Genomic DNA, 71489 nt, shown 5'->3' on the forward strand with positions numbered 1-71489 from the left:
ATAAATGTCCCTCCAACTGAATTGCATCAGTTATCTGAGCCGTGGCCATTTTCAATGTGGGGCATTGATGTGATTGGACCAATCAATCCAAAGGCATCAAATGGGCACCGGTTCATTTTGGTCGCAATCGACTATTTCTCAAAATGGATCGAGGCTGCATCCTATGCAAGCGTAACTGCACGAAACGTTATGAAATTCATCAGACGTGACATAATCGCCCGTTATGGCGTACCGGAAGCTATCGTCACTGACAATGGGTCAAACCTAAACAACAAGTTGATTGATCAATTGTTTTTCGAGTTCAAAATCCAACATCGAACTCGTCCCCTTATCGTCCACAAATGAATGGAGCCGTGGAAGCCGCCAACAAGAACATCAAGAGAATCCTATCCAAGACAGCTGAAAACTACCGCGACTGGCATGAGAGGCTACCCTTCGCACTAACAGCGTATCGAACTTCGATTCGAACTTCCACTGGGGCAACGCCTTTTTCCTTGGTTTACGGCATGGAGGCGGTTTTGCTGTAGAAGTAGAAATCCCTTCCTTGCGAATTTTATCCCAAGGGATTGTCCAAGGAAGAATGGACACAACAAAGGCTTGAGCAACTAAATATGATCGACGAAAAACGACCGAAAGCCCTCTGTCATGGTCGGTGTTACCAACAAAGGGTAGCTCGATCGTTCAATCAAAGGTGCGACCCAAGCACTTCGAGGTAAATGAGCTAGTCTTGAGGAAGACGCGCCAATCTTCCTAGAGCCCGGAGGCAAGTTCGCCCCTAATTACAAGGGTCCTTATGTAATAAAGAAGATACTCCTGGAGGAGCCTTGATTCGCGAAATGGACGAGCGGGAATTCTCCAAACCAGTTAATTCCGATGTTGTAAAAAAGTACTACCCTTGAAAGATGTTTATTATGCGGCATTGCCAAGCACTTCTCTATCGAATGAAAATGCTTATGCACCTTTATATATGAGTGATGTATTTACACCATCATGAAAAATGTGTATTTGACTCAATGGAGAAAAATGAATGGTGATGACCAGTCTTTAAGGAAGTGTCATAAATCAAGAAGCAAACTCGATGGCATAACTTGAACAAATCAACATTACCCAGGCAAACGCATAAGAGTAATCCCTGTCAATTTTGTCCAGCTCGGTGTAAAGGATGCGTCATTCAGGAACCAGTCTGGTTAAAAGAAACCTTCTGTCCCAGTCAACAATCTTAGAATCTGGAAGCCTCACTTCTTGTTCCAGACACATGCTCTTGCAAGAAGTAATTGCCATTAGAGAATTGGAGGTTTTGATTGTCCATCTCAAATTCCATAGAAGCTTGAGGTACATGACTTTGCCTGATCAAAGGCGGAAGGAAAAATTCCACGAAGGAATGCGTTGAAGATAAATCAACAACCATCAATCATGCATACATGGTCACAAGTGAGGAAGGCCAATCGAAAGAAATGTCAAACTATGCTAAGACGAAAAGGCTGTCATCGACATTCAAACATCATCAGGAGTCAGCAAATACAAACTTTAGAGAAGAGTAATTTGGTATCGTTTCCAATACTCCCCCTTCTTTGAATTCACTTTTGACATATTCCCCCTATTGACAGGGAGCATCACAACTCAAGAACCAAACTCAATGGTTAGGCAAATCAATATTGGCCAAGCTAGTACGTGGAAATGACCCACATTAAATTCACTGGCCGTGTAAAAAGACATGTCATCCAGGGAGCTAATTCGAGAGAATAATTGACCTAATGAAGCAAGGGACATAGGACTTCGAGTCCCCCTCTCACCTTAGGTTCACCCAATCATCTGCAAACCAGTGAAGGGTAAAGTTGTATCGCTTCCAGTTATTCGACTCTTGAAAGAGTTCATGACTAACACAATCCCTCTTGTTTGTTGCAGGATCACCTGACTATCAAAAGCAAGGATAAAGAATCAATGAGAGGCATGCAGGATTAACTGACTGTCAAAAACAAAGATAACAAATCAATGAGAGGCATGACAAACTCTCCCAAGCAAAATGGCATCTCAAGTATTGCCAAAGCAAATGACAGAAAACCTTCAGGCCTCAACTCACATTTAATTTTGGCCAAACTAATTGATCTACTTGTACAACTTCTCTTCTACAGGGGCAAAAGCAGAGATGCCCGATCAGATTCCCAACCCCGACTGATCATTCATGTGTCATATTCCTAATCAATAGGGACAACCATCGGCGTCCATTTGCGAATAACCCTTTTGATGTTCAAAATCTAATATATTTGGAAACACCATTATGTTAGCCCCTAAAGTTGTCAATAGGGTCTTTTGCGAGTCAAAACCATTCACTTGTTTTGAAGAGTTCAAACTCCATCATATTCAAAATGTTGCATGTCATTTCCAGATGAATTATGCATGATGATTTTCTTGTCTAAGTCACTGATTCCACTGAGGATTATCAGAATAGACAGCTAAATGAAGAATACAAGATTAATTGAGCATGCTGGATGAGGCGTGTCAGAATGATGACAGGCAAGCCATATCCTACACACAGTCCCCCCATCCATACACTTGTGAGATGAGTGCAGAAGATTCCATGGCTGCAGGGTAAAGAGTTCTCTCGCGAATGGTACGATAACCAAAATAGTGAGAGGCATTCCATCGCTCACCCCATTGAGCCCCATACATTGGTGAAGCTTCTCTCATACCCCTGTCAAGAACAACCCCTACAAGGGCGGATTAGAGGCGCGGCATCACAAGGTGAGAAGAGAGATAGAAATTTTCTTGCTCGCACTTGCATCAATCTTCGGGTGTCTTTATTGCATATGAACACTTGCGTTAATTTAAGTGCCATAGAATGACGAAGAGCAATTCTTTCTCTACGCACTTGTATTCATTGTACAGCCCAAGTGAGTCTGTAATTTTACCCTCACATTGAGATAAAACAGAAGTTACTACCATTTAAACAGCATAGCTCGGAGCGCTAGCTGAAGACGAAGACTCAAGAGTTCAACAACAGTGTCGTGATTGAACTTGCCTAGGCTAGTTCCTCTAACGACAAAGAATGAAAAAACAGGGGCATAAAAAAGCAGTGTACCTGGTAAAAGCAAGGTCAATGCCCATAAAAGAAGAACTGGAATAAAAATAGGGGCATGAAAAAAAAAAGTGTGCTGGTAAAAGCAAGGCCAATGCCCCCCAGTCAAAAATGCAGCCAAGAAAATATTGCTGTTGTGGTCCATAGAACCTCCATTTGACAGTGAGAAGAAAGACTGGTGACAAATGCCAATGCAATCACTAGCACTACCTTTCTACACATGAATCAAGCCTATGTTGCATCCCATTGTAAAAGTCTCTTTAGACTAGGGGCACTTCAATTAACGTAGGATTTCATATGTCTATAAGCATCGCTCGAAGAAGTACGAGCAAGACTATTCTATCTCTTTTCGCAAGACTCTTGACTTGCAAACCCGGAGATGATCGTGCGGCACTTTGTTTATAAGCCTTGACCTCGACGGTCCCCTTCGATGAGCCACTGGCCAAGACTTCATCATAGTTTCAACAAAGACCTCTCACATTGGTAAAGTAAATCTTTGTTTGCGAGAATACTCGGACCCCGCGACATGATGACGGTGAGAAGTGTGGTCCTTATGAATCCTGCATCAATGGTCGGGATAGCATTTTCCATGAGTGAGCGGAAAGTCCTTTCGGGCGAAAGTCCCTCATCTGGCATGCTCAAGACATCTACATTCTAAATGAAAGTTGTCTTTCAAAATCTTCCCAAATGGAAATCAAAAGATGTAGAACTGACAAAATTATCATGCATGAATCTCATTTGAACTCATGAATTTATAGCATATGCAATCATGTGTGCATATTGTGCAAATAGCAGATATACTCTCAGAGATTAGAGATATTGCTAGGTAAGCATATTCCTATTCGTCTTAAGGTGCCTATCACTGTCCAGGTACTCTCCCCTTGACACTCGACCTATTCGAGTTGTCTCTTGAGTTTCGATGCTTGCTGTCTTAGCATCCCATTGTCTTCGAGTACCGGCCATCGTCCGGATACTCCTTTTTCCTGACACTCGACCTATTCGAGTTGTCCCCGGAGTATTGATACTTGTGATTGACCAAGTATCCATTTATCGTTGAATACCTACTGCTGTCTAGGTATCCCTATTGTCTTTGAGTACCGGTCACCGTTCGGATACTCCCTTTCGACACTCGACACTGTTCGAGTTGTCCCCAGTATTGATACTTGTGGTGACCAAGTATCTCTTGGAATACCTACTCTTGTCTAGGTATCCCCATATCATCAAGTGCCCACCCTTGTCTAGGTACTTCCTTTTCATGACACTCGGCTTGCCCGAGTTGTCCCCAAATAATTAGCAGCTATTCAAGCATTCCATTGCTTTGTGTGCTTGCGCCTACCAGTATGCTTTCTTACCCTTGGACCAACTGAGTGGTCCCAGGTTGTATCATTAAGTACTTGTGTTCATCCAAGTATCCCAGTACTTTGTTCACCTGTGGCAATCTAGGTGTTCCACTCTTTTTAAGTGCCTGTGGCAATCCAGGTAAGCCTCGTGCTACATTCAATTCCCCAATTACCCGGAGGTGAGAGACCTTCATGGATATTCAAGGTACGTCCTCAATATTCCCAATTACCAGGAGGTACCCCTTCGATACTTGTGATCATCCAAGTATCCCCCAAAGAGTTTGTGCCTGTGATCGTCCAGGTACCCCTTCGATACTTGTGATCATCCAAGTATCCCCAAAGAGTTTGTGCCTGTGATCATCCAGGTACCCCTTCGATACTTGTGATCATCCAGGTATCCCCCAAAGAGTTAGTACCTGTGATTGTCCAGGTACCCCTTCGATACTTGTGATCATCCAGGTGTCCCCAAAGAGTTTGTACCTGTGATTGTCCAGGTACCCCTCCGATGCTTGTGATCATCCAGGTATCGCCCCAGAACAGATGCCCTGAGAAAGGTCGGCGCATCCTCCCGAGAAAGGTCGGGTTCAAGCGGGTGTCTTTGACAAAGTCGGACGCCCCACAAATCGATGCCCCTGAAAAGGTCGGCGCATCCTCCCGAGAAAAGTCGGGTTCCAATTGGTGTCTTTGACGAAGTGGACACCCCAACAAAACAGATGCCTTTTTTGAGAAAGGTCGGCGCATCCTCCCAGAAAGGTCGGGTTCCAGCGGGTGTCTTCGACGGAAGTCGACGCCCCACAAAATAGATGCTCGAGAAGGTCGGCGCATCTCCAGGAAGGTCGGGTACCAGGCGGGTGTCCTCGATACAAATCAGGCACCCACAAATGAGATGCCCTGAGAAAGGTCGGTGCATCTCTCGTCAAGGCGACCGAAGAAAGGTTCGGGTCCTAGACAAATCATGGATTGTTTTAACGGGCGACCGAAGAATGGTTCGGGTCTGGAGAAGCAACTTCCCGTCATGGCGACCGAAGAGTGGTTGGGTCGAGACAAACCACGATTACTCCAACGGGCGACCGAAGAATGGTTCGGGTCTGGAAGAGCGATCTCCGTCAAGGCGACCAAAGAAAGGTTCAGGTCCTAGACAAATCATTGATTGTTTTAACGGTGGCGAAGAATGGTTCAAGCCACGGAAAAGCAACCTCCTCATATCACCAGGTAAGATGACGCCTTGATACTTGCCAAAACTCGGGGTTCACACCCTATCTCACTCACTCCGGTAAGTAACTACGGTATCTTCTTATCTGTCTTAGTATATGTAAAGTTATATTGCTCTTTTCTGCATAGAATAATAAGTTCCAAATAAAATATAATCTAATACGCATACATGGATAAAATTGAGGCATCGGTTTGTCTTTGAATGCAACCTCTGCTGTGAACTCACCTTCAAAGAGGGGGCATTTGTTGACACCTCAATTTTATTTAGGTCTTTTTATTAATTAAGTTTTTATTTTATTTTGTCTTTTTCGGAATAATGAACAAAAACCAAATAAGTAGCAAAAACAACAAAAAAATAGTAAAAACAAAAGAAAAAGAAAAACAAACGCAACCCCCCCATTTTCTTCACGTGGGCTTGTGTGGCTTGGCCCCACCCTCCTTCTCTCTCCTTCTTCCCTCTTCTTCTTCCTCGCTCCATCTTTCTCCGCCTCGTAGTTCACGCGCGGTGGCCGGCGACGCGCGAAGGACGGCCTACGGCCGAGGGGAGTAGGCCGACGTCGGCCGGAGAGGATAAGATCGGGCGCCATTAATGCCGAGCGAGCCGCTGGAAAGCTCGATGGGACACCGGTTCGGCGAGCGAAACCGGTGGGTAAGCCGGAGGCCGGCGACCGAACCCCTCCGTCGACCGGAGTTCCTTCGCCTATAAATAGGTGGCCGCAAGCATCGTCGGAGGGCGTGGCGAGCTCGGAAATCCTTCACTGAGAGACATCGGGAAGGATCGAAGGGCGAGCGCAAGAGAGAGCTCGAGTCGCAAGCTCAGCCCACCCTCCAGAGACTTCGGGAGGGCGGGCGGCGAGTGACTTCGAGAAGGTCAGATCCGGCCGGTGGAGGCTCGGATCTGGCCTGAGTGAGGAGAAATTAAGGCCGAGGAGGGTCCGGTCGAGTTTTTTGCTGTTGTTGTTGCCGCCGGACGCCGTGCCGTAGCCATTCGCCTCAATCCACGCCGTTGCTTCGACGGCTTGTGTCGTGCCCCCCCGCGAAGCCGTGATCGATCCGTCGACGCCGCGCCGGATCGGGAAACCGAGTTGCCCGGCCACCACCATCCGGACGCCATCGCCACGAGCAGGTAGTGCTACCGCCACCGCCGCCGTTGTCGTCGCCATAGTTTCCCCACTCCGCAGTCCAACTCTCGTCACTACCGTCCGCTTCGTCGCCGCCACCGTCGCCGTTGCCGCCGCGTCGCCGTCGCCGTTGTCCGTTGCTGTCGTGCCTCGGCGCCGCGATTCGGGAACCCTAGGGTTCCCGATTTTTGGGTCGCGACCCGGGTTGTCGGGTCGGACCGGATCGGAACCGGGTAGGGATTCCACGAATTGCGGGCGCGGCGGAAGACCGGGTCGCGACGCGGATCCGAGTCGGGTAGGGTTCGTAGGGAGCCGGGTTGCGGAACGGGTCGTGGACCCGGGTCGTCGGGCCGGGCCGGGCGTCCCCAAACGCCCTGGCCACGGCGTCGTTTTGATTAAAAAAAAAAAAGAAAAGAAAAAGCCGAAAAATCCGAGTTGGGCCCCGCAACGCGGCCCGTTTGATTGGGTCGCCGGCCGGGTCGGACCCAACCCGCGGATCCGACCGGGTCGGTTTTTATTTTATTATTTTAATATAAAATAAAAAAATATTTTATCAAAAAAGTGTTTTATTTTCAAAAAATATTAAAAAAATGTTTTAATTTCCAAAAAATCGAAAAAATATTAAAAAATGCCGAAAGATGTTTTATTTTCTAAAAAAATCGAGAAAAATCAAAAAATAATTTATTTTCCAAAAATATCAAAAAATATTAAAAAATATTTTATTTTCGAAAAATAAAAAATATCAAAAATATTCCATATTTTCCAAAAAATGCCAAAAATCCAAAAAAATCCAAAATTTCATGAAAAATCCGAAAAATTCAGAAAAAGCCAAAAAGACTTGTATTTTTTCCAAAAATACCAAAAAACCCCAAAAATCCCTTTTGTGTCCAAAAATTAGAAAATGACTCAAAAAATGTTTTTCCTCCCAAAAATGCATGGAAAATCTCTCAAACATCCAAAAAGCCTTAGGGTTTAAACAAGATTAGGTACCGAAAGGGCATTAGTGATTAACTAGTGTAATCAAGTCCCCGATCCTAATTTCTCTGGTTGCGTAGGAGCGAGTATTTCTCCCGATACTTCGCTTGGGTTTCTAATCGACCTGCTCCAAATCGATTAGTGGCGACTCCGTTTTAAAATTAATTTACAGGTTAAAAACTCAAACTATTAAGTCGTGAATTGGCGGACTTGGGAGAGTACGGGCTTAATAAATTCAGCCGAGCCATTAGCCTCCTTAGGCGTTCGTACCCGATTGCGGGCGCCGGAAAAAAAGAGGTCGCGACAACTGTCATTGCTAATTGACTCACAATCCCCCCAGCAAGCCACTACCATCACCTCATTGGCGCATGTGGAATCAGGTCGTTACACTCTCTCCCTCCTTAAACCCTCAAACTCCACAACTGTCATTGCTAATTGACTCACAATCCCCACCAGCAAGCCACTACCATCACACCTCTCTCTCTCTCTCTCTCTCACACACACACACACACACACACACACACAATAGTGGTGATGAGCTACTATTGAAATGGATGCATGAGTTGTTTTCGAAAGCTCTCACATCAAAGAAGGTGTTATGTGAAACAATTAATATATTATAATTGATTCATAACTTATTATGTAAGCTTTTGAGTGAATGTGGGTCTAACTGAATATGTTCATGGGCTTGGATTTAAGCTTCCCTTTGGTGATCTCCCCATGTGAAGGGTATTGAACTTCTATTGCATGCTACCAAATAAATGATACTAGAAATCGATAGAAATTTGGTAGGACTCTAATCTTTTTCGTGTTTGGTAAATATCTCAAGTAAGTAATGTGGGGACCAATGTGGCTTCCGAGCAATCTTGATGGTTCGGTCCAACGAAAGAAACTTGGTGACCATGTGGTGTAGTAACACGGTCTCAATGGCACTCTTCTTTTTTGGACTGGAGAAAGAAATCGGGGATGAAACATTAGGGATTCAAATTGAGACGGAAAATGATACCTTAATTAAGAGGAAGTAGTGAGCTCGCATGTAAGAGGGAAATTGTTGAGATACACGTTAGAATTTGGCACTCAAAAACAACAAATTAGAGACTATTAGCGTGAAAGAGAAATCGTGATCAAAATTTATTATAGTTCACCATCAAACTAGAGCTACGTGATATCCTGAAATTTGACTCATATTTCGAAATATATGAAATGATTATTTCATCCATGCACTTATGGTTATTTTACTATGAATTGATCACTCGCAAGTTAACTAATTTATTGAGTGAGATCGTAAAGGGGTAAAATGTGAAAGACTAGAGAATTCAATTAGGGATTGACCGCTCGATCATAAGGATCGACATGGATCAATACTACACTATTATAAGTCAATTAGCAAACGGATATAAATCGATTTGACGGAAGTACGTAGTCAACTCGCGGGTGATTCCACACGATTACGATACTTGCATCGAACGACGATAAACCGATCTACTAATCTTATATTCATGGTACGTAATTAAACTCTCGTGATTATATGACAACCGAGGGTCATCTATGATTCGAAGATGCACAAAAGTGGATAAAAAATAATCGGTCATGGGTCAACCAAGCGAAAACCTCTAAAAGCCGCTCGATAGTTTAGGTCGTACTAAAATTGCATTTGATCGATTTCAATCATGAAATTTAATTCAATTTCAAGTATCGAACTTTTGAGGATTTCAAAACTAATCCTTTGGACGTCGTGTCACGTCCCGACCCCCCGGACCTGTGCCCATCCTTGCTTGGTCGATATAATAGCGACATCCCAGGACGCATCGCCGACCCATTCAATTTTAAATACGCATGCGGAAGCATATAAATAATCCCCAGACAATAAAACAATGAAATAGGAAAGCAGGGCCATAAAATTTCAAACCACACCAACCACGCTTATATACATATATACATAGCAAACCATGTCATATATTATACAAGTTAGTCTAGGTATATAAAAACATATGCACCACAATAGGTTCTCGAACAGGGGGGTGGGGGTCTAACAACCACGGCTACTCATCATCGCTAAATTTTTCTTGCTCCACATCCTTGTCCTCATTAGAGCCATCTGCCGAGTACACCAGGGAGTCAGAATCACCTTCGAGCTGGGGATACTTAGCATCCACCACTGATCCATCTTTGCGGTCTGTTGTACCCTTCCCGAACACTACCTCCAAAATGTACAGAGATATATCAGACTCCGGTACAGGACCCTCCATTCTCCCGTCGTGGTAGTGACAATACCATGACTGGTACTTATGGGGCACCTTTTCGGGTTCACCCACATCAACCTAGACGGTGGACTTTAACAGCACATACTCGAGTCCCTCGGGATGGGGGTGTATCAAAATATAATAACCTATCTCAGTAATTTCTTCAGGTATATCAAAATGCACGGGAGAAGGTGGAGGCACTGCCATCTAGGGACTTGAAATGTTGTCCCACAACGGGGTGAGATTACGTTTTAGCAAGTTCTACCCCTAAGACCCAATTAGGAAGCCAATACGCCGTAAGGGCTGCCTAAGCACAACACGGGTCAGAGGACTTACTTTGGCCTTAGTTCCTTCCTGCAAGTCAGTATATATCAAATATACAAGAACCACATCAATTCACCCAATCAAATCGAATTATTGATCAATCGATTCAGTCGATTACATGTCATCACGACCTTTCCCCGATCGATATATTTAATACTTTCTATAAAGTCCTATTATTTCAGGACTGCTCACTCAAAGCTGAAAATAGATAGTATAGCTCGCCCAAAGCTGATAGTATAGTATAATGTATATATGCTCGCCCAAAGCTAATATATTAGGGCCCCCAGGCGATCATAGTATAATAAGGTATACTGCTCACCCAAAGCTGACATATCGCCTATAGGCTGATATAGTATATCGGTATACTGCTCACCCAAAGCTGACATATCGTCTGTAAGCCGATATAGTATACCACTCCAACCATATAATCAATTCATCATTTTTATCATACCCGATAAAAATAGCTGTGTGTGGATACATGGTCGGCCTTAACCAAAATACTATAATTTCACTTCCACAATTCCCACCATTTTATATAGTCCACCAAAATATTTTTGGCGTTGTAAACCGACGCTTGGTTATTTTCCAATCAATTACCAAAATTGATTAATTTATAAATAAAATCCTAAAATTACAATTAAATCAATTCAGCACAAATTAGAACTCAAATAAATAAATAGATTGCACCACAATAACCAGCATAAAATTCCGGTTGTCGACTATCCCATCCTAATTTCCGGAAAATAAATAATCAATTAAATAATTACGGAAAATATTAAATAAATGCCAATAAATCCAATTTAGGCCCGTAATGCCTAATTGGACGCCAAAACGGACCCAGAAAATTTCCGAAGTTCATTAAATAAATACTAAGACGTGTCTACTCGCTAATTGCACTAACTAACCACCTAACATGCATTGACAGATAATTAAATTAACTAATCTAATCTAATCTATCCACCTAAACTATGATTAATTAATCTAATCAACCCCTAAACATAATTAACCGACTAAGCGAGGATTAGTGAGTTCAACTCACTTGTTCGGCGAGCCGGACGGTTCAAAACGTCGGGAACGCAACGAGGAATGATACTCTCCAAAGCGGGCCTAGCTTTCGGGGCCCGGAACCACCTCAAAGCAGGCCTAACAGCTGCCTCAAGACCCACTTCTTCAGCTTCTGGTTGCTGCTGAACAAGGCCGAGAGAAGGGGCTGCTCGGTGCTGGTTGAGGCAGGGACCGGCGATGACGGAGAAACGAGGCTAGGTGGGGCTGTGCGACGGCTCACGGCGGCGCACGACAGTCTGAGTTGACTAGAGAAGCTCCTAGACGCACGGCTAGGCAATGGTGAGGCGCGAGCAGTGGCCGAACGGCGAGGGGCACGCGTGGCGTAGGCGGAGCAGTGAACGGCGATCCGGCGGAGGCGATAGCGTTATCTCCAGTTATTTTTATCCATTCTACATGAACGTGCATGTTTGCGTGCACCATACGTGTATATTTATATCTGTAGACCAGAAACACACAGTTTTTGCGAGAAGAGTGGTGTATGCAGTAGCAACAGATGGCATGCAGTTTCGGACACATTTCACGTTTTGAGACAAAGCCTCCTTCCCATATAATACAGAGATTCCGTGAACTCTCTCTCTCTCTCTCTCATCGGAGCACATCGTTTGCAAGCCTTCTACTACTACTTTCTCTCTCTCTCTCTCTCTCTCTCTCTCTCTCTCTCTGTGATTGCACTCCCAGCTCGAGATGCTGATAATGCTGAGGACGAAGAGAAGGTCCAGCTCCAGCAATGTCGTCGCGACGGCCATTATCGCAGTTCTCGTCCCCCTCGTCATGCATGTTATGGGCTTGTCGGAATCGGAAGGACAAGAGCAGCAAAAGCTTCGAGTCGGGTTTTACTCCAAAAGCTGTCCACCGGCTGAGTCCGTCGTCCACGCCGTCGTCAAAGAGGCGGTCCTCCCGGTCCCTCGGAACGCCGCCGTCTTGCTTCGGATTCATTTCCACGACTGTTTCGTTGAGGTGAATGATTTTGCCTTTTCCGCTCCCCTGAATAAACGTTTGTCTACATTTGCAATCAATGCGTCTTCATACACGACATTTTTTTAAATTATTAAATCGCGAGAAAAGTTTTTCAGCAAATGTTCATAATCTAGTACTTGTTAATTAACTTTCCTTACTGAAGAAGCAGGAAAATGTGGTTGAATTGTTGCTTTGGTAGACTAGTCTCACTAAAATGTCAAGATAACATCGTACAAATGACAAACCAGAGCAAGGATACTTACACACAAAGGGTGTTATGGTTAGTCGTGTAATTGATGGTGTCACATCTTGTACAATAAAATGTCGTGGCAAATAGTACCAAATGATCTAGTAAATATTTTTTACAGTTCCATCATGCGTGATCTTTGGTAAATAACCACCGATAAAAACCCTTGAAGTTTACTCTCCCCCGCGAAGCGGCGTGCGGAGGTTCCCTGGATTACTAAAAAAAAAATTAAAAAAAAACCCTTGAAGTTACCCACTTTAATGGCTTCGCTGCATGATTTGTGGGGATCGGGAATCGCTTTTGTGATGTGCAAGGAGACAACATCATGGTCTGCTGAATAATTAAAAGGGCGGCACTAGAATTTCGTGGGACGACCTTCATTATTTTGGCTTGAGAACAGCAAATGATTGGTCAAAAAAGGGACTAAATCGACCTTGAAAATCTTTTTTCCGTCAATGATTTTATCAGTGTTATTGCTCCTTCTCCACAGACCCAATAGGCAGTAATTTGTGCTGTCGTGGTAATTAATTTACACTAATTGTTGAGCAGTTTCTGATGACATATACATGTTAAACAGGGATGCGACGGGTCGATCCTGACCGACAATGGGGATATCAGCGAGCGGCACGCGGGGGCGCATGCGGGTGTGGGAGGCTTTGAGATAATTGAAGCGGCCAAAGCTCGCTTGGAAAGCACTTGTCCCGGGGTCGTCTCTTGCTCCGATATCGTGGCTATGGCTGCTAGAGATGCTGTTTTCTTGGTACTTACTTTCCCCATCTTATGTTCTTGCTGGCACAGATTTTGCTATCCAAATACCATTTGATAGCTCTTTCCTTTAGAAGGAAAGGAAAAAAGGGAGAGAGAGGTGTCAATTTTGATTGCTCTGGTGGATTGAAGTTGTGTTGGCTTCGTATGGTGCAGAGCAATGGCCCGTTCTATGAGGTGCAGACGGGGAGAAGAGACGGCCGCGTCTCAAACTGGACGCTTGCTGCAGATATGCCGGATGTGAATGACTCGATTCATATGCTCAAGGCCAAGTTTAGACAGAAGGGGCTTAAAGATAAAGACCTCGTTCTTCTCTCCGGTACGCTGCTCTTTACTAATCGGCAGATGTGATTTATCAACACAGCTGATTAATTACTCAGATAATACGTTAATATAGTCTGAAGTCTTAACAATTAGTAACATGACAATGTCAAGAAGAAGCAGCTCCTCGAATGCATTTCTTTCTTCATCAATTAATGTTCCAAAGCAGGAATTTCCTCCTGAAACAACTACTCTTGCCTTTAAGCTCCCCAAATGCATGTTCTAGAGCAGGAATTTCCTTCTGCAACAACTACTCTTGACTTTTAGCTCCTCAGATGCATTTCTTTTTTCATCATTTGATATTCTAGAGCAGGAATTTCCTTCTGAAACAACTACTCTTGGCTCTCCGTTTCTAGCTGCGCATACCATCGGAACAACCGCGTGTTTCTTCATGGGCACACGGTTCTACCAATTCAATTCCACAGGTGGGTCAGACCCTGCGATTAACCCTCGCTTCCTTCCGATTCTCAAGTCCATATGCCCCCCCGGTGGGGATGTCAACGTGAGATTGGCTCTGGATGCCGCCACTGAGTTCGTGTTCGATGATCTGATACTTCACAACATCAAGAACGGATTTGCCGTGATATCTTCGGACGCGAGGCTCTATGACAGCAGACACGCCAGGCGGATAGTTGATCTGTATACTCAGAATGGGACTTCTTATAAGCACGAAAAACCACCGTCCTTCAAGGTGGATTTTGCAGCTTCGATGGTGAAGATGGGTCGGATTGGCGTGAAGACGGGTTCGCAAGGAGAGATTAGGAGAGTTTGCAGCTCTTTCAACTAATTGGGTGTGCTGAATTATGTCATTAATGCAGCGTTAATATATAGCAATTACTTGTAGATTTGGTTATGTATATTGAGTGGTCATTAATTTAGGGAGTTAGAATACGCCTCTCTTTAGTTTACTTGTCATGTGTAGGGCAGATAAAAAATATGTAGTAGGTAATGCATGAACAAAATATTGGAAGTGGCCTGTCAATACCATATTAATCGATGACACGCACTGATGAATTTCACCAAACGCTAATGAGTTAGATACGCAATGAAAAATTTCTACAAAAATTGACTAAAATTGACAATTCAGATAAACCTAGAAGATTTCGACATCTGATAGTATATGTTTAGGAAGATGATAATATTTTTCGATATTTTGCTGAAATATGAAAATGAATTAGAAATATTTTTCTATCAAGAAGAAAAACCAGCTTATATTTTCTTAAATAGATTTGCACTATTTGGGCATTAGTAACCTAGGTGCAGGTTGCCGAGCAATCGGGCGCAGGCATCAAGGTCTCAAGCCCAGCCTCTATGGACTTGGGCCCGATCTTGATGGACCCAAGCATGAGAACCAAGGTCCCACACGTAGGCAAGGGCATTGGTGCTAGGCCTACAGAAGCCGAGCTTGAGATTCCGATGCCCTTGTCCGACTCGCCGACGCTTGGGCTCGAGTCCATAAAGGCCGAGTTAGCGAGTTGGGCTCCCTTGCCCGACTCCCTAGTTCATGGAAGCCAAGTCCACATCTTTCGAGGTAGGGCCTAGGTCAATGGAGGCCAGGTTTGAGACCCAATGCCTATACCTCGATCCCGACACTCGGACTAGATCCATCAAAAGTGGACCCACAAAACCTCGGTGCCCATGGATCCCTACGCCAAGTTCAAGTCCCTTAAGGTTGAGCCCGAGTCCATTGAAGCCAGGTTCTGAACCCCAAGAATATTTCACACTCGAGCTCAGTGGACCCAAGTGGAACCCCCGGGTCTAAGTGTCGGTGACACGAGCAAGGGAATCAAGGTCCCTAGCTCACCCTTGATGGACCTAGGCGCGAGCGATAGGGGTATAAGCATAGGCACTAGGGTCATGGGCCTAGCCTTTATGAACTTAGGCCTTGTTTCAATGGACCTTGACTCAGGTATCAGGGACTTAAGCATGGGCACCAAGGTCCTAAGCTCAAGCTCAATGGACTTGGGCCTAACATCGGGGACTCAAGCACAGTCACTGGTGTCTCAGACTGGGCCTGGGAGTCGACGACCCAGGTTTGGGCACTGGGATCTTGCACCCGGCCTCCATGGGCCTAGCATTTACCTTAATGGACTTGGCCCATGCATTTGGGGACTCAAGCATAAGCATTGTAGTCCCATGCGCCACCTCGATGCACCCAGGCTTGGTTGCATTAGGGACCTAAGCATTGGCATCAGGGGCTCAAGCACGGAGATCTCAGGCCTAGCCTATGTGGGAATAGCCCCCTCTAATACTAGAAAGTCATGGCATGAGGACTAGAGTCTTGAGCTCAGCCTTTATGGACTACCCAACCTCAATGGAGCCAGGCATGGTGAGCTTCAGTATACTAGGGGTCATGGGCTTAGTCTATGTGGGCCCGAGCCGGGTCACTAGGTAGTCAGAACTAGTACAAGGGTCCTAGGCCTGACCTTTGTATACCCAAGTACGGGTGCCAAGGTCCTAGGCCCAACCTTTTTGGACATGGGCTCAAGCCCTGGGGATGCGGGCTTGGGCACTAGGGTCCCAAGCTTGGAATATGTGGACCAAAACACAAGTAGCTTTGTCTTGGGTATGACATTTATGGATCCAAGCCTAGGTTGATAGAGGTCAGTCCCAACCCTACTTTTTAGACTTAGGCTTGTTGTTAAGTGCTCGAGAGCAAATGTTGAATTTCTTGTGCCCAAGCACTGAGTTTTTGATCTAAGTGCCGATGTCTAGTTATATTTTGAAAAATGATTACGATCTTTTAAAGTGAAGATCATTTTCATAGATTTAAGCATAGGTTTTCGGAAAAATATTTTTCATTAACTCATTTTCCTATTCGATCTAAATGTTGAAAATGAGGAGATTGTTTTTCTAAAAAAAAAAGAAATTTCTGCGAAATAAACATTTTAGAAATTTTTTTCAAAAGATATTATAAATTTTTCAATCCTTCGTTTCGTCGGTGTATAAATTAATTAACGATTAATCAAATTATCTCCAAGACAAATCAAACAATTATTTTAGAAGGCTTTGCTTTAAGACTCTCTCTCTCTCTCTCTCTCTCTCTCTCTCTCTCATATGCTTATGTATGTATCCGCTTCAGCTCGAAGATTCTGTTACACCCACTGAAAAGGATTGCATGCCAGTTCTTCTTCAATCAAATCAAGGAAGTTCCAAATTGAAAAGAATTGCCACGACTCCAAAGAGACATCAATGGAGTGGCCGGCTACTGAAATTAGGTCCCCAGAACTTTTGTGACGTTCGGAATCTTTTTATCAAGTCAGAGATTCTTAAATCTTCGATCATCAATTAGTTCCCACTCCCAGCTAATGGCCCATCACCTGGAATAACTTTTAATCGATCTAATGTCCGTCAGGTGAGGTCCATCAAAAGGCGTAGGATTATTTTTCAAATCAATGCCGTATCGGTTAAATGGGTCAACTAATGATGCGTGTCAATTTGCCAAATATAGATTTAATTAAGATATTGGCCATGATTTTCTATAGCTAATGGGGATCATGCGTGTTGATTTCGCTAAGCTCGAAACGTCGGACATTTGTCTAGTCATGTCTTCGCGTGTCTCGTCAGCCAGGTTCCTTTGGTCTATTTATTTGGCTTTCTTCAGTTATGCTATGCCCATCTGGGGACCCAACGAAGCTGTCTCGATCGAATTTGTTACCTGGAAACACGAATCCATTGAATGCTCAATTTTTGAATAAAGAACAATCTGAGTTTATACCTTTTCAGGGTTGACTTGACAATAAACGACAGAAATGTATATAGGGACTAGGCCACGTACAATAGCTCGGTCCTCATATTTGGTAACTCACGTGAGTTTTGAATTGCATTTTAATCAGAGAGTATAAATATATGTGTGTGTGTACATACATATTTTTTGAGCCTCTGATTTACTTATTTAGATTTAGCTTTTAAGTATAAAAAACATTGAGGGATTGGATATCCGATCTACAAGAATCCTTAAAAATATCCCTTAATATGAAAGGAAACGTAAAAAGCCTATAACTTGAAAAGAGCCGGTGTAAGTTTCTTCGGTTATGTTTTATGCTAGAGCGAACACATTGATGCTATATCACCCTATAAGACTTCTTTATTGAATGATATGGCAGCCATTTACTCCATCATCTGTGGATAAAAGTAATCGTTTGTCCCTAAACTATTGTCAATATTCAATTTACTTAGCCGAATGCTTACTCTTGTTTTTGAGTTCTTTATGTTTGTGTTTTTTTTTTTTTTGTTCGATTGAATCCTCAAAACATATCATTCTTTATTTGCATTTGTCATTCTATTAGACGCCTCAGTCGCCTCTAACCACAAACAAAGAGAGAGGCACAAAGCTCACCCTCACCATAGATTCCGCAACAATCACGGCAAGAGTCACAACTCAAGCCACTGTAAGGGGTGAATGGCTAGAGCATGATTTCGAGCAATGGTAGAGTGCCGATGGAGTCATTGGCGGACCGAGTGGGTTGTTGGTGGCCCCTGCCCCCTATTTCCCATAATTCCCTCAAAATAAAAAGGGAATTTGTCCCTAAGGAGAAATTCTTGACTCGCCATTGGGTGGAGTTGGTGCCCATAGTACTCGTGAAGCCTTAACTATCTAAACACTCATGAAACATCCTATAAATCTCATGAAACGAGCAATTGAATTCAAGTCTTCGACTCTTGTAAATGGCTCTCATCCAAAACAATTTGCACATAGGTATGGGACTTATACTAGAGACCTGTCGCTCTATTTTACATTTTTATTTATCTTCTTCTTTTTTTCTCAAATTAACTTTATTTGGATTTTGTGTTATTTATTCTCTCATTTTTTTTCTCGTAAAGTTTTCAGTAGCCATATAGAAGGCCGATGCCAAAAGTTTGATGCCACATCATAATTTTTATAACTTTTGTTGTGGAAGGACTAATGTAGAGAAGAAAAAACCGTTTAAAGATGCACCGAAAAATGAGTCAGACGACATTGGACAATTGACAAAAGTTTAGGAACATATAGTGTCATGATCTCAATTTTATGTACACTCAGGTTGAATTTGTTATATATCTCATCCATTGAGAAGACTAAACCTTCCGTCAAACTTCATAGATTAAAATAGTATGCCCAATCGTATTTTATACCGGGGCTTTGCCATTATTTACAGTGTTTGGAAGGCTCGTGCAACAGGACATTATTTATAAGACATTACATATATTATTTTAAGTAGTGGTTGTAAAGGCTTTATCTCTCAGCTCTTAACTTTGGTCTAAAATAAGTTTTTTCCTCGAGTTGAGGGCCGTCTAATGGAAGAGGATAAGGTAAGGTACTTCCAAAAAGTGATGGATTCATTCACACAAGTAGTGGACTTCACCATCATTTTTTTTTTGTATCAGCTACATATGTTTCTTATGCTATTAGGTATTTTAAAATGATTTATTGACACACCTTTCTGACAAGGATAAGGTCCTAAGTCTGTGGAAAAAGTACATGCCACTAATGTAATTGATAAAAAAGTTCTTTAGTATGAGCAATAGCACAAGGATTAAGATTGGCTTATAAAATACCATGTCTTTCCAATCACAATTTTTCCGAGGTGAGGACACCTGGAGTGCCATAACTTGGCACGCCGGGACACTTAAGTGCCATAACTTTAAAATGGTACACTTAAGTGCCATCATCGGAGTAAAATGGGACACTTAAGTGCCACTCGGCGAAAATCCGGCCAAATGGCTGACGTGGCAATTTTCCGGCGAGTTTAGTCCAAAACGGCGTCGTTTTGCACGCGACGTGGCAGAGAAAACGCAAAAACGACGCCGTTTTGTGCCTACGTGTAAATAATAATATAAAAATTAATTAAATTATAAAGTATTCAAAAAATTTAAAAATTAAGAAAAATTTAAAAATTTTAAAAAATTAAGAAAATTAAAAATTAAAAAAAAAAGGGTGGGGAGGTCGAACGGGCGGGCGAGGGCTGAGCCCTCGCGCCGCCGCCTCCCGCCGTCGCCGCCTCCCGCCGTCGCCGGGAAGGGCTGGCGACGGAGGGGGAGGGTCGGCCGGGGTCGCCGGCCCCCGGCGACCGACGGCGAGGGCTGCGAGCCCTCGCCGGGCGCGGCGAGGGCCGTGACCCTTGCCCTAGATCTGGGCGAGGGCTCGCGGGCCCTCGCTGACCCTCCCACTCCGTCGCGGCCCTTCCCGGCGGCGGCGGGAGGTGGCGGGGCCCGCGAGCCCTCGCCGGATCCGGGCGAGGGCCGTGACCTCGCCCTAGATCAGGCGCGGGCCGCGACCCTTGCCCAGATCCGGCGAGGGGTCGCGGGCCCTCGCCGCCTCCCCCCCGCCGCCGGGAAGGGCCGGCGGCGACGGAGGGGGAGGGTCGGCCGGGGTCGCCGGGCCCGGCCGGGGGCCGGCCGGCCGGTGGCGAGGGCCGCGAGCCCTCGCCCGGATGCGGGCGAGGGTCGCGGCCCTCGCCGCGATTTGGCGAGGGCTCGCAGCCCTCGCCGTCGGTCGGCCTGGGGCGGCCCCGACCGACCCTCCCCCTCCGTCGCCGGCCCTTCCCGGCGACGGCGGGAGGCGGCGACGGCGGGGGGCGGCGACGGCGAGGGCTCACCCTCGCCCGCCCGTTCGACCTCCCCACTTTTTTTTTTTTTTTTTAAATTCTTAAATTCTTAAATTTTTTAAAATTTTCTTATTTTTTTTTAAATTTTTAAAATTTTTTAAAATTAAAATTTTTAAAATTTTCTTTTTTTTAAAAATTTTTTTGTTAATTTTTATGCTGATTTGGAGCTCGGCGAGCCACGTAGGCAAAAAATAATAATAAAATATTGCCACGTAGGATTTCCGGCAAGGGTCGCGGAGGTGGCACTTAAGTGTCCCACTCGAAAAAAAAAGTGGCACTTAAGTGTACCGTTTGGAAGTTATGGCACTTAAGTGTCGGCGTGCCAAGTTATGGCACTTGTGCTGTTCTTCCGCCCAATTTTTCCCCAAACTTTTCATTTACAATATAGGGATAAGTGCAATAGAAGTCCTAAAACTTGTAACGAAAATGCAATTGAGTCCTAAAACTTGTAAAAAGTACAATTAAGTTCTAAAACTTGTCAAATTGGTTTAATCGAGTCTTAAAGTTAACACCATCAACCTTTTTAACGGAAAATGCGACGTGGTGTGAACATGAAATTTAAAATGAATTTTTATTTTCCATGTGGCTTTTTAATTTAAATTAGATTTAAAAACTAAAAAAGAATTTATTTAAAAAACAAAACAGTTAAAAAAAGAAAAAGAAAATGGCGGCGCTCCCTTCGCCGCCTATCATTGGAGGGGCTGGCAATGGTTGCCGGTCCAGGCGAGGTGGGCGAGGCCTTGCCGGCCCCAAGTGAGGGCCGGCGACCCTTGCCAAGCTCGAGCGAGGGTGCCCAGATTTGGGCACGCCGGCCCTCACGAGGGGCTGGCGACCGTCGCTGCCTTGGGCGAGGCCTCATGGGCCGTCGCTTGGGGTCGGCAAGGCTGGCTAGCCCAAATCTAGAGAGCCTCGTCAGCCCCTGCGAGGGCCGACAAGGCCTCGCCGGGGCAAGTGACGGTCGCCGACCCCTCGTGAGGGTTGGCAACGGTCGATCCCCGTGAAGGCCGATGACGACTCGTTTAGGGCAAGCCGGTCGCTGGCCCCTTGTGAGGGCCGACATGCCCAGATCCGGGTGCCCTCACCCGAGCTTGGCGAGGGTCGCCACCCTCTCCTAGGGCCGGTAAGGCCTCGCCCACCCCGCCCAAGGCCGGTGATCGTTGCCAGCCCCTCCAATGACAAGCGGCGGCGAAGTGGTGGCCATTTTTTTTAACTATTTTGTTTTTTTATATAAATTTTAGCTTTTCTTTTCTAGTTTTTAAATCTAATTTGAATAAAAAAATAATTTTAAAAAGTCACATGGAAAATAAAAATTCATTTTAAATGCCATGTCAGCATTTTCTGTTAAAAAGTTAGACAGTGCTAACTTTAGGACTCGATTAAATCAATTTGATGAGTTTTAGGATTTAATTGCACTTTTTACAAGTTTTAGTACTCAATTGCATTTTCGTTACAAGTTTTATGACTTTTATTGCACTTAGCCCTACGATGTAATATGTCAAACATCAATCGGTTCTTGGTACATCAAAACAGCGCTAATGATAATTAGTGCTAATGATAAATGATAGTACCTATATTCCGGAAATTATGTTTCTTGCTGACTTTTGATGAATGTGAGTGGAAGTATTGGAAGCACATTCGTCATAGAAATTCGGGGCTTCTTGACCGCAGGAATTGCAGTTCTATTTCGCTTGTTCTTATGGGGAAAAGCTACTTTTGTTGGGAAAAGTCCATATGGTGTTATGTTTTTAATGCAATCACTTATAATCTAATCAATGGTGGAAGAAGCCTTTTGAGAAACTTTTCTTTTGCACCATGAGCACATGGCACAAAGGTCCATGATGCGATTTTCTCCATCGCGATTTTGTCCCATGCGATTTTGGTTTATTTATTAGAGATAATGTTCAGGTGCACGTTTGTGAGTAGTGGGCAAAAGAGATCTTATAATGAATATGTGGTGTAAGGTGAAATATATAATATATCTTAGTTAACTCATAACTGATTGTTTTAGATTTTTTTTTTTTATTGTTTTAGATTTTTCAATACATGTGAATCTAACTAGATATATACAAGTTTAAATTTAGACTTTCTTAGTGATGATCTCGAGTGAAGGTATTGGGATTTTGTACCGTGATCCAACAAATTGGTATTGGAGCTAATGGTTGAATGGTGGCTTATTCAAAATGAATATCGACATTTCATGAAATATCCACATAAGGACTTTTAGATGTGACTCCCTATCTGAGGTAGTGGATTGTGTTCACATAGCTTCTCGTGGAGATTGGCTGGGCCAAGACGACTAAGGGTAGAGTTTGAATGGCCAAAGTTGTCCACATCAACATGTACCAAATTTAGTCGGGCCTAAATGGAAATTTTAATTGAGATAAAATGCCTAGCATGCAATGTTCAAAGTTCCACATGCTATCCATTAATTTGGGAAAAATTTGACTCATCGCGTTCACTTGAAATCATGGCGGATGCCTATAAATACTTCTTAACAGCTATATATATACACACACAGCTCTATGTACATATTATTGAGGTCCTTTAAATTTACGTAACAAACGTATATCCTAAATTGTTCCTCCTAAAAATGGATACATCATCAGCACTGTAAACTTTTAATTGTGAGATTCTTTGAAATTGCGATATTCTACTTTCTATTCTTTACAAAAAAAAATTTCCCTTTCTGTTTTCTCTCTTCTTCCACTGAATCATAAGTGAAACCACTTCATGCCGGAGCAGCCGTCATGACTTCCACCGCCTTCAAGAACTCCATTGTCGCCTCCTTTTATTACCTCGCTCTCTCTCTCTCTCTCTCTCTCTCTCTCTCTCTCTCTGTCTTCAACTAAGCTAGCGACCTTAAATTGAAAGTTACTACCTTCAATTGACCCGGATTGAAGATCGCGTGAGGCTGGTGACCTCTTAATAGTGAGCAACAATTGCTATCGTGGTACTCTCTCTCTCTGTCTCTCTCTGTCTCTCCACTGAGTTGATTGTTAATATGTCAACTATCTAATATAATTTAAAATGCAAATTTCTTCTTGAATTTGAGGGATCCATAGCCTATTATTTAAGTGGGAATTTTAATGACCTTGTGTACTCTTAAATTCTTGAACCCACGCTTCAAATTTCACATGGAGTGAAAAGTAAGAGCCGAATGATTCATAGATAGTGGTTCCCTCCCAAGTGCTACCTTTTTAAGTATTATTTTGAGAGTTTGGCTCATTTGGATTAGATTGGATAGTGAATTCAGCTAAATATCTAGAGGGTCTCCGTCCCGGCGGCAAAATGAAAAATGTAGGAAACTAATTATTTTCTACAGCAATAAATCCTCTCCGCACAGGTAGATTCAGAAAATGACCATCATATGTACAGAACGTTCCACTTAGAAAGTGTGATCTTTGTCACTCGTCTGACAAAGTACATCAACTTTCCCACAGCAGACGCCTGCTCAAAGCTTTACGAATTCTAGCTTCACCATCCCCCACATAGAAAACATGCCAATTTTCCATGAGAAAAGTAGAAAGGATGCTCCACTAGGGTTTGTCTTCTCTTCATTGCAATTGGTTTCACCGTAGAATAATGCTAGAAATTCTAAGACTCGGTTATCATCGAGCGATGCGATAGCTTCGGTCGAGTGTTGGAACATGAACCATTTATTTGAAAGCCCAGCTAAAAGTCCAGCTACGGTTTGTTATCCCTTCATCCATCGTCTTTTGTTAAGGGCCTTGGTTCACCTAGCATTATTCTTCTCTATATAAACGAGTAGCCCAATCTGCTCTTGTCATGCTTATTAACCTTTCCGAGTTTTCAAGACTGGAAAGCTGTCGCTCCTCATCAACTTACCTGATTTCACTTCCTTCTAACTTGGTTCTGATCAAGCCATATCGCAGGAAACATGCATGTCCTGCGTTTCTTGAGCGGTGTTCTTGGTACCTTTTTATGTCTCAATCTCAGTTGTACATTTCTTCTTTCTTTTCAATTATTCTTCTGTCCTCACACGCCCTTAGTTTTGACCCTGTGCAACTTGCTGTGTTCCAAATGTAGGAAATGCAACTGGTCTGTTCCTTTTCTTGGCGCCTATGTAAGTCATATAGCGTATCACTTGCTTTCTTATCATGGCTGGAAACTTGAAAGAAACATAATTCTTGCAGGGTTACGTTCAAGAGGATCATAAGAAACCGGTCGACTGAGCAGTTCTCTGGCATCCCCTACGTGATGACCCTTCTTAATTGCATCGTCTCCACTTGGTAACCTCTCCTGATGATGTAAATTCTACAAGTGCTTCTAAACAAATCACACGAATGCGACTAAAGTATGATAACCAGTTGTGAGCTAGTTACTATACTATCACCAATCCACACTAATCAGTTTTTTATCAGATCAGAAATACCAATCGTCTGCCATCCCATTTATCCCGAAAATTGTTAAGTTATGTTGTTTATTGCGATTACAAACTTTTAAAACTTAGTTGATTGTCCAGTTAAACTGAACCCGAATGCTCTCTCCTTTACCTTCCCTGTTCTCTAGCTTCTTCCAATCAACCTCACGTGAATAGTCTATCTATGTTTACTTATGCAAGACCGACTGGCTTAACAGGTATGGCCTACCATTTGTTTCACGAAACAATATTTTCATATGGACCATTAATGGCACTGGAGGTGTGATTGAATTCACATACATAGTGATCTTCATTATATACGCACCAAAAAAGGAGAGGATGAAAGTTATGGGACTCTTTGCTCTTATTATGACTGTGTTCTCGGCCATCGCCTCCGTCTCCCTCCTTGCGTTGCATGGAAACACCAGGAAATTCTTCTGCGGTGTTGCTGCGGCCCTTTTCTCTATTATTATGTATGCTTCGCCTCTCTCAGTCATGGTAAGATCACTTCATCATGACAAACCCTAGAGCAGGACCTCATATTCAATTAAGATTGCATTTAATCATTCACAGTTAAGTTTCCAACGTTTTCCACGGATTCTTGCAGAGGATGGTGATCAAAACAAAGAGTGTAGAGTTCATGCCATTTTTCTTGTCACTGTTTGCATTCCTGTGCGCCCTGTCGTGGTTCATCTACGGCCTTCTTAGCGGCGACCCGTTCGTCCTTGTACGCTACAACCCCTATATTTTTGCTTATTATCTATGGAAATTACTTCAGCATCACTATTTCTTTACATCGTAATTGAAGTAAGCATCTGTCAAAAAGTGTAACAGCGTCCCTTAGTATATTTGAAGTTGAGGAAATTGATGTTAATGTCACCGCAGGTGCCTAATGCATTCGGAACTGGATTAGGGATTGCCCAGCTGATCTTGTATGCAATCTACTACAAGAACAGGAATCACAACGAAAGCGCCATTAAGGATGACTTCATCGAGATGGATCTCGAAAAGATTGATCGAGTGAAGAAGCCAGATTCAAGGCATCTTTAATTTCTTTCCAGAAAAGACCACCCGTTCCCTTGAATGTAATATGAACTTATTGCAGTTGAGTTCACCTAGATCACTTGAAAGGGATAATGGAGTTCCTATGTATGAGTGATGTGACAAATTTTACGCGATAGCTATCACCTAATAAATGAACTTATGGTTTTTCCTTCTTCTTTTTTTCATTTTCCCTTCAATTAGTTTGACGTCGGCTCACCGGAAGTCGCCGGTCAAAGTGTTTATGCAGAAGGAATGATGCAACCAATTTGATTAGAATGGCATGAAGTATCTGTGCTAGCTAGGATACGGGGAATCCTAATTTCATTTGTTGCAAAAGAATTTTACTATTTAAGTGAACAAATACGTAGAGTTAATGAGTAAAATTAATTTATTTTCAGAGTGATGAGTATTTCCATATATGGTTTACATTTAGAACTTAAATATGAAAGTAAAAAATTTGCAAAAGAGTTTCAGATGAGATAACGTGACGGAGAAGTTGGATTACTATTAGTGTATTCTTTCTTTTGATGAGGAGGGTCGCTTAAAATAAGGAAGCAGGGAAGGTCTTATTGTCTCATGGATTAGTAAAGTCTACCGTGATTAGTGGTCTAAGCATGAGAACAATAGTATTTGATAACACAAAGAAAGAATTTGTACCATTAGCTTAAATCACTCGTCAATTTGATTGCTCATATATCATTGAAATCAGCCTGAAAAATTTTGTGAATATAGGAAGTGTATTTACGAGTATTTTTGGCCTAAAAAAGTAATATTCACTAGTTTTTTTTCTGGTAAGAGTGCCAATTTTTTAAATTGAGACACCCTAATGCATTGAGATCTGGCTAAAATAAGGGATTATACTATAACGTAGTAAATGATAAGTCGTCGTCTAGACATATGGCGGACATAGAATGAGAAAAAGTATCTTAAATTCGGTACCGTACCGGCCTTTTCTTCCTAACGAATTGTCATGTCTCTATTGCTCGAGGAGTGAAGGTAATTAAAGGCTTGACCAAATGCAATCTCTAGATTTGTCTCCCCTTTACCAAATGCTAGATATAACATATTATAGGCCGCATTTGGCACAGCTTCGAGAAGGGACAGTGGGCATCTATGATATTTCTTCAGTGAAAGTTGCGCCGTTCGATAAAAAATTTTGCACCTCTTTGAATGAAAGCTAGCAGTGGTCAAACCCAAAACCAAAGACAGGTTCTCCCTTACTCTGGCTTTGCAACATTTTCGAAAAGCCTTTTCTAAGAATTAATGATTTTTTTCAGTTGTCATTCTTGCTCTCAGAAACTTGGTAAAATTATGCTTTTACCCCCAAATGCCCTGTGGATATTACAAACTCAAGCAGTCGCATGCGACCTTAGACTAATGGCCTTAGGTCTCGCAGAACCGCCCAAATGGCCATCAACTTGGCCGCCAAAGTTGCCAGACCAAGGGTTGATCGGCACAAGTAATTAAATAACCTATACTTCGAACTCAAATTACGTCAGAATTTAATCTACGACGCAGCTTGCTTTAGGTATATTGCTGGAATTTAATTAATAGTAATACTCCTAGATCGCAAACACAACGTCGAAATTTAATCGAAGACGCTTAGCTTGTGAGACAACACTAGAATTTAATCAACGATGCTGAATCGGATAGAGATGTACGTCGAAATTCAATGTACGACAGGAATCTTGAAGGACTACAACTAAAAATGTAATAAAGTAAAGATAAAGTAAAGATAATTGTTATGTTATGCGGGAGGGTTCCTCAATGGACAGACTTGGTATTTATAGGGTGAACTGGTAGTCATCAGTTGATTGCTTCTTCATAGATGCTACTCTTCGCATTCTTCATGTTTTTATCTCTTCTTGGCAACTTTATCCATAAGCAATTGTTTCATGATTTGTTGACAATACCCATGTGGCTTGCCCACCAAGCAAATAACAGCATGCTATTTTTATGCGCATTTCACACAGCAATTATTTTCGCTTGAGCTCTAATGCTAATTTTACTTAAATTTCAAACATGATGCACTATTCCCATAGCTTGACTCATGACAAATAATTATCTAGCTGTCGACTTCGGAATTGGTGTTTGGAATCCCATCGACACTAGCTCAAGTCCCCTTCGCGAATGCTAGTTGTCCCTAACTTTCACTAGCAAAAGGAGGCATTTTGCTTTTATTATTCCCCTTGTGATTAACATGTGACAAACGGGGTGTTTTTGGGTATTTGCTTATACCCTCTTTTAAAAGAAATAAATTTGAATCTATTTCTTTTAAAGAAATACCTTGTTTCCGCACGACTTTTCAAGGCGATCATATTTTTCTATCTTCTTACGTATTTTCCCTGATATGGCTTTTCATTCCCTATATTATTTGGACACGTTTCCTCTAATTTCGTAGGTAACTATTTCCTCCCACATGTCATCTTCTACCAGTATCTCCTTAGGGATTCTATTGCTATATTTCTTCTTCTTACCCTATTTCAAGATTCTCTTTTGCGATTCCCTTTCTTCTTTACTTCATCATCCACCATGGCACTAAAGAAAGCCTCTAATTATGGCTTATCAAGTTACATCAGCAATTTGGTTGCTCTCCAAACGGGGGAACATGCTAAAGATTGTTGCTTTAGTTTGTTGGATGCCGTTGATGACATGACAAGCTGTTTTCTCTTGGGTCCCAATCCCATTGACCATAACAAAGTCTCTCCTCCACTCAAGGCTTATTTTCCTACTAAGCGTGAGACTTTGGCCTTCCAACATCGCTCCTTCTAAGACATTTAGTCTTTAGTTTCTCCTCAATTTCGCAAGTTTCCCTCATTCGAAGCAAATTTTCCATAGATGGTACCTCCAACTAAAAGATGATGTACCAACCCAACTCATTTGGATAGGTGCTAGGATTGAGAAGGCACTTGCAATTAGTATGTCTTCTTATGACATAAACTTGGGACTAGTTGGGCCCGCAGTATACTTCTGGTTTCCTCTGACTAATTGCTTTCTTTTTCCTTGGGGACCTATGACCATCACTCTTCTAGACATGTATACCTTAGCAGGCTATCAACTGATTGGTCATTCTATCGAGCAGTTGCCTATAGTTGATATCTCTTTTATCACTCCAGATGGAGTTCTTGCATACAGTAAGTTCCTTGAATAATATGGTAGAGCAACTAGTCCTATTGATGAAAAGGAACATATCACTTTCTTATTATATTGGTTGTCGAAATACGTATTCTACTATCCCACACTTAAAGTTAATAAGGACTATCTCTAAATAGCTGCAAGTCTTGCACACAATAGACACATTACTCTTGCTCCAATGGTTTTAGCTTTTCTGTATAAAGGTTTTGCCCATGCTTCACTAGTAATGAAGGCTGAAAAGAGTAGTACCATCTCTAGTCCCTTTTGGATTTTACAAGCATTGATGGCTCTTTATCTTGAATTTCTTTTTAATTTAGGCTCTTGTAATCTTCGTCACTACCCCTCGTTAGGTGCAGTTCCTGGGAGGCCTCATCTAGGCTATCGACTCTTGAACCGTCTGCCCAAAAAAGTTCCTTATGATATCTCCCATTTTCTTCATTATTTTAAGGCCATCTTGGAAGTTGATTGTAGGGATATTAAATTTTCCCTTATGAAAATGAGGAGCACTACTACCTTTTTAATCCTGATAATCTAAACCCTTTTCAAGACCTAGGTTCATGTGTTGTCCCTAGTAGATCTTCCATTATGGTTATTTGTGAAAATTTTATTCTACCCGGGGTTTGAAATATATTCTCTCCACTACTGTATAAGGCAATTTGGTTTCTTTCAAGCCATTCCCATGCCTATCCCTTACTTAATGGATTTTTCTCGGACAAAAAAAAAGCAATATAATATGGAGGATCGTAGCCCTTTAGCTTGCTATTCTGAAATAACCAAGACTACGCATGCTAGATATTCTCAAGACCTGAACAAAGACTTCCAACTTTGTCCTAGTCACAGTCTAGAGTGGATGACATGGTGGGTTAACTTTATTCATTAGGTTCCTTATGAGGAGGGTATTGTGACAGCAGTCGATTGGATCAAACGTATGGGAAAATCAAAGCAAAGCAATGAAGTCACCAATCCTAGCTCTTTTTTTTGCTTTGGCTGCACTTGATGACAACATTTTATCCAATAGTCTTCCATCTGAACCAAGTATCCCTTTACCTGAGCTTCTACCTAGCTCTGGTGATCCTAAAGGGTCCAACAATGACACCATCAACCTTCCTGATGACTCGGATGAAGGTCCTTTATCTCTATTTACAAGCTTTTCATGTTCTTTCTCCTATGTATACCCTTTGCTTACAAGAGGCTATATACTTCATATTCAAATAGAGAACCACTAGCACCAATGCTGAGGAAAAGGAAAAGAACTTCCCCTTTTTTTTCTCTAGAGAAACAACTTGAAGTCCTTCCTGATGTCTCTATTTCAACTGCTTTCTCTTTCTTAAAAAGATCTTTAGCAATTAATACTCCAACAATCTCTATTCCTTTGGAGAACACTCCTGCAAATGATGTTCCAACTACTTCCACTCCTCCGACAAAGCTTCCTAGCACCATCGACAATGTTGTTTTCTTCTAATCCCATCATCTGCTCTCCATCTTAGTCGGAGCATGACGATCCCAATCTTCTTACTCTAGTTATTTATTGTAAGTTTTGTTTTAATATGGTTTAACTATAAATTTTCCATGCATTTTGCAATAACCACTTCAACACCTTTTTTGATTGCACAAGCTTCATCTCCAAGTCTTGGTATTTATTTTACTTTGTTCTTATTAATCATGCTATTAACTTTCTAGTTTGACAATCAATCTTATGTTATTAACTGATCCTATACCTACTGTCCCTACTACTGAGACTTTTGAACCCTAAGTTGATGTATCTCCTCAAACTAAGCCTCAAATGGAGCTTCACGAACAATAAACTGGGCCAAAATTATTTTGGGTGTCAATCCCTATGATTTGACTCATGGTCGTATCCTTAGTCCCATGAATAGAAACAAGATGAAGATCGAACTGTCGAAGTTCCAAGATCTTTCAGTGGGAGGAATTTGCAAAATTCTACTCGATCAAGAGACCCTTCGTCAACTTGAAGCTTTGTCAAGTCAACTTGGTGATAAGAGTAGTAAATCCAGTGTTATCCTCTTTCGAGAGCTCAAAGAGAAATTTCAACAATTTTCCAAGGACTATCATGGTATTTTTGACATGTACTGTTACCATATGGACCAAGGGAAAAAGTTGACCCTTTATGAGGACTTCAATACAGAGCTTAATGCTGCCCTAATGGATCTTTGCCAAGGTGTGTTGGAATATAGCAAATCCCTAGTATGGACGAGATCATTGAGCTCAATGAGGAAGAAGCTCACCTTATGAAAGCACTCCAAAGATGTCCGCTAGAGAAGAGTGATCAAGTTGGGACAACAAACGGAAATAGAGGCCAAGTTGAACTCTCAATTGTCGATGCTCCAAGCCTTGAAGAATAAAGAACATCTTCAAGTGATAGATTGAGAAGTGCAGCATAAAATTTGTAAGAATGATCATCTTTCACAAATGAGCAACCTCGATCTAAGGATATATCGTCTTCAAGATGATGTAAAATCTTTCTTGTACCCCAAGAAACATGCTAATAAATAAATTAAATTTTCTTTTTACTTCTCCACTTATGCATAGAGTTTGCGCCACTCATCTCAAGTGGGTTCCTATTTCCACGCTCCCACATTTACACGAGCCTCCTTAAAACAAGGCAAATAGTTACCTGACTAGGCTGATTTATACCTGATCGTTGTACGTTGGTGCTCACTATACTGCTATCCATTATGGCCAATTCTCGTTCCTCTTTAATCAATGTCTAAGCTGCTTTTCGTATACATTGCTTGAGCCTCTAGCCATGTGAGACTCAATGGCGACTTTCCCTTTCGTTCATGGATTATCACCCAGACACTTAATACGTTCCCTTGGGTCCACATTTCAAGTCGACACCTCTACCAAACACCTTTACCGAGCACGTCTCTGTCACTATAAAGAGATTCTTCCCATCAACCAATCACACATTTGTATGCATGCTTGGTTGTCACCCAACTCACGTTTCAACTTATATCCTTCCTTTGACAAATGTTTCTTCAAGTGATACAAGAGGTTGAAGCCATAGATGTTAGACGTATGGGAAGCAACTAAAATTGGAGAGGTGTTTTCTTCAGTTGCATGGCAATTGACTTTGTTAATTATGAACTCATAGGACGCCTTTGCTACTTTTGATCACCGTCGACCAATTATTTCTTCTTGCCAACCGGTCCGGTAACAATTACTCTATTTGATATTTGGTCCTTGATCGGCTTATCCCCTCATAGACTTCTATGGTCAACGGCCATATACTTATCTAGACTTTTATGGCACTTCATTTACTGACTTACCATTTGATGAGTTTATGAACAAAGTTGCCAAGTCGACTGGACCTATTTCCTCCCAAAAACATGTGCCATTCCTATTATATTGGCTTTACCGTTATATTTTATGTCTGCCCACTGCTTCAGTATCTCAGGATTTTATTGATATAACTTATGCTCTTTCTAACGGCATTGTTGTGGGTCTTGGTCATATGGTACTCAACGCATTGTATAAAGGCCTCACCGACGCACAATCTTCCCTCTTTAGTATGTATCTTGCGCCATTCTTTGGCCCTTTATGGATTATGCATGGGTGGTTGCACACATACTTTCCCCAATTATTCTCCGAAAGCAAAGTCGCTCCAATTCACTAGAGTGAGGTGCATAGGACACTAGTTGAGAATAAGTTTAGGCTTTGAAAATTTTATAATGCTTTTCTACCAATCCTGAAAGGATTCTCAATCTTTGAATTTTTCCTTAGCCGCTTACTTTCCTTGGAAAATTTTACCTTTTACAAGTTTAGGGTCAACTTCATTAGTAATCCTATCTTAACCCACCATGATATATCTGCATTTTGGATGAGTGTTCTCATCCTTAATGATCTCAAGTTGGATTTCCATTTCGGGGAGAAGCATACCTCAAGCTTTAAAGCATATAATCCCCACTATTGTTTTCACCAATTTGGGCTGACTCAAGGTATACCTATGCTAGTAGTATATTGAATTTTCCTCCTGCCTTAGCTGAAGAGGACTGCTACCCTATGTTATAATGAGATTATCCAACATATCTTAAAGAGATTCAAATTCTTTAACTGCTTTGAGGTCTCATATAGCTCTAAAGTCTTTGACCAATGGTGGAAAGATCATAGGGCCCTCATTTTTCAATGTAACCTGGGCTTAGTGATGTCAAAAATTACTCAGTGTTTGATGGTAATATTACATTCTTTCACGAGGCTTAGGGTAGCAAATTTTCACCATTTGGATATACTATTGACACTAGTAAGGAGTGTACTTTCACCTAATGAGTACATTGATAACTCAAAGGATGATTCGCGATTTCTTCACAGTACTCATTCTTTGGGTGTACTATCCATCGATGGCATTTTTGCCTTTGAGAGGAACAATGCCCCAGCAACAAAAACTTTTCCATCCATCGACCATGATGACATTCAGAGGAAATGTGTAACATCCTCAATTCCGATCCCATAAGGATCGGCCATAAGGTCCTGCATGGATCGATCATGGGCCATTGGCTATGGATCGATCAGTTCGATCGGCAAGGAATCACGGATTAGTCATGGACCGACCAACTGACTGGTCACAAATTGGTCAAAGTCTCGACCATGAATTTCTATCGACCATACTGATGGGATAGGATCACCAGCTCATAAGATGACTTTTTCATCATGAGAATTGATCATAGGATGATTTTGGATTGATGGATGGTCATGGGTTGATCCGACCGATCACAGTTTTCGACTGGGGCGATTCCACCCAATTATGCATCGATACACAGACGATTCGAATTAATCAAATGTGACATTCTTCTGACCAAATTCCCTATTTAATTCTTAGTGATCTTAATGGAATCTTGAATTAGCGATGTCCGATCGTAGATCAATAATGCACGGCCACAAACCATACAGATGGATCGGGTACCGACTGGAATAAGCTCAGGGATAGACCCGGTTATTCCGTCACTAATTCTAAAGTCCATGACTGTCTTGGCTTAGTGCTAGGTCATGGATAGCCTTAGAATTAGCCTTGAATTGATCGAAGGACAATCGACCATTTAAGCCGAACAATCGTCCAAAGGAACGATTCGGGCAAGCATGGGGTACGGTGACCAAACCTCCAGTGTATATGATTCAATTTTTTGAGGTGTACCTAATGATCCATTTTCTAGCCCCATAACCAACCTAGACGATGGATTTCTCCGAACCACTTTTTTGAAGAAGAAAATGACAGGAGAAATTCTCTAGAACACCCTAGCTTCTTTATGAAGGATGTTGACTTATCATTCCACTTAGATTTTTCTAGATATGGTCATGATTACCAAGAATTTACCTTGGGGATTAAGCAAAGTATCCAAGCTAAGTGTCCCAATAAAAATAGGACACATTTGAACTAATTATGGCTATCCTACAGCTTCGATGCCACCCTATCTTTTAGAGTGCCACTTATGCATAATGACTTGTCCCTTATTCATGAGCAAAGTGCTCTTGTGGCCCAATGAAATGGAGACAAATTAGGCTTCAATTAATGACACTAGGTCATTAAATCTCCACCTCATAAGCTTAGGTGTCTATCCAAAGATTTAGTAATGATGGCTTGAGATTTTCATTTGAAAAGAAGTTGGCAATTCATGCTTAGGTGTCCTTTAGAATCTTAGGCTATAATGACCCTAAAATATAGTTTTGGTGAACAAGGCAAAAGCCAACTAATTAAAATGGGACATGAGGCATCAAACGGGTTATGTGTCCCTTAGAACCATAGGCACATCATAAGCCTCAATTGAGCCTTGAAGAGCAAGCCAATAAGTGGTCCAATAAGAAGATGACAAATGTTCTCTTAGGACCCTAAGCGTGCCACCTTGCAAATTAGGCTTGCCACCTTGATGACATAGCCGTGCCACATAAAGAAATGTGATTGGGCTGCTTGGATAAGTAATGATGAGATTTGAGCCTATAAATAGGGGAACCACCCCATTCATTTTCACCTTGAGCTCTCTTCTTCACTCTTGCCCTTTACACACCATTCTTCTATTTCTCTCGACCTCACACCATCACCCTTCATCAAGTCATTCAAGCTAGTGCTTGAGGTTCATCCAAGTAAGTAAGATTCCTCATTTTCCTCTAAGAAAGTAGATCACATCATTGAGGCGAGTTAAGTGTTCACCCGTCAAGCCGTGGGTAGTGTGTGATGTCTTTTGTTTGGTTTTACTTGCAATTGTGTTTGCCGTGTGCTTGTGTCATAATTAAAGTCATAGCCGGTCATGCATGGTCAAAGGTTAATCAGCCATGCATGCTCTCCATGCACACACGCACATGCTATTGGTCAATGGCTTGGGTCAATAGCTCGGTCAACGCCACTCCAAATAATCAAATTGGGCCAAGATTTCAAAGATTCTTCAAGACTTAATCTAAGGTCATCTTCATGCCAAAGATCACGAACCATGACGCCAATAGCTTACCTAAATTGCTTGGCCCACGCTCGATTAATTAGACTAGTTGGAATAGACAACGGGTCCCTAGCACTTCCTCCCTCGATGTCCATATCAGCCAAGGCTCGGCCAACCTCGTGGTGGCCCGACAAGGTCGAGCCTGACCAACAACTGGGCAAGCTATCTCGCTAAGCTCGCCCAACCAAGGCTCGGTTGATGAGGCGCGGCCTCACCGAGGGTTAGTGAGGTCGCCGGCCCTTGTGTAGCTGATTGCCAATCATCCCCTGGCCACCAACCTACTAAAGCTTGAAGAAGAATAAGAGAAATAAAAGAAAAGAAGAAAAAAGGTAATTAAATTAATTAAAAATTAAAAGAAAATGATTTGGATTAGAAATTTTGAACAGTTACCAAACACCTTAAAATGCTTAGAAATTATTCCCAAGAATAGAATAAAAAGAATAATTTCTTATTATGAAGTGTTCCTAGGAATAGAATGGTTACCAAACGCACCCTAAATGTCCCAAATGTCCATATGAAGTAAGGAAAAGACATTTTTAGCATGAGATGAGCTTATTGGGAAAGACGCACGAGATTGTTTAGCTAAGGGACATACTGGACATTTAAGGTTAGGGAATTGCGCACTATAACCCAAATGTTTATGAAAAAGGAGATTTTTATTGCTAGTAGCTACATTACAATAAATGCTTTTATTCAAAGAATCTAAATCTTCTGGTCATTTAATCCAGAAATATAACCCTTGATTAACTTTAACCAATCCCATCAGTTTGTCAGTCGTAAGGTCTTGAAACAAACAAGTCTCGGAATTGAATATGGCATGAAAAAAATTATCTTCGTAGACTTGTGAGATGGAAAGAATATTGAATTTGAAGTCAGGGATATATAAAACATTTTTTAGGATGAAATTTGGACCAAAATTGGATAGTGCCAACTTTAGTAACATAGATGATATTCCCATTAGGAAAACGTACTGATGCAAAGGATTATGGTCCTTTATTAATGTGGGAAAATAGATTTCTCATTGTAAATTATGTGGTCACTAGCATCTAAATCAATTATCCATGCATTAACTGAAATTAAATTCTTTTTGTAAACAAAAGTACTCAAGAAACTTGCACTCTTGTTGTCAGTCCCCAGATAACTCGGAATTTTCAGAATATTTTGGTATTGGTCTTGAGTGATCATTTCTTTGTGCGAAAATTTGATAAGTAGATAATTCTTTTTCCTTTTTTTTGGGCTTCCCATGGATACCTTATAAGTTGGTGCCAACGTGGCTTGATGAGAGCCATTAGATTTGGTAGAGATGATGGTTGGATGATAGCCGTCTGATCTTGGACGTTGATCCTACCCATTCATTTTAAAGAAACTAGGGTTTCCTTCACTTTCTTTAGACGCAACAATTGCTGCTCGTCAAACTCTAACACTCCCGAGTGGCATACTCCAAAGCAATGATTTGGTCACAATGCAAGGGAAGACGGCGGCCAACGGGGGTCTAGAGCCAAAGGCGGTGAGGGCAAACCCCTTCACCCACTAATGCATGTTCAGCCACGACCAATTGTTGGCTCTTGTCTTGCACAGTCAATTGATAGATTCACCCAAGTGGTAGTGTTGGCTCCATCGTGAGGATCTGTGACCTAAAATGTGAGTAATTTTCATTTAGAATCAGTAAAAAAACAAATTGTTTTCTCCTTTCTCTCATTGCTTTATACTATCAGAGAGTTTCATCCGAGCTTTCGAGGTACTCCTTGGCCACCTCGAGCTCGTTTCACGGAGCCAAGAGTCGATTAAAGCATATGGTAACCAATCGATTCCCTTCCTTCAATTCTAACAAGGCTTGGGTGAGCGAGAAGATTTTGGCTTGGCTGAGTTTTCCATATATCTTGCGAATATTGTCCCATATTGTTTTGGAGTCTTTGGTCGGTAGGAGTTTGGCGGCAACCTCAGGGGCTAAATAGTTCCTGATCCATGTGCGCACGAGCTGGTTGCATTTACACCAGTGTTGTCAAATGGGAAGAGGACAGATATGTTGAGGAACTCATCCTGGTCCTTCATGATTAAAGCTCGCCAAAAATCCCGAGCCCAGCTACTGTAGTTGTAACATCCTTGATTCTAAGTCATAAGAATAAGGTATGAGGGTCAATCATGGGAATCAATGACATAAATCTTTGATGGACCAAGACATGGCATGTTCGGCCATGGACCCAGTCCACCCAACCGAGACTCGGTTAAGGCAAATAACCAAGACTAACCACGAAGTTTATTTTAAGACATCCAATGGACCAATTCTAAAATGGTCATTGGCAAGTTTAAGAAATCTACCCACTTAGTCGCCCTCAGTTGGTTTAAAGTTTAGTAAATTTTGGCATGAACCTCTATTCTCATAGAACCGTCGATCATGTACAAATATGAATGACTTCTCCAATTAGGTGACACCATATGTTAGTCTTATGAATGCCTTAGATGAATTTTGTGCATGAATTAATTAATGCAAGGATGAATCATTTGACAAGTGTCAAGAGGTGATTAGGGTTCTAGAATCTTCCACGATATTTTCACTTAGTCCATCCTTATCTATTATGTGCCACATGTCATTTGCAAGAAGAAGGAGAAAACTTGCATGCCAAGTAGTTGGCAAAAATATCTAGGTCTCATTTAATGATTTTAGACTTTAGTTCATTAATGGCATGGATGAATCACCTACTTAGGTGTCCTTTAGAATCTTAGGTAAATCTTAGGGTATGATGGCCCTAGATTATAGCATTGGTGAACAAGTCAAGAACTAGCCAATTAGAAGAGGACATGATGCATCAAAAGGCTTATGTGTCCCTTAGGTGCCATAGGTAATAACGAACCTAAAGTGAGCTTTAGATAGCAAGCAAATAGGTGGATCAATCACAAGCCAACACCAAAGGATCTAGGCGCCAACTCAAGAAGATAGGCAGGCCAACTTGTCATTTAGGCGTCATCATGAGTTTGCATAAAAAAACTAAGAGGAAGAGGCCTATAAATAGAAGAAGGCATCCTCACATTTTAAGGGTTAGACATTCTCTCTTTTCTTCTCCCTTTCTCTCCTCTCTTTCACGCCTTCCTTACCAAGCTACCTTAGGAGCCATCTACTCACCAAAGGAGCATCTTGGAGCTAGGTTCAAAAGTTATAAGTAGACTTTCATAACTCTTCGATAGGGCAATGTACTAAGTGTATTGTTTAGGATCTTGTCATCGCTTGCTTGTGTTTTCTTATATGTTGTGCTTGTTACGTGTTTTCAATTACTTGTCTTTACATCGAGTAAATCATGGTCTCGTGTGGGTGTTGAGCACACCCGAATAGTGAGGAAAGGTCTTGGCAATTTGACGTGTGTCGAGGTGGGTACACAACCCACACTTGATCTCGGGACAACATTGAAGCGTATTGTCACTTGAGACAAGCATCGGGTCGAGGCTGAAGCCAGAGTGAACAATTCCAAGTCCAAACCACGAGCCCGAATCAAATCCAGCATGAGTCTAGTTTAATAGGGCACAAAAGTCATTGATTCACTTTGTATGGCATGCCTTTGAGCCTTTCATTTACCTAATGATTCAAGATAACAAAACGGATTGATTGATACTTGAACGCATGGACACACAATGGATTTTTACTGCCGTGATATGCCGGGTTGTTGCCTGGGGTAAAGTCCAAGATGCCATTCAGATATTAAAATCATGGACGATGCTGGCCCGGGTTAGGCCAATGCCTGGAGTTGCCTTGGATGCCGTCCTAATAATGAGATTAGGACGATCTCGATTACCAAGGGGGGGATCGATGCCCGGTTGATACTGGAAGAGTTGATGGATTTCGACTAACTGAACTGACTGAAATAAACTGGAAGTCCATGTGTGGTCCATAACTGATGCATGTGTGATGCTTGCACCGATACATGAATTAAGACTTGCAAAAGCTGGGTTTGTTTGATATGTATTGTTGAGTACTTGCATCAATTTGAGTATATGTTTGCATCGGGTCACTTAGTACTTGAATGAGTTTTATGTGATGCACGCTTCCCTCTTAGTGATTGGAATAATCGTAAGTCACGGATATTTGGAGGGCTTGCTTTTATGTAATAACTCCTTGTCTTTGATGCTTGAAAGCACATAGCTGATTGAAAGTCCTTCTTATGCATAAGCAAGGCAAGGCACAAACCTTCTTATTGATTGCCATCGACAAGTGGGTGGTGATCTTGTATCCGAGGATTGATGGCAAGACATCCTCATATAGGAGAATTAAGGATTTCTACTTACAGAGTCATCGACTCACTCTTGTTGTTTTCATCATTTCAAGTGTGGGATGGGTAAACCAACCCTACTGCCCGTCCGTCCCGGTCTTCCGATTGATATGGTTATTACCGTGATGGATATAGTAGACTTAGAAGAGGACGTCATTTACCAGAAGTATATCATCACTGTATGGGTCCAAGAAAGGGTAGACACATTGGTTTTCCATGTGTAGGAGGCTTGGTGCCTCATTTTTTATAGGGACGTTTTAGGTCCCATCCGAGGCCTCATCCTTCTAGTGGATCCTACGGGAGCATAGTAGAAGAATGGCCTAGAATGAGGGGCCACTTTTGGAGGAGTTCAATAGAGGAGCTAGGTTACCCCAGCCTTTTAATCGCTGATATGTGGTAATGAAGATAAGTAGGCCAGGACTAAGATGGACATGTAATCATAATAACTTTTGATATGTGTATATATATGTATGAATATATGTTGCTTTTGTTTGCTTAGCTTGTATACATGTTGCCCGACTTCCATGTTTGTTTTTGTACGGGGATTGTTTTTAATTTGCTTCCGCATGTGCTTAATCAAAGATAAAATATTTTTGGGATAATCGACGTACCAGGCACGTCGATGCTGACCCGCCGAGTCACGCTCTTGTACCAGAGGTGCGGCAGGGGCGTGACAGCAGTTTTTTGATTCGGCAAGCTACAATGAGATGAAACGCGGCTTGGGGCATTCTATTGGCAATGTATAGAGTGAGTCGCCGGGCTCCAGATAGTCGCCGCTGGCCGAAACGACATACAACACAAAGTTGGGTGCCACAACCGAGTAGGGATTCAGTCCTAGGCCCTGTGGAATGGGTTCGAGTGGGACTAGACCGTCCAACCCATCTCGATGCGGGCGTTTCCTTCTTCTCCATATGTGCCGTATGGGGCCCATGTCTGATTTGGCCCCACGGCCCATAGACCATGAACTGGAAACCACTAGACAAGAACTCACTGGGTCGGCCTGGAAACGTGTACTAGAGCAAAAGGTTGTTTGGCAGTATGTTGAAATACGGATTGCTATCTTTGGTTGGATCAATTTGATCCCATTCTTTGTTTTGTGGTGAGTTCGGAATTTCCTTCATTGAAGAGTTTCCTCCGTCAACTGTGTTTTTGTTCTTGGCCATGATATGGGGAAAAAAAAAAGGATTCCTACCAAATGCTGATTTGTTTTGCAGGGCTTAATTTGCAACAACATATCAGTAAGAAAAATGAAGGCAATTTGAGGGTTTGCGGAAGCTAGGTCGAAGATTATGGCTCTGATACCATGACACAAGATGAAGGGAAATAGAGGAAATTGTATTATATTGTTCTATTTTGTATGCAAGTACGTTGGTCAATTTATAGTGTAAGGACAAAATAAAAATAATAATAATAATAATATACAAAGATTATAATTTCCTACTATTTAAACTAGCCACCGATTGATTGAATCAATCAAAATCATAATCAAGATCAATGCCACGATTGGTATCATCAGTGATATCCAATCATATCTCCAACAATAACAGATTGAATGATCCTGATGTGTTCCCGTCATATGAACATTATACTTGGGAGATCCTACGTTCAATCAAGTGCATCGTTCATTGGATAAAGCCCGCTGAATCATAGTCTTTTCCAATTTTTAGATCGTACATATTGGCCATTCGCTGCTGCTCACACGCCGCCGTATCGTGTGCTAAGCACCAGCCTCTCGCGTCAGTCTTGTGATGGAGACTTGTTTGAACACGAAATGCATCATAGCGAATCGGGCAACTTGTTGGAAACTTGGAGCCAGTGGAGACACCTGATTTGCTAAGATATCTTCTATTTTATTCACTCAAACAGCACACACTATTTGGTCAACCAAAGTTGCTTTTCATGTCTTTGTTTCTGGAATCACCACATGGGAAAAGATTTTGGTGGTGGTGGTGGTGGTGGTGAGAATCAAAAACCTTGTACAACCCAGATTAGTCGAATCTAACTTTAAAGTTAGTGGCTCTATTATTCAAAGAAAAACATTGTGTGTAATGCCTATACTCCCTCCATTATTGTCGCGTAAACGTTTCATCGATATAGGTCAAGCGCATATGAATAGGAAAAACTCAAATGAAAGTGAAGTCAATGATGAAACAAAATTGTGAACTCGGTGCCCTCTCCACTCAATTGATGGTAGATTTCAAACTGTGTTACCAAAAAGGATGACAACCGTTTTGATTCGACGAGAATATTAGGATCCTGCGAACTCTCAATCACTCTTTGAAACTTCTGATGAAATCTCATCATTTCAAAAAGTTTTGAATACAAACTCGAGCGAGAAAAAGATGTTGCACTAAGATTATTTGCCTCAACAGCAACCCCACTTCCCATTAGTAGATTATAAAAATGACCACAACAAATATACGGAACGTTCCACGATGAAAGTGTGATCAATGTCACCTTCTAACCTAACTTTTTAGCGATTATGGCTAACTTTTAAATTACAGAAAGATTTGCTTCGGACAGGAATTCTTGCTTCACCTCTTCCATAGAGTATTTTAAGCTCCTATTCAAGTTTGGCAGAATCCACTTTGGAACAAAGGAGAAAGTTCCACTAATCTTTGTCTACTCTCGTCATATTAGAGTTGTTCATCTCTATATATGAACGAACCAGAGTTACTGACATTACCAAATTAGTAAGGCCTTCAACTTCAGGGCAGATTTGCTGTTGTCACTTCGCCTTATTTTCTTTCTTCTCACTTGTCTTTGACCTGAGAAAGCCATGGACATTCTCCGTTTCTTGTGCGGCGTTCTCGGTACTGCGTTTTCCATTCTGATTTCTGCATTTCTTCTTGTCATTCGGTCCCCGTCCTCTTTCATTGCTTTATTTGTTCTCCGCTTTAACACCGTGCGCTTTCCCTGTTTCCAACATAGGAAATGCAGTCGGTCTGTTCCTTTTCTTGGCGCCTATGTAAGTCACAGTGTATCTGTCTTGCTAAGTTATTATTCCGTCTTTTTTGCTAAAACTTGTGAAGCTGCATAACTATTCTAGTATGACGTTCAAGAGGATCATAAGAAGCCAGTCGACTGAGCAGTTCTCTGGTGTCCCCTATGTGATAAGCCTACTTAATTGTCTCTTGTACACTTGGTAAGTTCTGCAAGATTCTTAACAATAAGCACAATGTTACTAAGGCACTAATTGACTCGTTTTCTATCTAACCAAACTTGTGCATACGTCTCTTTATTTATACATGGCTAAATTGTTTTGAAGGTATGGACTACCATTCGTGTCGTCGGACAACCTTCTGATATCAATCATTAGCGGCATAGGAGTAGTGATTGAATTCACGTACGTTTCAATCTTCATCACAAACGGACCAAAGAAGGAGAGGGCGAAGATTATCGGACTCTGTGCTCTTGCTCTGATTCTTTTCATAACATTTGCCTTTGTCTCCCTCTTCGCCTTGCATGGGAAGACCCGGAAACTCTTATGTGGCATCACGCTCGACATTTCCTCTACTATCATGTATGCTTCACCTCTATCAGTCATGGTAAGATCATTAATTGTTAAGATATTGAAATAGATTTCACGTTGTACTCCAACAGTTCAAGTTTTTGGAGTAGGCGATTACACAATCTATGTGAAAAACTAATTACATCTTAAAATATGTCGTCGTCATCATCAAAAGGAGAGTTTTCCTAGTACCAGAAGTTCAAATGGTATTTGAATGAAGCACTTGGTTATATCGGTTTCGTTTGGTACATACAGATGTCGGTAATCAAGAAGAAGAGCGTGGAGTTCATGCCATTCTTGTTATCGCTGTTCACCTTCTTATGTGGCATTTTCTGGCTCACATACGGCCTTCTTAGTAGGGACCCGTTTCTCATCGTAAGCCATCGCCTTATATCATAATTGTGTGCGTGCGCGCGTGCATGTGGAGAGTCAATCTTCAGAATATGCAATTTGAACTTGACAGTTGAGGGCATTGGACGTAATTTTGTTGCAGGTGCCTAATGGATTGGGGACTGGACTTGGGACTGCCCAACTGATCTTGTATGCAATATACTGCAAGAACCAGAGTCATATGACAAACGAGATCACGGATGAATTTGCAGAGACGGACCTTGAAACGACCGATCAAATGCAGAAATTGGGTTGCCTTGCTTAAGCTTCACAGCTTCAAGCAAAACATGACCAGCCCTCTGGAATCTATCATCATTGCGCGCTGTAATTGGCTTACATCACAAGAAAGAGTTAAACAAAACATTTCCAGCTCTTATCATTCAAAATCAAGTGGTGACAGACTTACGTGATGAGGTTATCACCTTAATGAGATCAGAGAAAGTATCATTTTTCTTCTCTCTTTTCCTCTTCTATTTTTTGGTCTTGACTTTCACGCCTTCCTGTCTCTATTAGCCACGATAGATTGCCACTACAATACGATAATCAGCTGTAAGACATCTCAAGTATGGCATTAGTTGTGAGAATCGCTGATTCATAAATCAATAGTCATCTCTATATGGTCGCTGACTCGTGCGAGTATTCACTGGGCTCAAGTAGGGTCGGGTCGTTACACTCTTTCCCTCCTTTGCACAATCCTCGAACCTCACTATTGTCACTGTTACTCAAGCCACTGTCCCTAGCGACAACTTCAGCAAGGCACCGACATCTCTGTCTCTCTCTCTCTCTCTCTCTCTCTCTCTCTCTCTCTCCAAATCCAATAAAAATAGGGGAATGACACAACCTTCATTCTACCCAAAAGATGTAGCCTCTAACATAACCAATACTTGTTAATATATATATATATATATATATATATGATAAACTAGCGGATTTGTTACAACATCAAAGTTTTTATAATTTATCAAAAAACATATTGAACTCCCTAAAAGTCCTTGTCGATAGCATTATCATTCTATTCGTCGCTAATCGAGGAAACAAAAAAATGTTTTTGGTAGATAGTATGAGCAATCGCAGCCTAGTGATTAGTACATCTATGTAAGTAAATCGAGTAGCCACTAAACATATATAAAGACATACCAAAACTCATAATCCAAACCAATGATATAATATACATATATCAAATCAAATATGAGTTATTTCATTTCAATAAAACTTTATACAAATCAGAAATACTCATATAATCCACCATCACAATTCAAACATTATTGGTTAAGTTCATCAAATCACATGTCAATGGTTCATTCCATAAATTGATCTATTACTTATGATCTACCATAGCATCTGGTAACAAGGCGACCAAGATTTCCTTTGACGAGTTTTCCACTTATTATCAGCTAAGCTAATGGGTTGGGCCAAAACAATATCCTAAACCCAATATGCATACCCAAAAACCCTTGTGATAATGAACATCAAACCATTATCCTCCAATATAAGAAATCAAATCCATAATCCATCTCATAAACCATAACACACTTTATAATTCAAAACAATTAATCTTTTGTTCGGCTCATCTGTTAGAAAAAAAAAAAATATATATATATATATATATATATATATATTTGGTAAAATCTGTTAGAAATATATTTCATAAAGTATATCTTAAGTCATTACAAAATTCATTTCATAAATCAAATTCGCAAATCGATATGAATAACTATTCATGATTCATTTCATAAACACTTTGTAGACCATGTTAATAATTAATAGGTAGCAAATGCTCGATCAGAAGTTATGCATCGATCATGCCATAAACATCACTTTTGTCCTTTAACCAAATCACAATTTTCACATAACAATTTAACTAAACTACTCTATTTCCTAGTCAAAATGCTAACTACAGGTCGACAAAACACTTCTAGAATGGCTAATCACGGAGAAAAACTACTAACATAAAAACAACTACTCACACGACAAACGGCCATTCGTGTCATATCTCTTTTTACCGGACTCCAATTCAACCGTGCTCACTATCACAAGGAAGCCCTTGAAAGTACTAAAAGGTCCATAGCTTGGCCAACCCAAAAATTAATTGACAAAAATTGGCACAAAAAGCTTATGGTCGTTACTATTAAACACGTACAACCGACTTCAAAATCTTATTTTTATTGAGTTCTGTAAAGTCATACAACTCCATCCCAAATTATCAATCCCCCATGATTTCTCAGTTAACAACTCATAAATTGGACCTCATCGTTCAAAATTCACATAATTTCGAATTTGTACTATAATTTCAAAACTACTATGATTTGACAAACAAAGGACTTAAATCCATATCAGCCTTGCAAATTTAAGTAAATTCGGTTTGACGAGGCATATACCCTTTCCTCTTTCCTTTCCTTTCTTCTTCTTTCGCTTTCTTTCTTTCTTCTTTCTTTTCTTTCTCCCTGTTTGTGCATGCCCTTCCTTACCTTTTATTATAGCCTCTCATTCCTTGCTTTGACTAGTCAAAGTTTTTTTTTCTTTTTGACCATTGACTGGTCAAACAAGCACAAATATTACATTCTACCTCTTTAAAAAAAAAAAAAAAATTAGTTCTCGAAATTTGAACTTACCTCAATTTTCAAACAAATGAAGTTATTTGTGCTTTATCTCCTTGTCGAGCTCTCAAGTGCCCTTAGTTGAACTATTGGCAATTAATCATGTAGCATTCTCATCAAGTGGCTTTCTCAATAGACTTACAATAAAATCCATAGTGATATACTAGGTATTTCAAGAGGTTGCAACTGTCCATCCACTCTAGCTCTCATTTTTCACTTGCTAAGAAAATAGACATTGATCATCATATTCTTAATATTAATCCAGCAGACGGTTTCTCTCAATTCCCTACACATTTTATTGGCCCTGTATGAGTTTTGAATCAAGTGCTATGAACATTCTACAATCTCTCATTTTTCAACATTGAATAATCAAGAACACATAAGCGCCTACAATACCTCAAGAATCTACTTGTCAATCAGCTTCTTCTCCTTCTTTGATATTCCTCAACCAAAATTTTTTTGTCATTCTATCTAGACTTGATTCTCTCAATCAAAATTGGATGTGCTTGGAGATTAGATAATTGAGCACAAAGCTAATAAACCAATACCTCTTAGATAATGAGTTAGGTAAACATATATAGCTTAGAGTTCCAATTTGCGTTACTTAATGATCAAATAAAGGAACTACGACAAATCATGACCACCTGATTATTCTTTCAAGAGATACGACTCATGTGGATATGTCCGATAATTACAAAATACGATGTGGTTTTTTGTCAAGTCAAACTGTCCAATCAAGTCTAGGTTGCTGATATTACGTGATCATTGTGTGAACTTCATTACAATGGGAAAATTACAGGTCTCAGTTAATTTGCTTGTCTTTTAATGTGCTCGTCATATTAAGTGTAGCGGCCGTCAGGTTTGGGTCGTACCGAACATTGGCGAGCCACGTGACAGACCGTGACCTCTGGCCCTAAGGTCCTAATTTCTCCGTTGAATACTTTAAAAATTACAAGAAAAAAAGAATTAAATATAATTAGAAAATTAGGCAAAATATTTTTCTCACCTCCCAAAATAAAAAATAATCGTTCGTTTCGTAACTATATAAATCAATGATACCAACCAATTATATAAAAATGGCTTCCTTTAACTCTCTCTCTCTTTCTCTCTCTCATATGCTTATGTATGTATCAACTTCAGCTCAAAGATTCCTATATACCCATGATAAAAGGATTGCATTCTAGTTCTTCTTCAATCAAATCAAGAAAGTTTTAAATTGGAAAGAAATGCTATGACTACATAGAGATATCAATTGTGGCACTTAGAATCTTTTATTGAGTGACCGGATTCTTCGGAATAGGTCCCAAAATTTTTGTGAACCTTTTTATGAAGTTAAAGAATTTAGAAAATCTTCGATCATCAATTAGTTCCCGCTCCCAGCAAATATCCCATCTGTCGCGACCTAAATTTTCAGGGGCAATCCTAGAAGTCTAGGTTAATGGATTACTAAGTCCGAAAACTTGGCGCGGACCCTCCCAAGTCCTACCAATCGCGACTTGATAGAAATTAATTCATTTAAACATGCAATTTCAATTTGGAGTCGCCACTAACCAATTAGGGCTGGTTAGAAACCCAAGTAAAGTATGGGAGAATACTTTACTATTGCGAACAGAGATTCAATAGGTCCGGGGACATGATTACGCTAGATTAATCTAACGCCCTTTCGGTACCTTTTATTTTAATTTCAAAAATATTTTGCAGGCAATGTTGATTAATTTAAACCTAAGTTACTAACATGCAAATGGTGGTCATGCGGGTGCGCAATCAATAAAATAACATTCAAATAAAAAATGTTAATAAAAATGCATGTCCTAAACATGATTTCTAAATGACATGACACCTAATTTTTCTTTTTTCTTTTAAAAAAAAATTATATGCAATCTTAATCTAAATTTAATATGCCTGGATTTTACTTTAATGATATGTGAGATGCAATTCATATGGTATGACTTAAACTTATTACTATATGTATGCAATCTAATTTTTATAATCCTAAATATGCATGTGCTTTATGACATGAGATGAATGACATAATAATTCTATATGCATGTTCTTTTTGTGATTTTTTTTTATGATTTTTTTTTTTATTACACATATGCAACCTATATTAAACAATGATGACATGACATTGGATTAATTATGAACTAACCTGTTAATTAACCGGGTAAAAGACTTTTGTGTTTTCTTTTTTTATTTGAAATGACCTAGTAATTTTCATTAAAAAAGGTGACATAATGATGCAATGCTAATTTTTGGCATTTTTTATTTTTATTATATAAAAAAAAAATACTACATGATGAGAATGTTAAAACATTAACCTATAACCTTCTAATTAAAACGCAACATGTAATATGTGCATTATAAAATCTATATAACCTAAATAACATTTTTTGTTTTTGTTTTTTAATATTCTTTTTGTGTTTTGGTTTTATTAAAGGAAAATCATCCTAATTCTACATGAATCTTAAAAAAGAAACTAAAATACGTTGCTTCAAATGTGAAATGAGTATAAACCTAAATATCTAATATGATGCATGATATGTGATGAGCAAATAATAACACGCTAAAATAAAAATCCATCCATGTAAATCAATGGCATTTTAATATGAATCAATGATGCAAAGAAATTCATGAATTTTGCCATAAAAAGTTGAAATAATCAAAAATCTAACCCGACGTCTCGCTGGTCAATATTTTTTATTATCATAACTTAATATGACAAATTTCCTAACGATAAAATAAATCAAAACAAATCAAGTTAGAATATAAAAAAAAAACATGAAATCAAATATCTAGAAAATCACCTAGTCCAACTCACGGTTTGCTTGAGGAATGGCGAGGAGCAGCTGGTTGAACTGCGATGGTGGCTCGCCGTTCGAACAAGGGCTATCCGTCGGAGCTCCGGCGAGGTTCGGAAGTAACCAGACCTGCAGCAAAACAGAGGAGGCAGCAAATGGTCCTGTTCGGGCGTGGAGCCGGCGTCGGTTGCTGCATAGGTGAGGATGCGAGCTGTGGTAGCGGCAGCGGTGCTGTGGACGCGCGAGCAAGCAGGAGGTCGCGGTGAAGCAAGCCTCGGATACTGGTGTAGGCGGAGCAGCAGGGCTTCGGTGAGGCGGTGGACGGCAGGAGGCGAGCTGCGAGGTCAAGAGCGGCGGGCTTCGGCCGCCGAGCGAGCAGGGGGGCAAGGGCGATGTTCAGCGGAGGCGGAGGCGCTCGGGTGCTCGCAGCTGTGGAGGCTCGGTCGTCGGATTGGAAGAACACGGAGCGGAGCTCAGGCGCGGCGGGCTTCGGCCACCGAGTGAGCAGTCGCAGATCGCCGGTGTGAGGCGTCAAGTCGTGAGGTTGAAGCCAGGATGGGTCACGGCTCAGAGCAACACCAGATCGTCGGGAGCAGCAGAGGATTCACAGGTGTTGCAAACGGAGCCGCGGGAGCAGACAGGTTGTGGCGCGCCTGATCGGGGTGGATCAAAAGTGGCTTCGCGAACAGGGACACTTCGGGGGGCGTCGGCTCAGCGTCCGGGGAGCACGGACAGCAGCAGTAGAGGCACGTCGAGGCAGGAGCAGCTTCGCCAGTTGCTGGCAGATCGGCGGTGAGCGGCGGTAGTGCGGGTGCTCGGACGAGAATGGCGTCGGCAGCAGGGCGGCTAGCTGATGAGCGGCAAAGCGGAATCGGCGAGTGTGAGGGAGACGATGAACAGTAAACGTCCCCTCACCTTTGCCTTTTACTTTGACCTTTTCTCCTCTCTCTTTGTACTTTCCGCAGAACTTTTCTTCTCTTTTTCACTTTTCTGCTGTTTTCCTTCTCTTGACTCTTCCTTTTTCCCTCTCACCTGACACTCTCTCTCACTCTCTACCGAAGACTTCCCTCATTCACTTTCTGCCACTGTACTTCTTCTCTTTTTTTTTTCCTTCAATTTGCTATTTTTTGGACGAACAATGAAGAGAAGCCCCCTCCAAGGTGAAGAAAAACCCCTCTATTTATAAAGCGAAAATTCGAGTTTGTTTCGCCGGTAGAGATTTTTGCTCAACCTCTCGCCGGTGGAGATTTTCGCTCAACTTCTCCAACAAAGAAATGGCTCCAAAATCCGGCTGTTGAATTATTTTGAATTCAAAATTTCTTTTCAAAATTTCCCTCTAATATTTTATTTTCTAAAAATTGAATCTAAATTAGGTGTCAACACCATCACATGGAATAACTTTCAATTGATTTAATCTCTGTCAGGTGAAATCCATCAGAAGCATGGGATGATTTTCCAATAATGTCGTATAAATTTAATGATGTCGTGTCGAATTTGCTAAATGTACATCTAATCCGGGGATCTACAATGGATTATATATTTTCTAGATAATGGTAATGATGCGTGTTGATTAAGTTAAGCTCGAAACATCTGACTGCAGTCTTGTCATGACGTTGCCTCTCGTCAGCAAGGTTCCTTTGGTCTATTTATTTGACTTTCTTCAATTATGCAAATGCCCATTTGGGTTCCAAGAGGGCTGTCTCGATCGAATTTGTTACCTGAAAACACGAATCCTTGGATATTCAACTTTTGAATAAAGAAAAATCCGAGTTTATAACTTTTTTGGCTTGACTTAACGATAAACAAAGGAAATATATATAGGGACTAGGCCACATAAAAAGTTTGGTCCTCATATTTCATAATACATGCGAGTCTTGAATTGCATCTTATCTGATTTATGAGAGTAATATCTTATATATATTTATATATATATTTTAGCCTCGAATTTAATTTCTAAATATCAACTTCTTAGTATTAAAAACATTGAGCGATTGGAGATCTAATCACCAAGTGTTCCTAGAAATATTTCCTTGATATGAAAAGAAAAGAATATGGCTATAAAGTAAGTTTGGAAAAATTGTTCAAATAGTTTTAAATCTATTGCACTTTTACTAAATTAGTTCTAAACTTTTCAATTTTACCAATTTAGTTCTAAACCTTCACATTTTGCCAATTCAATTATAAATCTTTTCACTTCTTACCAATTGAGTCCATCCAATTAATTTTGATCGAAAATTATTGACCTTGCACTTTTTAAATAATATTTTTGTAATATTTTATTTTTTATGGTGTTTTCTTCTTCTTTATTTTTTAAAATTTTTTTGGCTTTTTTTTTTTTGGGAGGGGGAGGTTTCGAATCTAGCTAGAAAGGGTTGCTGGCCAACCCTTGCTAGCCACAGCAAGGGCCGCCGACCTCGCCAATTTTGGGTGAGGGTGTCGCGCCCTTGCCGCTCTTGGCAAGGGCCGCGACGCCTTCACCGTTGAAGGTGAGGGCGCGCGAGCACTCATCGAGAAATGGTGAGGGCCGCAATGCCCTCGCTAGATCTAGCCAAGCAAGGGCTGCCAAGCCCTCACCGCCTAAAATATGGCAAAGGCGTCACAACCCTTGCCTAGAGTTGACAAGGGTCGGCTAGCCGTTGCCTATGGCTGGGGGTTGGCTGGCAACCCTTGTCGACCAAATCCAAACCCAATAAAAAGTAAAGAAAAAAGAAAAAATAATAATAAATTCAAAATACTATTAAAATATTATTTAAAAAGTGCCACGTTAATGCCAAAATGTCCATGTTAGTAATTTCCAATCAAAATTGGCCAAACGGATTAAACCGACAAAAACTAAAGGTTTATAACTGAAATGACAAAGTTGAAATGTTTATGAGTATAATAGATTTAGGACTTTTTAGACAATTTTGTCAAGTAATTTTCTTTCATGATCTTTGATGCTAGAGCAGACAAATAACTAGTAATAATTGATGCTATACCACACAATAAGACTTCTTTCTTGAATGATAGGGCATCCATTTACTCCCATCATCTCAACTAGCGGATAAAAGTATCGTTCGTCCCTAAACTTTTTTCAATGATTAGGGTACTTAGCTAAATGCTTAGTCTTGTTTTTGAGTTTTATTATTATTATTATTATTTTCAATTGGATCCTTGAACCATATCGGTCTTTATTCAAATTTGCTATTTTATTAGATGTCACAATCGCCTCTAACCATAGGCAAAGAGAGGCACAAACCACACCCTTACCATAGATCCGGTGACAATCAAGGCAAGGGTCACAACTCTATCCATTGTGAGGAGTGAATGGCTAGAGCATGACGTTGAGCATGGGGTGCCCATGGAGTCACAATAAAGCAATCATAATATCCCGTAAAATAAAGCACGCGACTTTAATAATATACATATCATCAACTTTATACAACCATCGGTATTACTACCTTAATACAACTTCTGAGCAAAACCCAAATTACATAAATCCTAGGAAGGTTCGGGATCACCTATCTCCAACACCATTCCTACTCTAAAGAAACTAGTATGTACAAAAGTCAAGCTATGCTATGGATCAGTGACCTCGCCTATCGACATGTCATGGTCACCATTAAAACCCCTCTACGGTTCAATCAACTCGCTGTCAATATTCAAGTACAAGGGACAAATTGATGGGAATTTGACAAGTACCAAGGGACCTTGCCAGATTTGGTGAGGAGAGGAGGAGCCTCACTCAAGGTAAGAGAGGCTCAGCTCACCAAAATTTGGTGAGTTCGACCGTCATTGACCTTGAGCGATCTCGTCCCTCACTTGTGGCTCGTCGACAGCCATTTTCGTGGTTGATAATCAACTGAAGAAGAAGAAAAGGAAAAAAAAAAAATCTATATATTTTGATAATTTTCCTTAAGAAAACTAAATTAGATTTTCTACACCAAACGGCAAAAAAAAAAAAAATTCAATTCATTTTTAAGTTTCAACTAAATATCATAAAATATTGTCATTTTCATAAAAAAATGACTTTCTGGAAAACATTTTCTAGAAATATCAATTTTTTTGCGAAACAATCGAGCCTTAGTTTAATACCTAAAGGATCCAAATCCGATTGGCAAAAAAATGAATGTATGAAACTAATCATTTTCTGAAGTAGTAAACCCACTAAAGTGTATCTACTTTTCCACAGCAGACTATTAGAACAATTAAATGTTAAGCCACACATTCACCTAATATTTTAAATTTTTAAAATAGTTGGCAATAATCCTGCAAAATCTCATATGATATTAGAACTGGAGTCCTGAGTTTAAATATTTCCAAACCCTATTTACCTCCCCAATTATAACGTCCACGCTTTTTCTTTTTCTTTTTGGTGCTGGAGGAACCGCTTTGGCCAACAGCCGCCACGTAAATCACCAGGTGACGCTAGCGGGGAAATCACCACCCCGACGCCACGCGTCAATCACCTAATAGCCCGCCAGCCTCCTTGCAACTTGCGTCGCAAGGGTTTCAAACTCCTGACCTTCCCTCAAAGGACTGAAGCCTACCCAGCGGAGCCACCACGGCCAGTGGTTATAACGTCCACGCTTTGTGCTGGGCAAAAATACCGGATTTAGTGTGAAGGGGAGTGTTAGAACAATTAAAAATTAAATCATACATTCATCTAACAGTTTAAGCTTTTAGAACAGTGGTCTCACACTTGCTTAAAGCTTTATGAATTCTTGCTTCACCATCTCCACATAGAAACTTACCAAAATTTCCATTGGAAAAGTTAAGAGGATGCTCCACTAGGGTTTGTCTGCTCTTATTGCAATTGGTTTCTCCGAAAAATATTGCTAGAATTTTTGAAGGCCCGATCATCAAGTGATGCAGAAAAATTCAGTTGAGTGTATGAATATGAACCGCTTATTTAAAAATCCAGCCACTATTTGATATCCCTTCATGATCCTTTTTTAAAAGGGGCTTTGGTTCACCCAGCATTATTCTTCCCGATATAAACGAGTAGCCCAATTTGTTCTTGTCATGCTCATTAACCTTACCAAGTTTTTTAAGACTTGAAAGCTGTCGGTCCTTGTCCACTTACCTTATTTCACTTGGTTCCGATCAAAGCCATATAAAGGAAACATGAGAGTCCTGCGTTTCTTGATCGGTGTTCTTGGTACCTTTTTATGTCTCAATCTCAGTTGTACATTTCTTCTTTCTTTTCGATTATCCTTCCGTCCTCACATGTTCTTAGCTTTAACCCTACGCAATTTGCCTCGTTCCATATGTAGGAAATGCGGCGGGTCTGTTCCTCTTTTTGGCACCTGTGTAAGTCTTATGGCGTGTCGCTTGCTTTCTTATCATTGTCTATGGCCAGAAACTTAAAGGAAACATAATTCCTGCAGGATTACCTTCAAGAGGATCATAAGAAGCCGGTCAACTGAGCAGTTTTCGGGCATCCCCTACGTGATGGCCCTTCTTAATTGCTTGGTCTTCACTTGGTATTCTCTTCTAATGATGTAAATTCTACAAGTGCTGCTAAACAAATGACACGAATGCAACTAAAGTATGATAACCGGTTGTGAGCTAGCTAGTCCACTAGCACCAATCAACACTAATCAGTTTTCTATCATATCACATATACCAATCTTCTGTCATCCCTTTTATCCAAAATTTGTTAAGTTATGTTGTTCGTCGTGATTTCGAACTTTTAACACTTGGTTGATTTTCTAGTCAATCTGAATCCAAATGTTTTCTTCATTATTCTCCGTTCCCTTGCTTCTTCCAATCAACCTTACACAAATAGTCTATGTTTGTTTACTTATGCATAACCGACTTGCTTAACAGGTATGGCCTCCCATTTGTGTCACGAAACAATCTTCTCGTATCAACCGTTAGCGGCATTGGCGGTGTGATTGAATTCACATACATAGTGATCTTCCTCATATATGCACCGAAAAAGGAGAGGACGAAAATCATTGGACTCTTTTCTCTTATTATGACTGTGTTCCTAGTCATCGCCTCCGTCTCCCTCCTTGCGTTGCATGGAAACACCAGAAAATTGTTCTGCGGCATTGCTGCGGCCCTTTTCTCCACTACCATGTATGCTTCGCCTCTCTCAGTCATGGTAAGATCACTACTCCATCATGATGAACCCGAGAGCAAGACCTCATATTCGAATTAAGATAGCATGTGATCATTCACAATTGGGTTTCCAACGTTTTCCACGGATACATGCAGAGGATGGTGATCAAAACAAAAAGTGTGGAGTACATGCCATTTTTCTTGTCGCTGTTTGCATTCCTATCTGGTGTGTCGTGGCTCACCTTTGGCCTTCTTAGTGGCGACCCATTCATCATCGTACGCTACAACCCTTATATTGTTGCTTATTATCTATGGATATTACTCTGGCATCACAAGTTCTTTACATCGTAATTGAAGTTAGAATCGTGTCGATAAGTGTAACATCGTTCCTTAGTTTACTTGAAGTTGAAGAAATTGGTGTTAATGTTGCCGTAGGTGCCTAACGGATTCGGAACTGGACTTGGGATTGCCCAGCTGATCTTATATGCAATCTACTGCAAGAGCAAGAGTCACACCGAGAATACCATTAAGGATGACTTCACCGAGATGGATCTTGGAAAGATTGATCAAGCGAAGAAGCCAGATTCGAGCCATCTTTGATTTCTTTCGAGAAAAGATTACCCGTTCTCTTGAATGTACTGTCAACTTATTGCAGTTCACTTAGATCTCTTGAAAGATATAAAACATAGTTCCTATGTATAAGTGATGTGACACTTTTTACGTGATAGCTGATATTAACTCCTACTTAATGAAATCGTGGTTTTTCCTAATTTCTTTTATTTTTCCCTTCAATTATTTCGACCGGCTCACTTGAAGCCGACGGTAGAAGTGTTTGTGCAGAAGGGATGATGCAACCGAGTTCATTCAAGCGGCATGAAGAGTCTGTCCTTATTTCATCAACTGTAAAACAATTTAACTATTCAACTAAACAAAGATTTTACATTGATTTAATAAGTAAATTAATCTGTTTTATAGAGTGGTGAGTATTTAGATAGTTTATATTCAGAACTTAAATATGAAAGTTCACGTGGTGGAGATGTTGAATAACTACTAATACATGCTTTCTCATGACGAGGAAGGTCTTATTATATCATAAATGAGGTCAATCGTCAGTCGAAACTGGGATTAGTGGTCTAAGCATTGAGAACGATAGTACTTAGGAATTATATGTTCAATCATTAGATTAAGCCTCAATCATTGGATTAAGCCCGCTGCATCATAGTCTTTCATTTCCTAGATCCTATGCATTGGCCATTCACTGCCAGATTACATGCAGCCAAACGTAATGGAGGCACCTGATTTGCTAAGGTTATCTTCTATTTTAATCACTCAAACAACACACACTATTTAGTCAACCGACATTGCTTTTCGTGTCTGTGTTTATGGCTGGAGTCACCACTAGGGAAAAGAATTTTGGTGGAGGTGGTGATGAGAATCAAATTGTGCAACCCAAATTAGTATTATCTAACGTTAAAGTGAGTGGCTCCATTATTTAAAGAAAAAAATATCGTGTGTGGAATCTATACTCTCCATGTCATCGTCGTGCAAACGTTTCTTCGATTTGGATCCATTGCATATGAATAGGAAAAACTCTGGTGAACATCAATTTAATCATAAAATAAAATTAGGAACTCGAGATGCTTTCCACTCGATTGATGGGACAATATCTACTGTGTAACCGAAAGGGGCCATGATCCCTTCGATTTGACCAATAAATTAGGATCCTGCAAACTCTTAATCACCATTCGAAACTTGGGATTACATGTCATCATTTCAAAAAGTTTGAATTAATTCAAATACTTAAGACCATTTAAACTAGGGCAGGAAAAAGGTGTGCCACTAACATTATTTGCTTCAACACTAACCCCACTCCACATTAACAATCATATGGAACGTTTCAAGTGAGATCAATGTCACCTTCAAATCTACTTTTAGCAATTATGGCTAACTTTTCAATTACTGATACATTTACTTCGGACATGAGTTCTTGCTTCCCCACTTACATTAAGCTCCAATTCAAGTTTATCGGCCTAACCTAAACCCGAAACTCTAAAAACCATGTTATCTTAAGATAATTGTCCATTGGGCTTTGGCTTCCCCAAAGTCCTATGCTAATAAATACTTTAATTATAATATTGAAACAAGGCATCATGTCATGTATTTACGCGAGAGAGAGAGAGAGAGAGAGAGAGAGCGCGCCGCCGGGGGGGGAATGGTGTCTAAGAGTCATTTTTCTTTTTCATTTTATTATTCTAGGATTTTTTTTTTTGTGCTGGGCACCCATTCTGCCCACGATAATCACGCTTGAGGAGTGCAAGTATAAAAGGAATCCTATCCCCTGCAAAAGGACGAGATGAAAGGATCCTCTCATACATGGTGGATCTGCACTCACTCGTCTGCGGAGAAAATTTTTCAAAGAGTGTTAACCTCGTTATATGCTGGACAATTCAATTCTAAATCTTTCAATTATATTAATTTGATTTTAAGTCTTCTAATAACTTGTCAACTTAGTCATAAACCTTTCAAATGTGCTAATTTAGTTTCAATATATAAACTAAGATAAAGGTACCAAAAAAGTCTTTAAAATGTCAATGCTAACGCCGTTCGTGCCACGTAGGATGGCTATCACCCGTGTCAGTGATTTTCAACCAAAATTAACTGGATAAACTAAATTGGCACAAATGCACAAAGTTTATGACTAAATTGATCAAATTAAAATGTTTATGACTAAATTAGTTTCTTACAAAATTGGTCGGATAGACTCAATTGGCACAGATATAAAATATTTATAACTAAATTGATTCGATTAAAAAATTTAAGACTAAATTGGTATTAATACAATAAGTTTAAAATTTTGTTTGGGATATTGTTCATTATGAACGAACCAGAGCGAATCTATTGTATTCAGTTCATTATCTGACTTTACCGAGAAGTAAGATTTGCTGTTGTCACTTCGTCTCATTTTCTTTCTTCTCACTTACTCTCTGATCTGGGAAAAGCCATGGACGTTCTCTGTTTCTTGAAAGGTGCCGCGACCCTCTCAACACGACTGGGTTGGGAAAGTGGCAGGTTTAAATGTAATGTCGAATTGTGGATCCATGGTCCTCAATCGGTGCGGAGAACTCCCAAATCCTTACCTCCGCGATGTTGGAATTTTTATTTTGGTTCACTTATCCGTATGTAAATATAACAAGGCCATGGACGTTCTCTGTTTCATGTGCGGTCCTCTTGGTGCCGCGTTTTACATTCTGATTTCTGCATTTCCTCTTGTCATTCGAGCCTGACCTCTGTCATGGCTCCGCTTGTTCTCGGCCTTAATGCTGTACGCTTTCCCTGTTTCCAATATAGGAAATGCAGTCGGTCTGCTCCTTATCTTGGCGCCTATGTAAGTCGCAGAGTATCGACTTGCTAAGTCATTATCTTGTCATCTTTAGCTAAAGCTTGTGAAGCTGCATAACTATTCTAGGATCATGTTCAAGAGGATCATAACAAGCTGGTCGACTGAGCAGGTCTCTGGTGTCTCCTATGTGATAACTCTTCTTAATTGCCTCTTCTACACGTGGTAAGTCCTGCAAGATTCGCAACGATAAGCACTATGTTACTGGGGCACTAATCAGCTTATTTTCTATCTAATTAACCAAACTCGTGAATATCTCTCTTTATTTATACATGGCTAAACAATTTCGCAGGTATGAATTTCCATTCTTGTCATCAGACAGCCTTTTGATATCGATCATTAGCAGCATAGGAGTAGTGATTGAGTTCGTGCATGTTCCGATCTTCATCACATATGCATCGAAGAAGGAGAGCGCAAAGATCATGAGACTCCTGGTCTTGCTCTGATTCTTTTCATAACATTTGCCTTTGTCTCCCTCTTCATCCTTCATGGGAAGACCTGTAAACTCGCGTAGCATCACGCTCGACATTTCCTCCACTATCATGTATGCTTCACCTCTATCAGCACTCCAAGCCAATCCAACGGTATCAGGATATGATCCTAGATCCTCTACTCTTAACAATAGAAACAATGTTGGTTAAAATAATCATATTGAGAGCACGAATTTGACAAACCAATGGTTACTAGATTGGTCAAATGCCAAATATGGGAAATTTGAGGTTTGCGGTTGTTTTATCGTCAGTTAATACAAATATTCCAGTTAGGCCTAATTTGCCAATTAATATTAACATAGATAATTTGGTAAGACTAGTATCACCGCCAAGGGGGCAAGATGGCCAACCAAATCCTCAATTAGACCCAACATAATTTGCCAAAAAGTTCGACAAGAATAGGGTTTGAATAAGGAAAACCTTATTTTAAATGGATTAATAATCAGCCTTTTTCTAGAAATTTTAAAATTCCTATTTTGTCGTCTTCATTGGCCAACATAAACAATCAACCATTGAACATATCAATCCATTTATAGCTTAATGTAGAGAAGTAGGAACAAATAAATATTTTAGACTTAGGTTGTATCATTTATCTTTTTCAAAAATTGCTTTAAGTTAGATCAGTAATTTACCATCTAATTCAGTGTGTAATTGGGCGAACATGGAAAGACAATTTCATTCTTAATTTTATAAAACCATATATGAGGTATCAATTGTTGATTTGGTCACACTTTAATAATATAATAATGAGTTAGTCAATCAGTGTATTGCTTGATTTAAGAAGGCTAAAAATAAATGTCTCACCACATTCTTAGAAAAAAAAAAAAAGAATTCTCAAATTTGGCCTAAAATTTGACTTAAGAGAAATGCTTGAAGATTAAGACGTTGCCAATTTATTTCAATAGGCAATGAAAGTGTTTATGTATGAGAAATTACCTAGAGAGAGAGAGCGTGTGTGTGGCACATGAAGACTTTATACAAAACGTGATTTTAGTATAAAAAAAAAAGAGTTAGGGATGAATCTGGCCAAAATGAAAATACTACATTAGCCATGGCAAAAATGGTGTTTGACAAGCCTTATGTTTGTTGATAATTAAAGCCTGCCAAATTTTTAGAAAGAATAGCAGACAGGTTAGAGACACTGAAGTTTACTCGTTTGAAATTACTAAATCGGACTAAAACTTTGACTTACTTTTGAAAGATGGGCCAAATTAAATTTATTGAAGGTCAAGTAATTCCATGTACTACTAAACAAAAAAAAATTGCAAGTGACGCCGTTCATGGAGCCATCGTACGGCTAATTGTTTTGGTTTCAAGAAGACAAATCACGAGACAATTCGATAAGTAAAAATCAAATTTACTGATGAAAAAGAAAAGCAAAAATGCAAGTCAATCCTCATATGTTCCCTCGCATATTCGACAAGTAAAATCAAAATCTATTATGCTTGTCTTAATTAAGACTTAAGCTTGTCAATTTGGCTAATTTAATCTTAAACCGTTTAGTAATTTGTCAATTTAGTCCATCTTACCAGCGTTGGCTAGAAATTGATGATGTGGACATTTGTCATCCTATAATTGCACAAACATTGCTAACGTGAAAATTCTTAAAAGTTTTTTTTTTCAATTGTTTTTTGTTAAATGCTAGGCCCTCACCCAAATCTGACGAGGGTAGCGAGCCTTCGCAGACCATTGGGCAAGGGCTACAAGTCCTCACCATCTGCGACAAGGGTCGTAGCCCTCATTCGACTGCGAGTGAGGGTTGTGAGCCATTGCCTAGTGGTTGGTGAGGATGTAGCACGCAAGGACTTGTACTCCTCACCTAGTGGTTAGCAAGGGCTTAGCATCTAAGCAAGGGTCATAAGCCCTCACCCACCATGTATGAGGGCAACAATGAGCGAGGGCCACAAGCCCTCACCTAGTGGCCAACGAGGGCTATGATCCTCACTCAATGGTCCATGGGGTCTACGAACCTTGGCCAAAGTGGCTTCTTGCTAACCCTAAACAATAAAAGATAATAATAATTAATAATTAATAAAAAAATTTAAAAATTTCATGTCAGCAACAATAATGTAATATAGGATGTCGGGCATTTATGTCATTAATTTCGAGTAAAAATTGGTTGGATAGATCGAATTAATAAATTATAATGAAAAATTAGCACTTAATTGATCAAATTAAAAGATTTATGATTAAATTGGTATAAGTGTAACAAATTCATAACTTTGTTGATAATTTTTTCTGCTAAGCTGTCTTCTGTTGAAGTCACTTAAACAGCTCACGTTAGTCAACCGACATTTCTTTTGATGTCTCCGTTTCTGGAGTCACCTTTGAGGAATAAAATTTGGATGGAGGAGTTGGTGAGAATCAACACGTTGGGCAACCCAAATTTGTCGAATCCTACGTTAAAGATATTGGCTCTATTTTTTTTTTTAATAGTCGGTTTTTTTTTTTTTTTTTTGGTTCGTTAGTGCTCTATTATTCAAAGAAAAAGATTTGATGTGGAATCCATGCACCCTATATTATCATCGCATAAACGTTTCTTTCATTTAGATCCGACTCGTACTATAAGGAAAATGTCGAATTAATTTAATCGCGAAATAAAATTGTGAGTCTGTCACTCTTTCCACTCCATTGATGGGACGATATCCAATCAAAAGGGACAAAGAATCTTCCTATTCGACGATGGATCCTGTGAATTCTTAGTCACTCTTAGAAACTAGGGTGAGGTGTCACTAATTCAAAAAGTTCAAAATAATTCAAATATTTAAAATGCATTTGATAATCATTCTGTTTCGGAAACAATTTCAACTCAATAAATAATTTGAAAAAAAACAGAATATGAATTCATTTAATATGGCCCTCAATTTTTTATGACATAGAATTTCTTTTAATTTTTAATGATTTATGAGATTTTTCATTTTCTTTTCTTTTTTTTTTTTTCCTTCTCTTCTTCTTCCTCCTCTAGTCGATCGCCAAAGCTTGACGATAGTTGAAAACCGACCAAACGAGAGTTAATGACCTCACCGACCCCCAACAAAGTCAAGCCTTGCCTAGCCAAGGTGAGGCTAACCCTTCCTTAACCGGCGAGTGAGGCTCAACCTCACCATATTTGAGCGAGATTGAGCCCTACCTAGCCAAAGCAAGGCCAACCTTCCCTAGCCACACCAAGTCAGCCTCGCCATGGGCCAATGAGGCTCTAGTGAGGTCACCGAATTTTGTCTCGGTCGATCACCGACCATCATCGAGTTTGGCGACTAGTTAGAGAAGGAAAAGGAAGAAAAGAAAAGAGGAAAAAATGTTGATTTTAAAATTGTTCTCGAGAACAAAAATACAACTTTTTCCCAATTTCTTGATTTTACTCCAAATTTGTTATCCGAAATAGAAAAATTAGCTAACGTTACAAAATAGATTAGTTCTTTTTTTGTTCCGATGAACAAAAGAACAAAAATAATCAAGAAATTTTTTTTTTTTGTCGGTTTTACTCTATTCCTACTCTAATACTCACTCTCAAACTTTTGCATTATCTCTTTGCAGGGCGTGAGAGTCAAAACCCAACCCTGAAACTTAATCTTCTCCACCCCAACGCCCCGAGAAGGTGGGGATTCGAACCCTCCACCTCCCCCTTCCATGTTGAAAGAGCGGCCACTTGGGCAAATCCTAGTGGTTAAAATAATCAAGAATTGGCCGGTTATCAAATAAACCCTTAAAGACCATTCAAACTCGATAAAAAAAAAAAAAAGACGTTGCGCTAAGATTATTTGCTTCAATAGTAACCCCACTCCCCATTGGTAGATTAAAAATATGACCAAAAACTATATATATGCGGAACGTTCCACTGAGAATGTGTGATCGATGTCACCTTCTAATCTAACTTATGGCAATTATGGCTAACTTTTCAATAACTGAGATGTTTGCTTCTGACAGGAATTCTTGCTTCACCTCTTCCATTAAATATTCTAAGCTCCAATTCAAGTTAGCAGAATAAGTTTTGGAAAAGAAGAGAAAGTTCCACTAATCTTTGTCTGTTCTCGTCACATTAGAGTTTGGTTTCCCTGTATATGAACGAACCTCAGTTATTGACATTGCCAAATTAGTAAGGCCTTCAACTTCAGAGCAGATTTGCTGTTGCCACTTCACCTTATTTACTTCCTTCTCACTTGCTTTTCACCTGGGAAAAGCCATGGACATTCCCGTTTCTGCGGCATTCTCGGTACTGCGTTTTACGTTCCAATTTCTGCATTTCCTCGTCTTTCGAGCCCGTCCTCTTTCGTTGCTTCACTTGTTCTCGGCTTCGATGTCAGGCACTTTCCCAGTTTCCAATATAGGAAATGTAGTCGGTCTGCTCCTTTTCTTGGCACCTATATAAGTCGCATTGTATCTGTTTGCTAAGTTATTATCCAGCCTTCTTCGCTAAAATTTGTGAAGTTGCATTACTATTCTAGGACCAAGTTCAAGAGGATCATAAGGAACCAGTCAACCGAGCAGTTCTCAGGCGTCCCTTACGTGGTAACTCTTCTTAGTTGCAGCCTCTGCACTTGGTGAGTTCTACAAGATCAGTAACAATTAGCACAATATTACTAAGGCACTAATCGGCTTGATTTTCTATCTAATAAACCACACTCGTGGGTATCTCTCTTTACTTATACATGGCTAAATGATTTCGCAGGTATGGACTACCGTTCGTGTCATCGGACAACCTTCTGCTGTTGATCATTAGCGCCATGGGAGTTGTGATTGAGCTCACGTATGTTTTGATCTTCATCGCATACGCACCAAAGAAGGAGAGGGCAAAGATCATGGGATTCTCTGGTCTTGCTCTGATTTTTTTTTCTTAACATTTGCCTTTGCCTCCCTCTTCGCCCTGCACAGCAAGAACCGGAAACTCCTCTGCAGCATCACACTTGACATTTTCTCCACCATTATGTGTGCTTCACCTCTATCAGTCATGGTAAGAACTACTTTATTGTTAGATTTAAAATACATTTCACGCTATATTCTATCAGTTTAAGCTTTTGGAGTAAACAATTATGCAATCAACTTAGTTCTAGAATGCATCTCACATCTTAAAATATTTCGTCATCAAAAGGATATGTGGGCTAGTAACAAAAGTTCAATTTGTATTAGAATTACAAACTTGGTTTCATCTGTTCCATCTGGTTCATACAGATGATGGTGATCAAGACGGAGAGCGTCAAGTTCATGCCTTTTTTGGTATTGTTGTCCACCTTCTTATGCGGCATCTTTTGGCTCTTATATGGCCTTCTTAGCCGCGATCCCTTTTTCATCATAAGCAATCATCTTATATCATAATTTGGTGTCTGCGTAGAGTGAATATTCAAACTATATAAGCTAATAACTTGGTTTATTTGAACTTGATAGTTTAGGAAAATCTACGTAATGGTGTTGCAGGTGCCTAATGAATTGGGGACTGGACTAGGGATTGCCCAACTGATCTTGTATGCAATGTAACGCAAGAACCATCGTCATCCAAAGAACGAGATTAGGGATGAATTCGGCGAGATGGATCTTGAAAAGACAGACTAAAATGAAGAAACGGAGTTGCCACGCTCAAGCTTCACCGCTTCTAGCAAAAACTGACCAGCTTTCTTGAATGTATTATCATTCAAAATTAAGTGGTGACGGACTTAAGTGATGAGGTTATCGCCTCAATGAGATTTGACAAAGATCATCTTTCCTTTTCATTCCTCTTCTATTTTTCGGGTTTTGACTTTCATGCTACTGAGTTCGCCTTCCTTACTCTCTCTACTATGATAGATCCCCCTTCAGTACTATATCGGCGGTGAGACCCCTCAAAATGGTCAATACGCTACATGGGGGAGAATTACCAAAAAAATCCTAAACCTATTGCAATTGTGCCAATTCAGTCCTAAACTTTTTTTGGCCAATTTAGTCCTAAACCTTTACAATTGTGCCAATTCAGTCCCATCCGCCGGCCGGGCCGTGTCGTGGACTGGCCCGGCCGAACGATTTTTTAATTTTTTTTCGATTTTTAAATTTTTTTAAATTTTTTTCTTTTTTTTTTTTCTTCCTATCTTCTTCTTCCTCTAGCCGGGCGCGCTGGCCGGCCGAGAGGCGAGGGCCGGGCGAGGTCAGCTCGCCGGCCACCGGCGAGGCTCGCCCGCCGGCCACCGGCGAAGGCGAGCCTCGCCCAGCGACGGCGAGGCCGCCGTCGCCCAGCTAAGGCGAGGCTCGGTCTCGCCACCATGGCGAGGTCGAGCCTCGCCAGATCCGGCGACGGCGGCCGCTGCCGCCGGGCGAGGCTCGCCGCTGGCCGGCGGGGGCGAGCCTCGCCCCGACGGCGGCCTCGCGCCACCGGCGAGGCCGCCGTCGCGATCCGGCGAGGCTCGACCTCGCTTGGCCGGGCGACGGCGGCCTTTGCCGCCGCTGGGCGAGGCTCGCCCCGACCACCGGCGAAGGCGAGCTCGCCTGGGCCGACGGCGAGGCCGTTGTCGCCAGATCTCGGCGAGGCCGCCATCGCCGAGATCCGCGAGGCTCGACTCGCCATGGCCGGGCGAGGCCAAGCTCGCTTGGCCGAGCGATGGCGGCTCGCTGTCGGCTGGGCGAGGCTCGCCGCGCCGGTGCGGGGGGCGAGCCTCACAGTGGCCGGCGAGGCCGACCTCGCCGGCCCTCGCCGTCGGCCGCGCCGCCAGCCGAGGAAGAAGAAGATAGGAAGAAAAAAAAAAAAGAAGAAAAAAATTCAAAAAAAAAAAATTAAAAATCGAAAAAATAAAAAAAATTATTAAAAAATCGTTCGCGCGGCCGGCCCGGCGTCCACGCAAGACCGGCCGGCCAATTTTGGCAGATGGACCGAATTGGCACAATTGTAAAAGGTTTAGGACTAAGTTGGCCAAAAAAAAAGTTTATGACCGAATTGGCACAATTGCAATAGGTTTAGGACTTTTTTTGGTAATTCTCCCCGCTACATGGTTATTCAAAAATGCTCCTTTTCAAAATTGGCGCATGTGGGATCAGGTCGTTTCACTTTCTCCCTCCTTAAACCCTCAAACCCCACAACTGTCATTGCTAATTGACTCACAATCCCCACCAGCAAGCCACTACCATCACCTCATTGGCGCATGTGGGATCAGGTCGTTACACTCTCTCCCTCCTTAAACCCTCATACCCCACAACCTGTCATTGCTAATTGACTCACAATCCCCACCAGCAAGCCACTACCATCACCTCTCTCTCTCTCTCTCTCTCTCTCTCTCTCTCTCTCTCTCTCTCTCTCTCAATAGTGGTGATGAGCTACTATTGAAATGGATGCATGAGTTGTTTTCGAAAGCTCTCACGTCAAAGAAGGTGTTATGTGAAACAATTAATATATTATAATTGATTCATAACTTATTATGTAAGCTTTTGAGTAAATGTGGGTCTAATGAATATGTTCATAGGCTTGGACTTAAGCTTCCCTTTGGTGATCTCCCCATGTGAAGGGTATTAAACTTCTATTGCATGCTACCAAATAAATGATACTAGAAATCGATAGAAATTTGGTAGGACTCTAATCTTTTTCATGTTTGGTAAATATCTCAAGTAAGTAATGTGGGGACCAATGTGGCAGTAATGTGGGGACCAATGTGGCTTCCGAGCAATCCTAATGGTTCGGTCCAGCGAAAGAAACTTGGTGAGCATGTGGTGTAGTAACACGGTCTCAATGGCACTCTTCTTTTTCAGACTGGAGAAAGAAATTGGGGATGAAACATTAAGGATTCAAATTGAGATGGAAATGATACCTTAATTAAGAGGAAGTAGTGAGCTCGCATGTAAGAGGGAAATTGTTGAGATACACGTTAGAATTTGGCATTCAAAAACAACAAATAAGAGAATATCAGCGTGAAAGAGAAATCGTGATCAAAATTTATTATAGTTCACCATCAAACTAGAGCTATGTGATATCCTGAAATTTGACTCATATTTCGAAATATATGAAATGATTATTTCATCCATGCACTTAAGGTTATTTTACTATGAATTGATCACTCGCAAGTTAACTAATCTATTGAGTGAGGTCGTAAATGGGTAAACCGTGAAAGACTAGAAAATTCAATTAGGATTGACAGCTCGACCATAAAGATCGACAGGGATTAATACTACGCTATTATAAGTCAATTAACAAACGGATATAATTCAATTTGACGGAAGTACGTAGTCAACTCATGGGTGATTCCACACAATTACGATACTTGCATCGAACAACGATAAACCGATCTACTAATCTTATATTCATGGTATGTAATTGAACCCTCGTGATTATATGACAATCAAGGGTCATTTATGATTCAAAGATGCACAAAAGTGGATAAAAAATTATCGGCCACGAGTCAACCAAGCGAAAACCTCTAAAAGCCGCTCAATAGTTTAAGTTGTACTAAAATCGCATTTGATCGATTTCAACCATAAAATTTAATTCGATTTCAAGTATCGAACTTTCGAGATTTCAAAACTAATCCGTTGGACATTGCTTCATTGCCTGCTAATTTATTGGCAAGCATAAAATTATCGGAAAGGGATTAATGAATCAAGAATTAGACATTAGTAAGAGAAGCCGGGCTAGGTGAAGGCCATTGGGCCCCACGCCCATGTGGACTAGACAAGGAGGCCCAAGTGAACCAAGCCAAGCCCACCAAGCCCAATTCAAGCAAATGGACCCAAGGGTAAAATTGGAAAATTTGAACAAAAATGTGTGAAATTTCCAAAATGCCCTTACATTTATGAACTAAAGGACAAAGGAAATAAAGGAAATGAGGAGATGATTTTAGGGGTTGGATTGCCAATAATGAAAATTTTGAAAAATCTCAAGAAATCTCTCTCTCTCTCTCTCTCTCTCTCTCTCTCTCTCTCTCTCTCTCTCTCTCTCTCTCTCTCTCTCTCTCTCTCTCGTTACCTCCCCCAGCCGAACCATCTCCTTCTTCTTCTCATTCTTCATTCCTCCTCCTCCTCCTCCTCCTCCTCCTCCTTCTTCTTTTCTTCCTTATTTTCTTCCATTTGGCCACCCCTCACATTGTCGTTCATCACCACCACTTGCTTCACCATCCACCACGCTATCGCTATTCCTTGCATGACCACCACGAGCCACCATCCTTGGCGCTACGTGCTCACCGCCGCAAGCCACCACCACCATCCTTATCGGAATTTTAAATGTAATTTCGAGGTTTGTTATTTAAGCATGAACTCTTTTATATCAGACTAATTGACGGCAGATAAAAATTGACTTGAGTGTTAGCATGCTTGTATAGTCACTTAATTGAACCTGTTACCCAACGGGAGTTTGGGGACGATGCTTGATGTTTATCGGATGCCCGGTAGGAGTCCGGATGTCGAGTCACGGTTGAAGCCAAACTGATGTTTCTTTATGGAATGTTGTCTAGACGAGGTTCTAGACGATGCCGTGCCTGATAGGATGGGACGATACCCGGTCATGCCAAAACTGTCAACTCGTGTGTTGTCCGTGGCCCAAGGGGTCGTAACAATCGGAACAATGTGAACGATTGTGATGCATTACACCTGATTATCGGGTAAAACTATGAGGCACAATATTAGACAAGCCAAAAAGGATTTTTTTTATTTATTATCGGGACCCATGTAGATGCTTGGTGCATGAGAGTTATATGTTATGATTATTGATCATGATTATTGCATTGGTGTTGGCATATGTGATGTAATAATATTCAAGGGTGTATGTGCTGTTGAATGTTTAGGCTACCTCCGATATGAATTTGCATCCTAATCGAGACTTAAGCTATTAACTTGCTGAGATTTATATCTCATCTCGTTGTTGTTTATTATTTTTTGGGCCCAAAGTATGGGAACCGTTATGTTCGGTTCAGGGTCTGTGGAGATAAGAAGTAGGCCTCGCGTTAGAGAATTTTAAGTAACCTTAGACCCTGTTGGTTTTTGTGGTGGTTTGTAAATATGCAACTTCCTAGGGTTAACAAACATATAAAACAAAGTAGCATTTTGGAAAAGTCACTATTGTACTGCTTTACTATCCCTATTCTTTGCTAGTTGACTAAGTGTTTATATAAATTGATTATGCATGCGTTTAATTGAAAAATAAAAAGAATGGGTCGACAATATGTCTTGAGACGTCACAAATTAATCAACCGTTGAGGGATATTCGCGTGCTTAAGATTTGAGGCGTGATAGGCTACATCTAACGGAGAATTACGTTGTAATTAGCATATCTCACCTCTCTGTTATGATCATCAATTACAATAAAAAGAGATTATATATAGGCAGCAATAGTTATTCACCGGCTCAATTTCAAACTATCATTAAAAAAATGGCCCAAACTATTAGAGCCCTCTAGCAGCCGAGGCACTACCCTGATTCCCCATTGGGGCGGCCCCTAGCCCCCGTTTGCTCACCGAAGAACGAGACTCCCATGTTTTCTTATCAATGAGAAGTATGAACTATGTCTCAACTATGCTGCATTAGAGAACTTCCATATCGACAAATTAGTGTGATGTAAATGAGTAAATATATTCTGATTGACTCATAACTCATTCGTTTAAGTTTTTATATGAAGTAAGTCTAATAGGATATATTCATGGGCTTGAATTTGGACTCCCCTAGATAATCTCCCCAGTGAAGGTAAGGGATTCTGCTTCGTGCTTCAAACAGCTCCTCAACTAATACTCGCTGCAAAGAAGCCCCATAGCTAAGGTAGAGCTTCCCCTTGGCCTCCACGGCCGTGGAGCCTCCATTGCCGCGGAGATTTCTTCGGTTGTAGTCGCTTAAATAGCACACGTTATTTAGTCAACCGACATTTCTTTTCATGCCTTTGTTTCTGGAGTCACCTTTGACGAATAAATTTTGGATTGGTGGTGGAGGTGAGAATTAACACGTTGGTCAACCCAAATTTGTCGAATCCTACGTTAAAGTCAGTGGCTCCATTATTCAGAGAAAAAGATTTGTTTGTAAAATCCATGCTCCCTATCTTATCATCGCATAAATGTCTCTTTGATTTATATCCAACTCATATCATAAGTGTTATACTTTAGCTGGTAATTGGAACGCACCGTTTTGTCTTGATTCGTTACGATGGAAAGATACTGATGGAGGGGTACGAAGGGAGATGTATAAAAGCCTCCCGAACACAACCGTTGGGTTGGTTGGCAGATCATTCGCTCCAAAACTTCTCTCCCTTTTTTTCATCAAAGAAGAAGGCATTCTATTTTCACTTTTACAAAAAACAACCAGCATTTACGCTGTGGAAATCGGATGCCTTCCTCGTGATCGCATCCAGACCAACGTGGAGTAATTTCGTTCGTGATTCATCCGTAATTCAACGTTCGTTCCGGGGTTAATTATTGTTTACGCATCGGAATCAGGTAAGTTATCTTCCGCCGACTTGAATTCCAACAATAAGAAAAACATCGAATGAATGTCAATTTAATCATGAAATAAAGTTGTGAACTCGATGCGCTCTCCACTGTATCATCAAAAGAGACAAGGATCCTTTCCATTCCACGATGGATACTGTGAATTCTTAGTCGCTCTTAGAAACTGGGGGTGAGGTGTCATCGATTCAAAATGTTTAAATTAATTCAACCACCACTTAAAGACCATTCAAACTCCATCAAGAAAAAGATGTTGCACTACGATTATTTGCTTCAACAGTAACCCCACTCCCCATTAGTGGATTATAAATATTACCAAAACAAATATAGATGCAACGTTCCACTAAGAATGTATGATCGATGTCACCTTCTAATCTAACTTTAAACTATTATGGCTAACTTTTCAATTACTGAAACATCCGCTTCGGACAGGAACTCCTGCTTCACCTCTTCCATTAAAAATACTAAGCTCCAATTCAAGTTTATAAGAATCCATTTTGGAAAAGAAGAGAAAGTTCCACTAATCTTTGTCTGCTCTCGTCATATTAGAGTTGGGTTTCTCTATATATGAACGAACCAGAGCTATTGACATTGCCAAATTAGAAAGGCCCTCAACTTCAGAGCAGATTTGCTGTTGTCACTTCGCCTTGTTTACTTTCTTGTCACTTGCTTTTGACCTGGGGAAAGCCATGGACATTCTCCGTTTCTCGTGCGGCATTCTCGCTACCGCGTTTCACATTCCAATTTCTGCATTATTTTCTGTCTTTCGATTCCGTCCTCTTTCGTCACTTCACTTGTTCTCAGCTTTAATGTCGCACGCTTTCCCTGTTTCCAATATAGGAAATGCAGTCGGTCTGTTCCTTTTCTTGGCGCCTATGTAAGTCACAGTGTATCTGTTTGCTAAGTTACCATCCCGTCTTCTTCACTAAAACTTGTGAAGTTGCATAATTATTCTAGGACCACGTTCAAGAGGATCGTGAGGAGGCGGTCAACGGAGCAGTTCTCAGGCATCCCTTACATAGTAACTCTTCTTAGTTGCAGCCTCTCCACTTGGTGAGTTCTATAAGATTCGTAAAAATTAGCACAATGTTACTAAGGCACTAACCGGCTTGATTTTCTATCTAATTATCTAAACTCGTGGGAATCTCTCTATACTTGGAAATGGCTAAATGATTTCACAGGTATGGACTACCATTCGTATCTCCGGACAACCTTCTGGTATTAATCATTAGTGGCATAGGAGTTGTGATTGAGCTCACGTATGTTTGGATCTTCATCACATACGCACCAAAGAAGGAGAGTCAAAAGATCATGGGACTCTCTGGTCTTGCTCTGATTCTTGTCTTAACATTTGCCTTTGTCTCCCTCTTCGCCCTGCATGGCAAGACCCGGAAAC

The 71489-nt window shown here is 40.8% G+C and overlaps 5 protein-coding genes and 1 pseudogene across 6 annotated transcripts in view; all 6 read left to right on the forward strand.

Moving 5' to 3' along the window:
- Positions 1–12040: 12040 nt before the first annotated feature.
- On the forward strand, positions 12041–14585 carry LOC108956804 (peroxidase 43). Its single transcript, XM_039313927.1, has 4 exons — positions 12041–12313; positions 13138–13320; positions 13482–13644; positions 14003–14585. Exons 1-4 carry the CDS (start codon positions 12041–12043, stop codon positions 14431–14433), a joined length of 1050 nt encoding a protein of 349 aa, XP_039169861.1. The 3' UTR covers positions 14434–14585.
- Positions 14586–24028: 9443 nt separating this feature from the next.
- Positions 24029–25664, forward strand: LOC104429641 (bidirectional sugar transporter SWEET1). The gene is made up of 6 exons (XM_010042491.3): positions 24029–24165; positions 24281–24317; positions 24388–24483; positions 24833–25112; positions 25222–25341; positions 25500–25664. The coding sequence occupies exons 1-6, from the start codon at positions 24132–24134 to the stop codon at positions 25662–25664; spliced, it is 732 nt and encodes a 243-aa protein (XP_010040793.1). The 5' UTR covers positions 24029–24131.
- Positions 25665–42183: 16519 nt separating this feature from the next.
- Positions 42184–43957, forward strand: LOC104429640 (bidirectional sugar transporter SWEET1). 2 transcript variants are annotated; one of them, XM_010042489.3, is made up of 6 exons: positions 42184–42308; positions 42427–42463; positions 42545–42640; positions 42764–43043; positions 43262–43381; positions 43500–43957. In XM_010042489.3, the coding sequence occupies exons 1-6, from the start codon at positions 42275–42277 to the stop codon at positions 43659–43661; spliced, it is 729 nt and encodes a 242-aa protein (XP_010040791.1). In that variant the 5' UTR covers positions 42184–42274; the 3' UTR covers positions 43662–43957. The 2 variants fall into 2 exon arrangements, with proteins under 2 accessions (XP_010040791.1, XP_010040792.1); XM_010042490.3 differs by lacking the exon at positions 43262–43381.
- Positions 43958–53897: 9940 nt separating this feature from the next.
- LOC104429642 (bidirectional sugar transporter SWEET1) lies at positions 53898–55439 on the forward strand. The gene is made up of 6 exons (XM_010042493.3): positions 53898–53931; positions 54047–54083; positions 54161–54256; positions 54603–54882; positions 54996–55115; positions 55275–55439. The coding sequence occupies exons 1-6, from the start codon at positions 53898–53900 to the stop codon at positions 55437–55439; spliced, it is 732 nt and encodes a 243-aa protein (XP_010040795.2).
- A 2692-nt stretch (positions 55440–58131) lies between these two features.
- On the forward strand, positions 58132–64037 carry LOC120294051 (annotated as a pseudogene).
- Positions 64038–70704: 6667 nt separating this feature from the next.
- LOC104431025 (bidirectional sugar transporter SWEET1-like) overlaps positions 70705–71489 on the forward strand; it is a 1606-nt gene continuing 821 nt past the window's right edge. The window contains exons 1-3 of the mRNA XM_039311816.1: positions 70705–70970; positions 71051–71146; positions 71275–71489. The exon at positions 71275–71489 is cut by the window's right edge and continues 65 nt beyond it. Of these exons, the coding sequence (XP_039167750.1) occupies positions 70783–70970; positions 71051–71146; positions 71275–71489 (499 nt within the window). The 5' untranslated portion in view covers positions 70705–70782. The remainder of the gene's footprint in view (positions 70971–71050; positions 71147–71274) is intronic.

Source organism: Eucalyptus grandis, chromosome 5, assembly GCF_016545825.1.
Source record: "Eucalyptus grandis isolate ANBG69807.140 chromosome 5, ASM1654582v1, whole genome shotgun sequence".
NCBI classification, from domain to species: Eukaryota; Viridiplantae; Streptophyta; class Magnoliopsida; order Myrtales; family Myrtaceae; genus Eucalyptus; species Eucalyptus grandis.

Bases quoted from the DNA above. Each gene is read 5' to 3' on its own strand.
- LOC108956804 (XM_039313927.1), top strand. From the start codon at position 12,041: ATGCTGATAATGCTGAGGACGAAGAGAAGGTCCAGCTCCAGCAATGTC. The intron at 13,321-13,481 runs GTACTTACTTTC...CGTATGGTGCAG, and splicing joins CTAGAGATGCTGTTTTCTTG to AGCAATGGCCCGTTCTATGA. The intron at 13,645-14,002 runs GTACGCTGCTCT...CTCCGTTTCTAG, and splicing joins AGACCTCGTTCTTCTCTCCG to CTGCGCATACCATCGGAACA.
- LOC104429641 (XM_010042491.3), top strand. From the start codon at position 24,132: ATGCATGTCCTGCGTTTCTTGAGCGGTGTTCTTG. The intron at 24,166-24,280 runs GTACCTTTTTAT...TTCCAAATGTAG, and splicing joins TTTCTTGAGCGGTGTTCTTG to GAAATGCAACTGGTCTGTTC. The intron at 24,318-24,387 runs GTAAGTCATATA...TAATTCTTGCAG, and splicing joins TTCCTTTTCTTGGCGCCTAT to GGTTACGTTCAAGAGGATCA.
- LOC104429640 (XM_010042489.3), top strand. From the start codon at position 42,275: ATGGACATTCTCCGTTTCTTGTGCGGCGTTCTCG. The intron at 42,309-42,426 runs GTACTGCGTTTT...TTTCCAACATAG, and splicing joins TTTCTTGTGCGGCGTTCTCG to GAAATGCAGTCGGTCTGTTC. The intron at 42,641-42,763 runs GTAAGTTCTGCA...ATTGTTTTGAAG, and splicing joins AATTGTCTCTTGTACACTTG to GTATGGACTACCATTCGTGT.
- LOC104429642 (XM_010042493.3), top strand. From the start codon at position 53,898: ATGAGAGTCCTGCGTTTCTTGATCGGTGTTCTTG. The intron at 54,883-54,995 runs GTAAGATCACTA...GGATACATGCAG, and splicing joins CTTCGCCTCTCTCAGTCATG to AGGATGGTGATCAAAACAAA. The intron at 55,116-55,274 runs GTACGCTACAAC...ATGTTGCCGTAG, and splicing joins GTGGCGACCCATTCATCATC to GTGCCTAACGGATTCGGAAC.